The sequence below is a fragment of the Neofelis nebulosa genome, chromosome 8, assembly GCF_028018385.1.
Source record: "Neofelis nebulosa isolate mNeoNeb1 chromosome 8, mNeoNeb1.pri, whole genome shotgun sequence".
NCBI lineage: Eukaryota > Metazoa > Chordata > Mammalia > Carnivora > Felidae > Neofelis > Neofelis nebulosa.
This window is the reverse complement of record NC_080789.1, coordinates 58,064,645-58,125,592: the sequence shown is the minus strand read 5'-3', so window position 1 is coordinate 58,125,592 and position 60,948 is coordinate 58,064,645. Positions and strand designations below refer to the sequence as shown.

General features: G+C 39.9%; 1 protein-coding gene and 1 long non-coding RNA gene across 11 annotated transcripts; one reads left to right on the top strand and one right to left on the bottom strand.

Moving 5' to 3' along the window:
• Positions 1–6,256: 6,256 nt before the first annotated feature.
• On the bottom strand, positions 6,257–13,940 carry LOC131519313 (uncharacterized). Of its 5 annotated transcripts, none has more exons than XR_009265592.1 (4): positions 13,836–13,940; positions 13,478–13,540; positions 13,221–13,304; positions 6,257–6,468 (listed from the first exon to the last, which is right to left on the bottom strand). It is a non-coding gene; the product is annotated as an uncharacterized LOC131519313 (long non-coding RNA). The 5 variants fall into 5 exon arrangements; XR_009265593.1 differs by having other exon boundaries at positions 13,478–13,551; positions 13,836–13,939; XR_009265596.1 differs by having other exon boundaries at positions 13,773–13,938.
• Positions 13,941–17,350: 3,410 nt separating this feature from the next.
• On the top strand, positions 17,351–30,851 carry ATP23 (ATP23 metallopeptidase and ATP synthase assembly factor homolog). Of its 6 annotated transcripts, XM_058742189.1 has the most exons (7): positions 17,646–17,739; positions 21,182–21,227; positions 21,382–21,479; positions 21,910–21,991; positions 25,636–25,773; positions 27,372–27,455; positions 30,090–30,851. In XM_058742189.1, exons 5-7 carry the CDS (start codon positions 25,675–25,677, stop codon positions 30,291–30,293), a joined length of 387 nt encoding a protein of 128 aa, XP_058598172.1. In that variant the 5' UTR covers positions 17,646–17,739; positions 21,182–21,227; positions 21,382–21,479; positions 21,910–21,991; positions 25,636–25,674; the 3' UTR covers positions 30,294–30,851. The 6 variants fall into 6 exon arrangements, with proteins under 6 accessions (XP_058598175.1, XP_058598172.1, XP_058598171.1 ...); XM_058742192.1 differs by lacking the exon at positions 21,382–21,479 and having other exon boundaries at positions 17,351–17,739; XM_058742188.1 differs by having other exon boundaries at positions 17,649–17,739; positions 21,182–21,479.
• Positions 30,852–60,948: the final 30,097 nt, after the last annotated feature.

The window sequence follows — 60,948 nt, the reverse complement described above, 5'->3', positions numbered from 1 at the left end:
TGAAGTGGCCACGGGAAGGAGGGGTGAAGGGTAAGAGAGAATGAGCAAAGAGTAGACATGTAGTATAAGTGGGGAAATGTGGTTGGATGAAGTGTTAGAGTTAGTAGGGTGGTTTTTTCCATCCTCCATGGGTTGATGGCTTGGAGGCCCAACCTTGACCGCCAGCCAGGCAAGTGGGCTTTGAGGAGGTGGAAGAGGAACACATTGGTGAGTTGCTTGATTCCTTTAAAGGGAAGCTGTGCTATAGGGCTGGTTACACAATCTTGGCCCATGTACTCTTTCCTGCCTGGGATTCTGACGATGGTAAGAACAAAGTGAGGGTTAAAGGCACGTGCCCTCTATTCACACGACATCGTTGAGCCTCTGGTATCTGCTGTCTTCTCCTTGCCTACATCTCTTCGTGATGTTTAGTTTCACACCCAGAGTTTTAGCTTTTCCTTGTTTCTTTGTGCTAAAGTTAACAAAGGCAGAAATTTTTTTTCTTGTGGGATGAAAATATGTGAATGAAACAAAGATACACTCTGGGGGGAAGATAAACACAACACCAGTCTTTAAGACAATGATAATGACAGAGGTGCATGGATATAAATTTGGTTATCCCCAGGGCATAATATTTCTGCTGCAGCCTGCTCCTGGGTGACAGACCAGCTACAGGTTTTAGGGATGCACCATGCTTTTTTCAAGTTCCCAAACACATTGTTCCAAAGCATAGCTGCCAAAAGGGGGAGGGCAGCAAAGTCCAAATAGAAAATCCACATAATGAAAACCATAAACGTGAAGGGTGCTTATAGTTCTATGGACTTCCACCTAAAATTCTTTTGGGAAAAGCACCAATTTCAGGAAATATAGATAGGCATGAATGATGGTTATGACTATTTTTTTTAAATGAGTATTACCAGTGGTTTAAAAAAGCTGTGAACTCTCTTGGTTAGGTTGTGGAAAAATAGGAATTCTCATCTATTGCTGGAATGATTGCCAAATGATATAATCCCTACAGAAGAGAATTTGGCAATATCTGTGAATTTACCCTTTTACCAAATTCTGCAGGAATTTATCCTGAAGAAATATCTCCAAATAGTACCAAATTACACATGTGGATTATACAGGGCAATGTATTTGTAACTGAAAAGTGTTGGAGATTATCTAAATCTGTATACATAGGAGACTGAATACACAATAAAGTCATGTACACATAATAAAGTACTAGGCAGCTTTTATGGAGTGATTTTCAGGATTTACTGCTCAGTGAGAAAAGTAAAGAGCAAAAGAGTATATCATACGCTACTCTCTGGGTAAGAAATAAGGGGAAATAATATACATATATCTGTTCATTTTTACTAAAATATACATTGGAAGAACAAACCGGAAACTAATGACATTTGCCTACAGGAGAGAATGACACTTCTCTGGATAAGCATTTGTGTATAGCTTTGACTTTTGGAACCATGTAAATATCTAACATATTTATAAAATAAAGTAAAATCAACAAGTTTGGGGAGAAATCCTAAAACTGAATACAAACAGAAATAAAGGAACTGAACTGTACATCAAATGGATAATCATATAGAATAAAAAGGAACTGGGGCACCTCGGTGCTCAGTTGGTTAAACGTCCAACTTTGGCTCAGGTCATGATCTCATTTGTGGATTCGAGCCCTGCATCGGGCTCTGCACTGACAGCTCAGAGCCTGGAGTCTGCTTCGGATTCTGTGTCTCCCTCTCTCTCTGCCCGTCCCCTGCTCACACTCTGTCTCTCTCTCAAAAATAATAAATAAACATTAAAAAAAATAACAGCTGAAAGACAACCCAATTGATACATGGGTGAAGGATTTTAACAGATTATTTCTCTAAGAAGATATACAAATGGCAAATAAGCACATGAAAAGATGCTCTACATCATTAGTATTAGGGAAATGCGAATCAAACCCACAATGAGATACACCTCACTCCCACTAAGATGGCTATTATAAAAAAGATGGACAGTAACAAGTGGTGGCAAGAATGTGGATAAATTGGAAGTCACATTGCTGGGGGTGGATGTAAAATGGTGCAGCTGCTTTGAAAAATGGTTTGACAGCTCTTCTAAATGTTAAACATGGATGGGGCACCTGAGTGGCTCAGTCGGTTAAGCGTCAGACTTCAGCTCAGGTTACGATCTCACGGATCATGGGTTTGAGCCCTGTGTGGGGCTCTGTGCTGACAGTTCAGAGCCTGGAGCCTGCTTCGGATTCTGTGTCTCCCTCTCTCTCTCCCCCTCCCCCACCCACACTGTGTGTATCTTTCTCTCAAAAACAAATAAACATGAAAAAAATTTTTTAAAAAAGTTAAACATGGAGATACTATATGACCCAGCTACCACTCAAGAGAAATGAAAATGTAAGTCTACCCTACACAATAACTTGTACACAAATGTTCATATCAACATTATTCACAATAGCCAAAAAGAGGAAACAACCCAAATGTCTACCAACTGATGAATGGATAAATAATATGTGTTACACCCATATAATGGAATATATTTGGCAATAGAAAGCAATGAAGTACTGCTACATATACAACATGAATGAGTCTTGAAAACATTTTGTAAATAAAAAAAGCCAGACACAAAGACCACGTATCATAGCATTCCATTTATATGAAATATTCAGAATAGGCAAGTCTATAGAGACAGAGAGTAGATTAGTGGTTGCCTAAGGCTAGGGAGGATTGGGGGATTGATAAGGGGTGACTAGGCATAAAGGGTGTCTTGGGGTTATGAAAATGTTCCAAACTTGTGGTGATGTTGTACAACTTTGTGAATATACTAAAAATCATTAAATTGTACACTGTCAGTGCGTGAATTGAGTGCACAGTATGCTATAATTTATTTTTAAAAAGAGATTATAATTGCTTATGTATCTAAAAACATGGAAGGATAAATAATAAAAATAAATGGTTATTTACATAGTGAAGGAAGGATAAGACAGGAAGGACGGGGTAGAAGCTAGATTTTTCTCTGATAGTTCTTGTTTTATAGACTTGACTTTAGAACCACGTAAATATTTTATATGAGTTGTAAAACAAAGCTACATTAAAAATGCAATCTCTAAAAACTAAAATCAAGATTAAACAAATTAACCTAACTGTATTGAGTTGGTGGCATAACCACACATGTGGACCCCCTCTAAGTGACTTTAAAACACAGTAATATACTACACATCCTTATTGAAATATACCCTAATGCCAAAAAGACTTACAGAAAGGCTCCCATACCCCCAAAACAACAACAAAAACCCCAAACTGCTTTCAGTTAATCACATTGTGGTTGGAGTGCCAAGACCGTATTCTGAGAGTTGTTTTTACATGGTGGGATAAAGCAAATGAGTAATTATGTGGATTTTAGGCATGGGGAAAAGGAGATACAGATGTGAGACTGCTGAAGGTAGTTCTGATTTTGAATTGGACGTATGTGTTATATCTTTAGAACACCACATTTCTTAGCTCCACCCACTAGAAAGGTCTAGAAACCATAAACCAACCACCCAGTAGCAATAAACACCCTTACCAGATTGTGGCCTCTAAAATACCATTTCCCATTGAAAAGAACCAGTGTTCCTTGGAGAAGTGGCTGATTCCAGGTCTGCTGCAGGAAATGTTGAAGATGAGTCTGGAACAACTTGTCATTTAGAAAGCAAGGAAGTTAGCAAAGACTTAGAGCATTGTGTCAAAGACCAGGGGCACCTGGGTGGCTCAGTTGGTTAAGTGTCGACTCTCGATTTCTGCTCAGGTCATGATCTCCTGATGTATGTACACACCACTCACCTATAAAATATTCTTGCCAAAGACATTGAACCTGAATCTGATTGTGCTCCTGGATTTAAGTATCAATTCACAGGAAATAGAGGGAACAAAGAAATGTGTGTGTGTGTGTTTATGTTTATTTATTTTTGAGAGAGAGAGAGAGAGAGACAGGGTACCAGCAGGGGAGGGGCAGAGAGAGAGGGAAACACAGAATCTGAAGCAGACTCCAGGCTCTGAGCTGTCAGCACAGAGACTGATGCTGGGCTCGAACTCAAGAACCGTGAGATCATGACCTGAGCTGAAGTCGGAAGCTTAACAACTGAGCCACCCAGGCACTCCCAAAGAAATGTGTTTAATAATATCTTGGGGATGTGATCAGCAAATCCAAGACTATGGGAAATTCTACTGCAGTATTGTCCTCGGACCCAGGCAAGGGGCCCCTGCTCTGACCCTCCTCTAGCTGTACCCCTGTAGATGGTGAGAAGTCCATGGGCTTCCCAGGGGACACACTCCACCCAGAGTTGATGCCTCCCTTTCCAGACCATATTCTGGCTACTCTTTCTCTCTCTCTCAAAAATAAACAAACATAAAAAAATGAACATGATGATGCTTTGTAACAAGGTCCTTTCACTCAAAAGTACATTTAGACTCTTATTTATAAAAAGTCAAGTTGGTCTCAATTTTTAACCAATGTTGTAATAAACATTCTTGCACGTGTATCTTTTCTGGTTTGATTACCACCTTTGGATATATTCTTAGAAGTATCATTGCTGATTCAAAGGTATGCATATTTAACATTTTGATACAGGTTGCCAAACTGTAATTCAAAAGGGCTGACCCTCTTTATACTCTGATAGAGCTCTATCTCCTATCTCTGCTAATAGCACCTTTTGTAAACTTGGCTAATCCAATGAAAACATGTTATCTCATTGTTGGGATTATTTATATTTCTTAACTAGCAAGAATAAAAATATTTTCCTATGCTTATTTGGTGTGTGTGTTTGTGTGTGTGTGTGATTTGCTTGTTCATGTTCTGTACCAGGTATGGTTAGGGTGTTAAACCTTTTTATTGACATGTAAGAGATCTTTGTATATTAATAACATACGCTTGTGTCATGTATTTTGTAAATATTTTCTCTTGGGTTGTTGTTTCAACTTTAACTATAAATGTGCATGTAGGTGTGTGTGTGTGTGTGTGTGTGTGTGTGTGTGTGTAGGGGGGTGGGTGGGCAGGGTTTTTACCATGCAATAATTTTTAATTTTGTGTAGTTTAACCTAAAGTTTAATAGTATTGGGCTTTGGAGTCACGTTTAAGAAGCCCTTTCTGACCACAAGACTATCTACAGTTTTTGTTTTTTTAAAACCTCATGCATCTTGGGCATCCTTTTTTGTCAATATACATCTACCTCATTCTTTTTTACAGTTGCATAGTAATGAATTATATAAATGAGTTTTTTTTCATTCTCCCCCCCCCATTATTTTCCCAAGAAGCCTGTTTATACATTTTTTTCTTAATCATTCTCAATACCACATATATACTGTATATCTACATATGTCAGGCATATTTGTGCTTTATGCATAAAAAATAGGTTTTTTTTTGTCCCCCACCTCCTGCCAAGAACTAATTTTCATCTCCTTGGTTGTGATATTGCCCCTCTGAGATTGCATGATATAGATACTCCATAACTTAATTATTCCACATGTGGGTAATATTTTTGATATTCCAGTGCTCTATTATCCATACTTATGTTTATATATACATTTTGTTTCTACCGGATAAATTTCTAGAATTGAAAAGTTGTGTTTTTCAAAAGGTATTAATATTTAAAAATTTAGCAGATAATGCTAAAGATTGTGCCAGTAATATGCCAACCAATATATATTGAGAATCTGGCTTCAATTTTCACATTTAAGTCATAAATCTATTTGGAATTGATTCTGGAATGATGAATAAGGTAAAGATCTAGTTATTTTTCTCCCCCAAATCTAGCTCATTGTCCTTAAATATTAAATACTTTATCAAATTAACCTTTACTTGATTTACCATATATTAAATATGGCAAATACTCCTATTATGCTCAGCCTTTGGATTCTGTTACATGGCTGTTTGCTCATACTCTATTACCACCCTATGTTTATTATTATTGCTTTATGTTTCAGTATCTGATTATATCCCCCTATTTTTTTTGTATTTTAGTGTTTTTTCTCTCAGTGAACTTTGGAGTAATTCTGCCTAGGCAGAACAACAACAGGCAAACAACAACAAAAAGCTCTTGAAATACTATTGGGATTAAGATTGAGATTGTACTAAATTTATTAATTTAGTGAGAGCTGTGGAGTATTATTACAAAGTACATTATAGAGTAACAAATTTAAAATAAGGCATAGAAGAAACAGAAATAATGTTGACTTAATGAAATATACCTGTATTAGGATGTTTTCAGTAGTAAATGACAAAAGTCCAGATAAAACCCAAGTTTAAGCATAAAAGAGAGTTTATTGGCTCACTTAACTGAAAAGTCCAGTGGCAAAATAGTCTTTGGGCATGTTTGGATCCCTGGGCTCAAATAATGTCATCAGGATTTGGTTTCTATCTTCCAGGTTGGCTTTTTAAGCTTCAATTTTAAATAAGCTTCCATGGAGTAGCAAAGGTGGCCTGTCTACTCCATGCTTATACGGTCTTTAGCACCTGCAGTATCAGAGGAAGAGAGTCTTTTTCCTTATAGGGTTAGTCAAAGTATCAGTGATGGTTGTCATTGGCCAGATCTGGATCAAGTATAGGAGGAGGGGCAGGGTGGGGAGCTGGGAATCAGTTCCACTTGAACTACACAAGCTACAGCTGGGGAGAAGTGGTTTCTTGAAGGGATGTGGAATAACAACAACAACAAAAAAAATGCAGGAATAATGTACTATAATACCTACTTACTTATAAAAAGAGGATTTTAAGGAAGCACTAAGAAATAGTACAGAGTTGAGGTGCGATTGGGTGGCTCAGTTGGTTAAGCATCTGACTCTTGGTTTCCACTCAGGTCATGATCTCATGGTTTGTGAGTTCAAGCCCTGCGTCTGTCTGGCTCATCACTGACATGGCAGAGACTGCTTGGGTCTCTCTCTCTCTCTCTGCCTCTCCCCCAACCCCCTCTCTCTAAATAAATAAACTTTAAAAATTAAAAAAAGAGAAATGTTACAAAGTTAAAGTTTTAAGACTATTTTCAGCATATCAAAAGTTACTTTGGGGCCATGAGGGTAAAAAGAAACCAAGTAACTACTTAGGAAAATATGTTGAGAGATTAAGGAAAATATTATCTCTGTTACTTATATTTGTTAGAATTATAATGCTGATTCTTGACAATGACTCTTCTCTCTTTTCTTGATCTCATTACTGTTTAGATCCTCTAAAGTCTTGGTTCATGAATTTATCCTTTTTTTTTTTTTTTTTGCAACTCAGTCCTCTTCTTTTCTAGATTTTCCCCATTAAGTAACTCCATTCCCTCCCTCCCTAAGCAAATCAAAAGCCTCTGAATTCTATGGTCTTTCATGCTCCTCTCCCTTCTAATCATTGGTCAACTATAAAGACACTGTTTAGTTGGAAGTCATTGATGATTTCCTTAATCACTACATCCAATGGCCTTTGATCCTCCTCCATGGCTTGCTGTTTCTATAGTATTTGACAAATACTGATTGACCTGTCTTGCTTGAAATGTGGATTTTTGGTTCCTATGTAACTCATTCTCCTGCTGCCTCTCTTAGTTTTCTGATGACTTCTTCCGTGTTTACTCTGTTGGTTCTTCTTCCTTACCTTCTTTACATTTGGGTGATTCTCAAGGTTTTGGCTTCAAACTGTTTTTCTATTCACTACCTTGGCAGTCGCAAACACTACTTTCAGAAGAAAAATATGCACCTTCAATTTAGATGCTTCTGATTAGTTCTTTCCAACATCTGCATGATCCGATCTTAACTATCCATTGAACTACACAAGCTACTATCCATTATGAGAGCCCAGTGTAACTTCTAAAAATCTTTTTCTCTGAATCCCATGGTACCTTTTTTTCTAAATGGTACTACTTTCAAACTTAGATTAATTAATTAAATATAAGACTCGACTTACTTTCTAGCCTATAAGCTTCTTTGAGAACATTTTCGAATTCAACCCCGTGTCTCAGGATGCTAGTGAAACACATGGTGTATTTATCAATCTGTTTGTTCAACATACATTAAGCACCTATTATATATTGTGCTAGGTGCTGGATAAGGGGTGAAAAAAACATATTTGGTTTCTGCCCTCACAGAATTTATAGTCTTAAGAAATAACAAATACATATTGTGCTACGTGTTTAATAAAACTTTGAGGGAATGAATCTTACATCTTTAACTCCTGTTTTGTCCTCTCTCCCTTACATTTCCTGCACCCTTTGCCCAGATGATCCCACAGATTTCTCAAACTCAACAGCTGAATTAGATTCATGTGCAGTGGACACCCATGACCAAGAAGTTTGTCCTGTGCTAAAAAAACTCAGAGTCAAGCACCTACTCTCTCCAAACCTTCTGATGATTTTAGCATTTATTAATATTTAGTATTTAGTTACCACCTCCTCCTTACTACCTAGGGGAAAAATTGGTATTATTCTCTTTGATTCTTTCCTCTTTCCTCATATTTAGTTCTTTTCATTCAAACACTTACCATTCTTGTTTAGGGCCTTTTATCTGTAGCAGAAGTTGAAAATTAGTGACCCATGGGACTGTATCTCGCCGGCCAGTTTTATTTGTCCTGTATAATATTCTTACAAATACGGTGTTCTTGTATCTTAGAAAAAATGTGAAAATCTGGCAACATGGAGTCTTCACTCATGCAAGAATTGCCTAGAGTTTTATTTATTTATTTATTTATTTATTTTTAATTTTTTTTTAACGTTTATTTATTTTTGAGACAGAGAGAGACAGAGCATGAACAGGGGAGGGGCAGAGAGAGAAGGAGACACAGAATCTGAAACAGGCTCCAGGCTCTGAGCTGTCAGCACAGAGCCCGACGCAGGGCTCGAACTCACGGACTGTGAGATCATGACCTGAGCTGAAGTCGGACGCTTAACTGACTGAGCCACCCAGGCGCCCCGAATTGCCTGGAGTTTTAGATGAGACATCTAAACTACCGCTAATCTCTACCATTCCTTATTCTTCTTACATCAAATTCATTTACTCATTTATGAAGTCTTCTTAATCCTTAGTTTAGGCATGTGAGTTTGCAATCTCTGGCCTATGTGATCACCGGATGTTAGTGCTAGAAGAGGTATTAAGAGATCATCTTGTCTAACAGTCTCCTTCCTCCTCCTCTCTCTAAGAGATAAAAGAATTGAGGCCCAAAGATCTTATATTACCTGACCAATGTGATACAGCGAATGTGTAACAGGATTCTATTATTTGCCATTACACCCCTTCCTCACCTGGGTGGGGCGAGTCCCTAATCTAGACCTAGTGTCCCTTGAATTCCCCATCCAGAGCCCTCACATAGAATTTTCAGGTTCAAGGTCTCTGGGCTTAAAACTCTTGCTTTATCAGGCCCTGAGGCCTGAGTCCTTTATCAGGTAAACTACAGGTAAACTAATTCTCAAAAATTAAAATATCTGTCCCAACCTTCCTAGTCTTTTTCTTCTAGTGCTTACCTATATATCTCTCATTTTCCTGGGGTGTTTGTGTGTTATCCAAAACATACTCTAGGCATTCCAACCTTTTTGATTTGTTTAGTGCTGTCCTCTCACCTAGATTATCTTTCCACAAACTCTGCCTGACATAGCTTTTCTACCCTTTAAAGTCTATTTGAATGCTATCTCTCCCATACAGTGTAGTAGTTAAGGTGGTTTTCAAGGGACAGAATTGGCTTGAAATCCTGGCTCTTGTCTTTACCAGCCATGTGACCCTGGACAATTTATCTGATCTCTGTAAACCTGTTTCCTCTTTTGCAAAAGGGGAGTACCATCCCCTTTTACAAAAGGTTAAACGTGATCCCACTGGTTGAAAGCCTTTCTGTGTATTGCAGGAATCCCATCTCACTTTTTTGCTTCAAACATTGTCTTGATTTATAGTTCCTCATGTTAGTGATTCTGGTATTCATCATACTAACTATTCATCTTACTAGTTTTTCATTAAATATCATAAATATACAATTATGTTATAGTTATTCTTTCACAATAAATGAGGGCAGAAACTGTCTTACATGTGTTTCTATTTCTCACTGTACTTAATAAGAGCTTGTAATTACTGAGTTAATAAATAGGAATATAACCTTTCTGAGATGTTGCTAAATTCTATGAAAATAGAATAAACACAATAGTAATAGAGGAATCTCATATTATCCCTTACCAGGACCTAGGGAAGAATTTTTCTCAGGTTTCTGTACCAAACTATACTTCTGTCTTTAAAAAAAAATTTTTTTTAACGTTTATTTAAAAAAATTTTTTTTTCTTAACGTTTATTTATTTTTGAGACAGAGAGATAGAGCATGAACGGGGTAGGTCAGAGAAAGAGGGAGACACAGAATCTGAAACAGGCTCCAGGCTCTGAGCTGTCAGCACAGAGCCCGACGCGGGGCTCAAACCCACGAACTGCGAGATCGTGACCTGAGCTGAAGTCGGACGCTTAGTGACTGAGCCACCCAGGCGCCCCTAACGTGTATTTATTTTTGAGACAGAGACAGACACAGCATGAATGGGGGAGGGTAAGAGAGAAGGAGACACAGAATCCGAAGCAGGCTCCAGGCTCTGAGCTGTCAGCACAGAACCTGACGTGGGGCTCGAATTCACGGACCGCGAGATCATGACCTGAGCCGAAGTCGGACGCTTAACCAACTGAGCCACCCAGGTGCCCTTACTTCTCTTAAACAACTTAAAAAAAAATCTTACAGACCATGTGAAACTTAGAACTATGTTTTGCTTTAGTTGCTAGGGATCTCAGACTAATTTGTGGTAGCATGCCTCTACCAATTACATAGGACCTTTTGGCATGATTATTTTGGGGGTATTAACATACCCTTGCCTTTATTTTCTTTGTTTTCCAATAACCTTTTACCTTTTCCTATCATTTTCTCCTATTATGGCATATATCTCTTTCTGAGCACACTCAATCTTTTCTGAGACTGGTGGGGGCATTGATAAATTATATGCATCTATAAGATACATTTAAAAAATAGTTCTCTCAGGTTGTTAGAGTATCAAATTTCTTTTGATCTTCTATTTCACAGAGAGCCATCATCTATTTCAAGGTCATCAGGAGAGCACTTCCCCAACTTCCTTCCTCACTTACAAAGTTAGTCACACCTTTATTTTATTTATTTAAAAAAAAAATTTTTTTTTAACGTTTATTTATTTTTGAGACAGACGGAGCATGAACAGGGGAGGGGCAGAGAGAGAGGGAGACACAGAATCTGAAACAGGCTCCAGGCTCTGAGCTGTCAGCACAGAGCCCGACGCGGGGCTCGAACTCACGGACCGTGAGATCATGACCTGAGCCGAAGTCGGACGCTCAACCGACCAGCCACCCAGGCGCCCCAGTCACACCTTTAAAAGAGCAACATTATGGGGCGCCTGGGTGGCTCAGTCAGTAAAGCGTCTGACTTCAGCTCGGATCATGATCTCACAGTTCATGAGTTTGAGCCCCCACATTGGGCCCTGTGCTGACAGCTCAGAGCCTGGAGCCTGCTTCGGATTCTGTGTCTCCCTCTCTCTCTGCCCTTCCCCAGCTCCCACTCTGTCTCTCTCTCTCAAAAATAAACTTTAGAAAAAATAAAAGAGCAACATTTTATATGTCCTGAAAAATATATATTTGTCATGTGGAATACAGATAAGCAGAAAGCAGAATAGCAAAAAACAGAAAAACCCACCATGTGGTAAGAACCTACATATCGCTGCTTTCATAACCCACTTTTCTCTCTTAACAATGTACTTTACACATCTTTTCTTAACATTAGTCTTCTAAATAATTTTTAACGGTTCAAGGCATCCCACTGATTATGTATCAGGGTAGTCAATCAGACTGCAACTCTACATTCCCTTCCTATAAAACCTGAAGATGCTCTTTTTCTCTTTCAATGTTTATTCATTTTTGAGAGAGAGAGAGAAAGTGCCAGCAGGGGAGGGGCAGAGAGAGAGGGCGACACAGGATTCAAAGCAGGCTCCAGGCTCTGAGCTGTCAGCATAGAGCCAGATGTGGGGCTCAAACCCATGAACTGTGAGATCATGACCTGAGCCGAAGTTGGACGCTTAACTGACTGAGCCACCCAGGCGCCCCATAAAACCTGAAGATGCTTTTAAGGAAACTAATATAAGTAAACTTCTCTTATTTGCAACCATGTTATCCATGTCTAAGAAGTATGGGTATAATGCATTTCACCTATCTTTCATTGGTGGGCAAGCTGAAATGAACTCCATCCAGCTTAGTATGTGTGCAGTTTTGATTACTTCCTTTTGAGAACTTCCTAGAAGTACACTTCCTTAGTCAAAGTATATATACGTTTTAAGGATACAGAGTCCTAAAATGTCTGGGGGGGTGCCTATTTAACTGAGCCCTTGCCCAACACATATATTATTTTTTTTAATCTTTGCCAATTTTTTTTTGCATACTCTTTTTAAAAAAATGTTTATTCATTTTGGAGAGAGCGAGTGTGAGCAGGGGAGGGGCAGAGAGTGAGGGGGACAGAGGATCCGAAGCAGACTGGGAGCCTGGTGTGGGCTCAAACTCAGCAACTGTGAGATCATGACCTGAGCCAAAGTTGGATGCTCAAGCAACTGAGCCACTCAGGCTCCCCAATCTTTGCCAATGTAATAAGCATTTAATATTCCATTTATAATATTACTAATGGGACTGAGTATACATATTATTTGCCATATATATGTATTTTGAAATATCTTCATTACTCTTGCCAACTTATAATAGATTTAAAATTATAAACATCCACACCCCCTTTGACATCTTCCTACCAGGTTCCATTTCCTAAGCTATTTATGTACTTGATGTGTGGATCTTATCTCCTCCTATTTCTTTTTTTTTTTTTTAAGTTTTTTTTAACGTTTTATTTTTGAGACAGAGAGAGAGCATGAACAGTGGAGGGTCAGCGAGAGGGAGACACAGAATCCGAAACAGGCTCCAGGCTCTGAGCTGTCAGCACAGAGCCCGACGCGGGGCTCGAACTCACGGACCGTGAGATCATGACCTGAGCCGAAGTCGGACGCTCAACCGACCACGCCACCCAGGCGCCCCTCTCCTCCTATTTCTTTACAGAATCATTCGATCAGTTATTCTCTTTGTTGGCAGTATCTTTAACCTCTGACTACTAGTTGTTGTTGTTGTTGTTTTTTCTTTTCTCTTGTACTAATAAACATCACTACGTCTCCTCTTCTTAAAGAAAAATCCTAAATTTTTTCTTTTCCTTGCCATTCTTCTCTGGCTACTGACCTTTATCTTTTCCTTTACAGCCAAACTTCTTGAAAGAATTGCCTTCACGTGCTGCGTCCGCTTCATCTCTGTCTCTTCAATTCACTACAAAACAAGATTTACATTCAGGTCTTCAAAAGCCTTCTCTGTTGCTAAGATTTTAACAACGATTACATCCTATGCATATTTATGAAAAAGCAGGGTACAAGATGATTTTCCCCAAATAAACTCAACTGTGTAAAAAACATTTGGGCTGAGAAAACAGTGATAGGTAATACCTGACAAATTGAAGTCACTGCTAGGTAGTGGGGAGGACGGGTGGCTTTTTTCTTTTTACTCACCTGAAAAAAATCTACTTTGATATTAGAACACATTGCAATGTAATATTGGAATTATCAACTTAAATTTTCTACAAGGAAGAAGAAAGCTTAGAGAAGTGACACGAGCCACTGGGCCGCACTTACTTTCTTCTCCAGGAGGGCGTGACCCAGAGCCCCCTCCCCCCCCTCCCCCCCCCCCCCCCCCCCCCCCCCCCGGGTGCAGGTGTCCCCGGCGCGGGCACGACTGGATGACCTCCTGAGAGGACAGTCTTGTCTTAGAAAGGCCCTCATGCCCCTCATGCTGATCCCAAATGACCTCTGAGCATCCCGGACTCTACTGCCTAACAGCTTCAAACCGCGGATAACCGCCAATCGCTTCCAGTTGCCCTGGCAACAGCCAGCAACCCTCGCCCCGCCTAACCCGGCGTCTGTAGGTCTTCCCAGAATGCTGCGCGCCTTCTCTCATTCTCTTCTGGTTCGGAGGGCTGACTCCTTCCGGAAGTAGATGCCTGTCAGTCTCCTGTGACTGCTGGCGAAGAGGCGTTTTTTCTGCGGAGGGCTGGGGGGGCTTGGGGGACTGGGGGGCTGGGGGGCGGGGTGGGGTGGGGTGGGGGGAATGTTTTGTTCTTTCCCAACATTCAAAATGACTGGAGAGCTAAGGAAAGGCTGTAAAGCCATCCCATTTTTGTGGGCCCTAGATAAATGGATTAAACCTTATTAAAAAGCTGAAAGATGGAACACACTTTAAAATGATATGCAACTTCACGTGTTGCTGTGACATACTTAAACAACTTACAAGTAAAAAGCAACTATTTTTGCTTTAGAAAACGAAGAGAAGCCCAAAAACAAAACAAAACAAAACACCCACGTCTCAGCCACAGAGAAATAAACACTGGGGTAGCCTTCCAGACTCTTGCCACAGATACAGTAAATGAAATTTCAAAATGGGATCGCGTTTATGCTGTTTTGTAACTTAACTTTTATGAATATGTTTAAAAGGACACTACAACAATATGGTTTCACGTATTCCATTGTATCTCTTGGACACTGAAACAGTTTCTGTCCTTTTTGCTCTTGTTTGGTGCTGCAATGGAGAAATGAAAATCCTTGTAGCTAACTCTTTGCTCACGTTCTCATTTCTTTGTGATAATTACTTTTCTCTTTCTAACTTAGTCCTTTGTGTTTGCACTTTCTTATCTCTCCCACAACACCTTCCCATTCCACTCTGTCTTTATACTGTAAAGGGATGAAGGTACACACACGGCATCCAAAGCCTACTCAGTTTTTTAAAGTTTACTTTTCTGATTGTAAAGGTAATACGTGCTTATTGTGGGACACTAGGAAAATTCAGAATATAATAAAAATATCCCAGTATCTAGGCATCTACTGATCATGTTTTGGTGTAATTTTTTTCCAGTTTTCCTTCTTTGTTGCCTTCAGTGATGAATATTGAAAAAAAATATTTGCTAATTTGGTGGGGGAAAGTTACAGCTTTTACTTTGCATTTTTTTCCTTATTCATGTAGCTGGATAGGATTTCCAATAGTATTTCACATGCTTACAGGCTATGGTCCATGTCAGGCCCCATCTTCTCTAGCCTTTCCTTAGTGTTGCAGACTCATTACAATAACTTGTAATGGCGTAGTTTTCTATATGTTTATGTGGTAGCTCCCTAACTAGATTGAAAGTTGGTTGTGTGGTCCTGGATAAATTATTCAATATTGCTGAGCCCACTTTCTTTATCAGCAAAATAGTGATAATAACACTTATTTTGCAGGGTTGTAGTCAAGATTAGAAATAATGAATTTAAGGTGAGCTCAATAAAGTGGCTTAAAAAACTATTATAGCTTTAGCAATCTGTATTTAGGAGGTGTTCATGTTTTCATATTTCAGATGAAGGAATAATCCTAGCAACCCATCCAATTTGGGTGTTTTTCATTTCCCTCCTCTATTAGCCCATTCGTTTTGCCCTTTTATGCTATTTCTTCATGGTTTTCCTTGTAATTACAACATGTATCCTTGACTAAATAAATCTACTACAAATTAGTACTTTTACCACTTCCCAATCAATACAAAGCCAGTAGAACACTGTTTAACCCACGTGACTTTTGCTGTCATTTATTCTACATACATTTCATTTTTATCTTTCTATGATTTTTTTCTTCTTTTTACCTTTTGACCTCTTTCACCTGGTTCTCCCATTCTCTACTCCCACCTCTGGCAACTACCAAGCTGTTCTCTGTATCCTTGAACTTGTGGGCTTTTGTTTTTGTTTTTTTAGTTTGCATATCTGAGAGAAATCATGGTATTTGTCTCTCTGTGTCTGACTTATTTCACTTAGCATAATGCCCTCGCAGTCCATCCATGTTGTTGCAAATGGCAAGATTTCGTTCTTTTTATTTTTTGACTGGACAGTATTCCGTTGTGTATGTATACCACTATTTCTTCATTCATTCTTCAACGGACACTTAGGTTGCTTCCTTATTTTGGCTATTGTAAACCATGCTGCAGTGAACTTGGGGTGCATATATCATTTCAAGTTAGTGTTTTTGTTTTCTTTGGCTAAATACCCAGAAGTGGAATTGCTGGATCATATATGTTGGTTCTATTTTTAATTTTTTGAGGGTTCTCCAGGCTGTTTTTCACAGCGGCTTCACCAATTTGCATTCCCATTAACAGTGCACAAGGGTTCCCAATTTTCCGCATATTCATCAACACTTGTTATTTGTCTTTTAGATAATAGACATTCTGAGAGGTGTGAGGTGATATCTCATTGTGGTTTCGATTTGCACTCAATCTAGATATTTATGAAGCACTCATGACACATAAAGTACTCTTTATAATCCTCAAGGTCTCTTGAACACGAATAATTTCAATATGTTTCTCACATAAACCATATGCTCCTCTTCAACCTCATCAATTATTATTGCCTTCTCAGTCTCTGCCATTATGCTTGGTCCATCATAGTAGGTGCTGAAGAAATATGTGAGTTGAACTGGGTAATTTAGTGGAAAAAGAGAAACACAAATTAGTTAAAACCCGACAAGTTGTGATGAAAATGATAACAGATGCAAAGTACTTGGTACGCTGGGAGACCAGGAGAGAATAGTTTTGATTAAGATATCTGGGAATACCTTGCAGAGTGGGTAGATTTGATCACTACCTGGATCATAAGGACTGAGGAAAAGGGCTTAATAGATGGAAGTGAGTTAAGGCTTGGAGATGGAAGGAAACTGGTTGTGTTATGTTATCAGAAAGTTATTTGGGGTGGCAAGAGAGTGGGGTGGGTGAATGGGCCCAGGTGAGACAGAAAAAAAGTAGTTGTGTCCCACATTTTGAGGATTTTGAGATGACCAGTCATTATAATTGCAGCTTTCAAACGTTTCTGAGAAGTACTGCTTTCAATATGGCTTGGGATGTCAGGAGACAGGTGGGCCAGACTGCAATTGGTCTGTTGGTTGGAAAAGGCAAGGGACTGGGACGGTGCCTGAGACCTTCGGAGCTTGAAGGGACTTAGTGGCTAGTACCGAGGAAGGCGTGTCCACAAGGAGGCGGGCTGCATAACCACGCTTACGAGGACGGGCCAACCAAGCCAAGGGGGAGCAGCGAAGCCCACAGCAGTGTCCGAGACGCATGCAAGGGCACTTGCCAGGCCCGAGTCTTTCGGCCGGTAGGTGATCCAGAGCCCCGCACCCTCTCGGCCCCCGCTCCTCCCTGGGCATCTAGCCCCGCCCCTTCCCGCCTCTTCCCGCCCCTCCTCGTCCCTCCCGCGCCTCTTGCCCCGCCCCTCGCCTGGTCTCTAGCCCCGCCCCTCCCCGCGCCTCTCGCCCCGCCCAGCGTCCCTTGCTGGGCTCGGAGGCCCAGCAGCTGCAAAGTCCTCAGACACTGTGTGGCGGTCACTCTGCCTGGGGCCGGTTCGGCTGGGCGCAAGGAGGATCTGGGCGGCCCGGTTGGCGGGAAGGAGGTTGCCTTCCCCGGGTCTCATACCCGGCCGCCCGAGGCAGGAGGAAGCAGCGGCGAAGTCTGCGGGCGGCATGGCTGGAGCTCCGGACGAGAGCGGGCCCGGTTCTGCTGCGGGGGAACAGCTGCAGCAGCAACACGTCGCGTGCCAGGTCTTCCCCGAGCGGCTGGCTCAGGGGAATCCCCAGCAAGGGTTCCTTTCTAGCTTCTTCACCAACAACCAGAAGTGCCAGCTTATGCTCCTGAAGACGCTGCAGACAAGTAGGAACCGTGACCCGGAGGCCGGGGGTCGGCGGGGTGGTGTCTGCGACCCAGAGGGCAGGGGTCTCTGGGTTCACCCTCAGGTGTGACATGAGCAGGGTTCAGGCATCTCTGCGCAGAGTCCGGACAGATTCGGCCTCGTGGGGGCGGGGTGGTGGTGGTGGTGGGGGTTTGGGCCTCAGTTTCCCTATCAGAGGTGGTGTTGGGGCCTTTCAGCCCTACTCTTGCTTGTGGATTGAGGGAGGAGTCGGATAGAAGTTTGCCCTTTTCAGTCACACTCACGGGTCTGATAGATCCTCTGATTTCTCATGTAAATTATGCAGCAGTATGGGGACTTAAGCGTGTGGGTGAAGCAGAGTTTTAAAGAGACTCGTTAATTAAGGCATTACTGCCGGCAGCGCAAGAACAGTTTTGCAAACTACCTTCGTTGGAAGGGGTTCTTAACCTTCATGCATGGATGGGCTTCCCAGGTAGAAACCTCTGAAATGGACTAGAAATCGTGTGCATGCATCTATCTGAGTGCATTTTTCTGGGGAGAGAGTTCTAACTTCATATTCTGGAAGAGGCCACGGATCCCCAAAGAGTCAAGAATCACTGCTGTGGGTTAAATAGGGACACAACTACCTACTGACCAATTTCTCTAGCCCCAGGGACATTACACTAGAGATTTCTTAACTCCTTTACATTGACATGGACTTCCTAAGTTTACTTCAGATACATTTAGAAAATCGAAGTCTTAAACCTACTTGTCCAAAAGCAAGGTTACTATTTCATAGCTGGCCAGTTATGTTCAAAAGCCAACCACCTAGAGATTTTCCAGCCTTCTTGAGTTTAGCCGCATGTTAGGGAATCCAGGGAGGGGGGAGGGGAAAGGGGCTAATGGGAATGATGAGGTTGTATTCACTTGGAAATATGTATCCAATGCCTCCTAAGTTCTGGTGTGGGGAAATACAAAGATGAGTAAGTGTCTGGACAGTGCATTTTAGAAGTTGAAAGTGGAACGCAGTGGAAAGAGCCGGTCTGCAGAGTTGGATATAGGTTCAGATCTGGTCCCTCTCCTTATCAGGTGTGGAAGACTGACTTAACTCTCTGATCTCCTTTATCCTTATCTGCACACACAAAAAGGGAAGGGTAGGGATAAAAATACCTCTTTTAGGGTTGTGAGGAATGGATTTTATAAACGTAGATTGTGACCATGTCAGGAGCTGAGTAATGGCTAACTGTGCTTACAGTGGAAGAGACAAACAGTGGAGGAGATGTAGAGAAAGGATGTGAGGAGGGTGGCGAGCTGAGCATGAACCCCAGTAGGAATTAGCAAGTCTCAATGAGCAAGAACCCCTGGAGGGTTGCTGGGAGAAGTGTTAGTGGTATTAAAGCATCAACTTATAGCTCTACAATCCTAAACCTGGGACCTGGCCTCAAGGGAGATCTTTGTTCTCTCTCTCTCTCTCTCTCTCTCTCTCTCTCTTTTAAATTTAAATCCAAGTTAGTTAACATATAGTGTAATGATGATTTCAGGAGTAGAATTTAGTGATTCATCACTTACATCTAAACCGAGTGCTCTTTTTTTTTTTTTTTTAAAGCAAATCCATTCTAAATACTTCAGGTCCTGTCTGAACCACTGTGCTCCCTGCACTAATAATAATAATAATAATAATAATAATAATAATAATAATAAACTATTATTATTTTAGTAAGAGTACTATAGACTTTGGAACCCACTTCAACTTGGTAAAACTCTCTTAGTTGCTTGAATAATAAAACACTTAATATGGTTCTTGATGCCTGATATACACTAAAAACACTTATTACTAATAATTGTTTTACTGTTCATACTCTTAAGAGGGGGCAGTTAAAGTAGTAACCTATATCTGTCTTTTTCATCTCCCTACTTTTCTTTTACTCACTTGTTTTTCCTTTCAGCACTTAAAAAAAAAACCTTGGTTTCGTTTTCTAATTTTTTGCTTATGTCATATGGTATGCTGTGCATTTGTGTGTTGAGATAAGACCCCTATGTGGAAAGTTGATATTAGAGGCATTTGGGTTTGTTTTACTTTCCCGTAATTATTACAGGCTAATAGATGCTTAGAAGTGGAAGGTCCTGGGGCCCCTGGGTGGCTCAGTTGGTTGAGCATCTGACTGCAGCCCAGGTCATGATCTCATGGTCCGTGAGTTCAAACCCTGTGTCAGACTCTGTGCTGACAGCTCAGAGCCTGGAGCCTGCTTTGGATTCTGTGTCTCCCTCTCTCTCTCTGCCCCTCCCCCACTTACGCTGTGTCTCTCTCTGTCTCTCAAAAGAATGAAAAATGTTAAAAAAATAATTAAAAAAAAAGGCAGTGGAAGGTCCCACAGGACCTTCGCACACTACACTGGAAAACCACTGTGCCATCACTGACCAGAGAGTTTATACACCTCTGCTGGAACAGGTTACCAGTTCTTCGAGGCTCCTTGTGGCTACCTGTATATTGTAGTCACAGCTTTAATTGTTGGGAAATCCTTTCTCATACTGTAACTTCTACTCTTTGGTCCTTGTTCTGCTCTCTGAACAAATATTATCTGCATCTATTCCCACATGGCAGCCCTTCAGATACTTGAGGCCATTGTGGTCCGAGTTAAGATTTTTATTCTCCCTTCCACATCCACATCCACATCCACAACCACAACTCCTTTCTTGCTTCTTACTGAGCATAGTCCTGTACTGTTCTAGTTGCCTTCCCCCAGGGAAGAGCTGAAGTTGGCAGGTCCTGTTTAGAGTGTGGTACTTAGAATGGGACACTGTTACCCTGCGGTCTGATCAGGAAAGACGCCAACGAGCCACTTACTCCCTTCCTCTCCTCTGGATGCTGTGCCGCAGTTCATTTCTATGGAGAGGCCCCAAATTCCCTCATTCTTTTGGTATATGCTTTAATACAATGTTTTCGATCGTGTAACTAAACATGGGCTTTACAAGCATGTTTGATATCATTTGAGATGTTTAGTAGTATTCAGGTATTTGTGTCACAGTTTTATTTCATTAAGGACTTATTTTTATGTTAATTTAAGCTTGTCTTTTCATAACCATCTTTTACCAGTTTTAAGGTAGTATTACTTCATTAAGATTTGTGGCTTACTTTTCTTTCTTTTCTTTTTTTTTTTTTTAATGTTTTTTACTTATTTTTGAGAGACAGCAAGACAATGTGAGCAGGGGAGGGACAGAGAGAGGAAGACACAGAATCCGAAGCAGGCTCCGGGCTCCAAGCTGTCAGCACAGAGCTCGATGTGGGGCTCGAACCCACAAACCATGAGATCATGACCTGAGCCGAAGTCAGATGCTTAACCGACTGAGCCACTCAGGCGGCCCATGACTTACTCTTTCATAATATCCTATACTGCTTTTTGGAGAATTTAATTGGTGCTCTTTTTTCCTGATTAGCATACCTAATTGAATCAAATATCTTTCTAGATCCCTACGTCAAACTTCTACTTGATGCCATGAAGCACTCAGGTTGGTAAGTAAATCTATTTAAAGTGGTCGTCTGTATTCCGGCTGCTAAAAACAAACAAACAAAAAACACCCCAATCTGCAACGTCTGACAGTTTTTCACTTCTGGCCACAAAGCCTTTTCCATATGGTAGGTGTTGGTGATTCTGCATTCTTTCCAGACAGGTCTGGCTCTCTTCAGACATCTTCCGCCCTAACTCTAAATCTCTGGCTCTACTGTTCACCTCCGGTATTTAGTAAAGACCACACTTAAAGTCTTGTAAGTAATTACCAAACCTGGCTTTCCCTTTCTACCAGCCTCAGCATCGTCCTTCATGGAGAAGAAATCTCGGCTTGTTATGTAGGAGCCTTCCGGGTGTTGTTGAACCTTGAGGAAATTAGAGAAAGTGACGTCTGAGGTCCACTTCTTCACAGTCTGGCCCAAGGATAGCAACTCCAGCATACTTCCAATGTGGCCTTAATCAGTTGACCAGATGCTTGATGGAACCTCGTCATGGGAGTTGAACTGGGATAGATTTTGCAGGGATGATTTCCTTATTTTACAGATGAGACAACTGAGTCTTGAAGGTGTTAGTTTTGAAAGGGCTTGATGATATGGGGCTCCCGACTCCTTGCCCAGGGCTGTTTCCCTTGCACCACTCGCACACTGCTTTTGCACATTGTCTCTTTAATCCATTCTTGCCTTTTAGTGCTGTTAACAAAGAAAGACACTTTTCTTGTGAAGACTGTGATGGAAATGTCAGTGGAGGTTTTGATGCTTCAACATCTCAGGTAGGTATTTTTGCCAAGTTGTTCTTTTTCCTGATGTTTGCTAAGCACCTTCCACATGCTGGGCGTTCTGTTTGGTAGACTTTGTGTACGATTCAAAAACTGAATCTTATGGTTCTTACTCTTAAGGAGCTTATGCTTTCCTAAGGGAGATGAGCCACGAACACAGAGAATGATAAAAATTTGAGGGAGGTTAAACCTCCTCAAATTTTACGTGGGTGTAGTTACCACAATGGGACTGTGATATGAATGAAAAATACCAGCAGATTCAGCTAGAGCATATAAAGCTTCTTCAGGGACAAAGAAGACAAAGACTGTTGCCCACGGAAGGGGTATTGTGAGCAAAGGTGGTGTATTGGGAAAGGACAAAGTATATTTAGGGAATGGCATGTTGTCTAGTGTAACAGGAGGGTAAGACTGTGTGGGGAATATGGGGAAATAGGGTTGGAAAGAAAGGTAAGCCATATGGTGGGAGGCTTTGAATGCGTAGTTAAAGAGTTTCACCTGTACCTGGTGAGAAGTGATATACCTTTGAAAATTTTTGATTAGGGGAATAAGGTTTCTCATTTGGAAAATATGGCTAATGATTATATCTGTCTCATAGAACAGTTATTAGAATTAAGTGTGATACCTCATGTAAGGTGCTTAGCATAGTAAGCTCAGTAAGCATTCAATAAATATTGTTAGTTTTAAGTAATTGGAGAGTTTTGACAGTATCTTGGAGTTGGTAGAAGAATTATATTACCCTCATGTGATGAGGGTAGATGAAGGTTTTATAAGTAACACCTCCCATCTTGAACATATCACCCTGTTTAACAATACTTACTTGTTTCCTCCTGGGGAATTTTATATATATTTTCGTTATTTATAGCTGTTTCACAGTAATCATGAGAAGAAAAAAAAAAAAAAAACCAGCATAGGAATGAGAGGTCTGGGTCTTGGAGTCTGGTAGAATTGAGTTCAAATCCAGTTCCCCTGCTTATTGGCTGTGGGGCTTGGGCAAGCTGTTTGCCTTATGCTCAGTTTCCTCATTTGTAAACTGATAATAACAATACCTAATAGCTCTCAAAGTGGGTCTTGGTAAATTCATCCCCCCCCCCCCCCCCCCCCCCACCGCCCCGCCTTGGGGTTAAATAGAGTGGACATTTTGAACTTGTATCTTACTTCTCAGTAGTGTTGAGCATAGTTGGGCACTCCTTTTATTTTTTTTTAAATTATAATTTGTATTGTGAAGTGTTTCATTCACACAGAAGAGCAAGAAACCTATACGTATGCTTTTGGTCACAGTAATAAAATGAGCACCCGTGTAACTGCTACCAGATTTGAGAAATAGCACATTGCCAGGATTTCAGAAGATTGTGTGCTCCTCTTGGATCACATTTCGTCTCCCTTTCTTACTCTGACTTTTGTGATAATCATTCCCTGCTGTTCTGAATAGTTTTACCATCTCTGTGTACAAACAATGTGTTATTTAGTTGCCTGGCTTTTAAGTTTTATACAGGGAATATTTTGAGTTCTGTGTGATACTTTGTAGTTTTATGAAATTACGCAGTAGTTAGTTTCCCGGAACAATTCTTTTGTTGAGCGTCCTGAGATTCTTCCATGTTGTTGTACACACCTCTGGTTTGTGTAGTTTGGCTGTTGTATAGTGTTCCTCTGTATGTCTATACTGCACTTTACCGTATTTATTGTTTCCAACTTTGTTATTAAGAACAATACTGCTGTGAATATTTTTCACATCTTCTCCTGGTGCACATGTGCAAAAGTCACTCCTGTGTCTATGCCTAGAAACAGAATTACTGGGTCATATAATATGCATACACTTGGCTTTAGCAGGTAATGTCAGACACTTTCTTCCCCTGGTTTCCAGTATATGACCCTCTTTGCTAGCTCACCTCCCTCTACCAGCTGTTATGCGTGGAAGTCTCTTAATCCTCGGTGTTAGATCCCCTTCTTTTCTTCCTCTGTACTCTTTCAAGGGGATCTCATTTCTTTTTCTAGGTCAGAGCTCTCTTTTGAACTTTATATCTGTATATCCAGATGCCCACTTAGTACTTACCCTTGGATGTCTTAAAGGCACCCGAGACCTCACAAATTTGTTCAAGTCCAAACTGATGATTTATACCATCCCCTATCCCCACCCAACCTGGTGTTGTAGTTTTGCATATCTCAGTGAATGGTACCACCATCTATCCTGTTACCCAAGCTAGAAATGTAGAGATCATCCTTGTACCTCTGATTCCCTTCCCATATTCTATCACTAACTTTTGTCCAATTTGCCTCCTAAATATTTTATTTTTTTGGGGGGGGGGGTTCTTACTGTCCCTGCTCAGGTACCATTATCTCTTGCCTAGAATACCTCATTAGCCTTCAACCAGTCTCTCGGCACCCAGTTTGGTCATCTGCTTATTTTTACAACTGGAGTCAAAGGATACAAACAAACAAAAGCACCTCCCTGTCTCACTACTCCCTTTCAGTGACTTCCCACTGTTCTCAGGATACAGAGTGATTTGGCTCTAGCGGACCTCACCAGCCTTATCTCATGCCTGTCACCTGCAGCTCTGTGCTTCAGCAATACGGGCCTGCTTCCAGCCTCTCGTTCTGTTCCTTAAGTGCTCCTCTCCTTTGCACAGGTTGCTCCGTCTGGCAGGCTTCCTTCCCACCTTCAAATTTAACTCCTAATCATCCCTGAGATCCTCATTTAAACATTCCTTCTGCAGAGAAGCCTTTCCCAATCCTCCAGACCAAGTCAGGCATTCTCATTGTATGCATTCATGACATCTTGGATTTTTCTTCATGACACCTGTCATTGCACGTATTTAAACATTTTGGCAACTGTTTGATTAATTTCTAGGGCCATTAGTATATATTATAAATTTTAATTATAAATTATAAGTAGTAGATCTCAATAAATATTAGTTGAAGGATGAATGTTGGATGAATGTATATATCATTCATGTTGGATGAATAGCACATATCTCAGTGTCTGGAACATAGTAAGTACACAATAAATGGTAACTATTATTACTAGGGTCCCTCATGTCTTTATTATTCTTATAGGGTCCTGCTCAGTGTGCTGTTGGCTTTTTGCACTTCTTTCTGAAGGTCTTTCTGAGGATTTTTCCTGGCAATTCTAGTAGAATGAGACAGTGGTGGTCATTCATTGTTGATTCATTGCTCATTCAGAAACTTGATAAGAAGCAGTTTACATATATTCTCATTTAATTCTCACAATTCTCTGAGGTAGGTACTCTCATGATCTCCTTTTTATAGTTGAGGAAACTGAGGCACAGAGACAGAGGTTAAGAAACATGCCCAAGGTCACCGAGTTAGTAAGGAGTGGGGCTGGAGTTTGAACCTGTCTGCTGCATTCCAAAGCCCGCTCCTAATATGGTGCTGTGGAGTCCACCAGCTCACCGAGGATGGCAGTTAAGTGCTGCTGTAGTTGAGAGAGAAGAGGGAGAAGTTGGTCACTGGGAAGGCTTAATGGAACGGGTACATTAGAGCCAGACCGTGATCAGTAGGTAGGTGTAGGGTTGAGGGAGTAGGGTGGGTGAAGGCTCTGCCCAGCTGGTGAGAAGATGGGATTTACAAAAAGAGAGTGGATATTATAAATATGGAACTTCCCTTATTTTGTTGCCTCCTAGATTGTTTTATGCCAGAACAACATCGGTAGTCAGGCCCATATGAACAGAGTGGTCACCCATGAGCTCATTCATGCGTTTGATCACTGTCGTGCTCACGTCCACTGGTTCACCGATGTCAGACATTTGGCCTGCTCAGAGGTGAGTCTTGTCGTAAAAGATCTTCTTCCCCCTGGAGCACTCTGAGTTTGGACATTTTATTGAAGCATAATTTACTTAAACATATTCCTTTTCTTACTGTCGTGGCTCCATGCCATTCTTAGGTTTCTGTTTTTAACGACTGAACACGATTTTGAGACACGAGACATTTTAAGCATCTTTTTAGAATTGTCTGAATTATAACCTTTAAATTCTAATACTAGTGGTGACTTGATAATTATAAACTATTTTTCCTTCTGTGGATTCTTACCTTGTTCACCACAGTCCATTGAGGTAGATGCTACCATCCCCATTTTATATATGTCGAAAGCGAGGCATTTTTTAGATCCATGGGTCCGGAAGTGGCAGAGGCAGAATTACAACCCGAGTTCTTAACTGGTTTGTTGTGCTCCCTCCTCTAGGTAAAGCTGTTTGCTTGCCTGAGAATAAAACATTTAGTCTCAAAAATACAACGTAAGAAGTTTTTTTTAGTATTAAGCACATTGGATTGTTCTCAGAAGCGCGATATATTTATGCTCTTAGACGTATGTATTTAATACTTGCATTTCATTACTCGAAGAGTGCAATGTGCTGAGAAGTTAAAAAAACGAATATACATTTCAAGCTGATGCTTTATAACTCAGATTATTTTCTCTTTCCCTTGAAATGAATAAGCAGCCCCATTGCATCTAATTATAACTCATATTATTTGCAGAGTACACTGAAACCTGAGTTTTTAAGTAAGTCTCTCTCTTGGGTGTTATGAGAATGAATGCCTGTGAGCCAGTTCAAGTGTGTTAGGTGCCTCGAACTCCTCAGAGGAACGAGGCCATGGTATTGTAGAAGTAACAAGAAGTGGGCCATTTCTGGCTGCAGTGCTTTGGCAAAAATGTGGCCAGGTTGGCTGTAGCATCTATGTCGGTAGTTAGAAGACTGTTTCATCTATTGAAGCTGCATTTTACCTTAAAAATACAGTAAATTAGAAAATATGCCCTAACTTCAGGCTGTCATGCTCATAGCATGACAGGTGTAGAATGTTCTTGATTCTTTGAAAAATTAAGAACTTAAGTTTCAAGAACTTAATTTTTCATAGGACAGTTGATGCCCTGGAGGAAGGTATGAATTTATACAGGCTTAAGGGAGGTTCCAAGAGAGTTGCGGTGTTTTGGGCTAGCAGTAGGAGGTTCATATTCTCAAAGAGTCTTAGATACTGATGTATTCAATTTTAAGCTCACATTGAAATTCGCTTTGTAGATCTTTGAAAGCATGCTTTCTTGAAGTCCTTTTGGTAATATCTAGAAATATATCTTGTAGAAAGCGTGGACTTTAACTCTGACGTCCAACTTTCTGACTTTTGGTTCCAAAAGAAATTAGTTCTTTCAATAAAGTTATTGTACAAAATTTTGAAAATTCCCTTTGCTAAATGATTGACCTCCCCCCACCCCCCACCAGCCCGTTTATTTTGCATTGTCTAGCGTAGCTCATGGATATCTGCTCTTTAAAAGTCTATTCTCAGAAAAACATGCTAATGTTAGATTCTCTTACAATTTTTATAGAGCATGAGCACTTATTTTCCTTTTGTTCACCTGTCTTTGTGATAGGTTCGAGCTGCTAACCTTAGTGGAGACTGCTCACTTGTGAATGAAATATTCAGGTTGCATTTTGGATTAAAACAACACCATCAGGTAAAACTAACATATGAAATCGCTTACCCTCCAGAGTGCTATGAATGGAAATGATGAATAAAGAAATGAGAAGTACATTTAGCATTTGAAATTTGAAAGAACTACTTATATGGAAAGAATACAAAATACATACTGTGTAAGGCAAACAGATGGAATTGCTACTTTTTATTTTATTATTATTATTTTTTTGTTTAAAAAATTTTTTAAGTGTTTATTTTTGAGAGAGAGAGACAGAGAGAGACAGAGTGCAAGAGGGGGAGGGGCAGAGAGGGAGGGAGGACACAGAATCTGAAGTGAACTCCAGGCTCTGAGCCATCAGCACAGAACCCGATGCAGGGCTCAAACCCATGAATTGGGAGATCGTGACCGGAGCTGAAGCTGGATGCTTAACCGACTGAGCCATCCAGGCGCCCCTAGTTCTACTTTTTAATTATGGGTGAGCTGTGTGACTAAGTGAGAGGTTTTAATAGTGAAAAGAACTACAGTCTTGTTCTTGGGGTACTTTTGGAAGGGGGGGGGGAGATAAAGAATGGACGTGAAATCACAGCCTGTCTTACTTCTATCCAAGCAGTACTGGACTTAAATTTTGAAATGACCACAGTATTCTTGAGTCAAAAAGTAATACCTTTTGACAGAGACTGCCCTGCCGCACAGATTATGGCTGGTAGCGCCCCTTTCCAGGCCCGACGATGTGATAGCAGAGCTTTGAACTGGCATAGACTTGATTATGATAAGTCTCTCTTTTTCCCTTGGGTAGCAGCAGCAGAAAATGAATAGAACTAGCAACAGGATGGAAAATATATGGAGGTAGCAGGAACCTGCTACCCTCCCTGAGAGAGAGAGAGAGAGAGAGAGAGCACGTGTGTGTGTGTGCAGGAGTGAGCAGGGGAGGGGCAGATCGAGAGGGAGAAGAGAATCCCAAGTAGGTTCTGTGCTGTCAGTGAAGAGTCCAATGTGGGGCTCGATCTTACTGTGACATCATGACCTGAGCCGAAATCAAGATTCAGACACTTAACCGACTGAGCCACCCAGGCACCCCTGAAATCGTAGTTTTAATAGAAATACATTTTGAGAAGAATTAAACCTGACCTGTGGTCTATACATGTGTCTTCCAAAACTGTAGCTCCAGGAGATAAGTTTTTACCGTCCTTTTTCTTCCTGGAAGGGAGAAATTTCCTCTTTCTGGCAATTGTTGTCACAGCTCCAGGTGGTTCTTCCTCTCTTTCTTCTTCCTTTCTGCCTGGAGTGTATTTTTAAGATCGTTGGTTAGTGTAATTTAGGTCAAAAGCACTGATTTATATTTTCATACTAGTGAGCATCTCTGGCTCAGGCATGCTAACCAGAGTGAAATAAAATAGGGAACACACATAGGAAATGAATGATTGACAGGATGCACAGCCATAAGAACCAGTATTTGGTTATTTTTCATGAAAAGGTTAAATGCTATTCTTTTGAGCTTTAGTTTGGGCCTAGTGGAGAAATAAATTGATTTAAAAGTCTCCAAGAATTGGAATGGCAGGACCTAACATATTTAGGATACTGAGAAATTCTAGCCTATTACTGTGTAACATTAGATGAATTATTTTCTTAGGTACCCATTGCAAAGAATGCTCAGGAAAAAAAAAAAGTTGTTTGATTTTTTTTTTTCCCCCTGAAAAATTAAGACGCCTTTAAATTTTGTGTGTGTATGTGTGGTTTCCTCTTGCCTCCATGGGAGAGCGCCCCTCTCGAAGGAAGAGTTATCTAGTATGGGCCATCTGAAAAGTAGAGGAGAGAGACATAGAAGTAAAGTATGTTTTAAATCTATTTAAATTTTATTAAAAATCCAACCAGAACCTTATTTATAGAGTTTTGTTTTGTTTTGATATTTGCAAATTGGGACTGTTTGTTGGACTGCCTGAAACCAGAATGACGTCTGGTTATATTACTGGAAATGATGAAAAAAATGGAGGAGATCTTACTTATACCTAAATAATTTTAGGCTGAGTTTAACATATTCCATAACTTAAGAATTATGTTTCTACTTTCTTTTTTTTTTTATTTTTTATTTTTTATTTTTTCAACATTTTAAAATTTATTTTTGGGACAGAGAGAGACAGCATGAACGGGGGAGGGGCAGAGAGAGAGGGAGACACAGAATCGGAAACAGGCTCCAGGCTCCGAGCCATCGGCCCAGAGCCTGACGCGGGGCTCGAACTCACGGACCGCGAGATCGTGACCTGGCTGAAGTCGGACGCTTAACCGACTGCGCCACCCAGGCGCCCCTATTTCTACTTTCTTTTTTTCTATTTTATTTTATTTTTTTATTTCAGAGAGAGAGTGAGAGTGCAAACAAGGGTGAGGGGCAGAGGGAGAGAGAGAGAGAATCTTAATCAGGCTCCACTCTTAGCACGGAGCCCAATGCAGGACTCGATCCCACAGCCCTGGGATCATGACCTGAGCTGAAATCAAGAGTTGGACATTCAACAGACTGAGCCACCCAAGCACTCCAATGTTTCTTCTTTAGAATGACATAAATTTGTAAAATAATATGAAAGGGAATTAATTCTGATGTGGTTAGACATTATATAAAATATTATTTTATGATTAAATTTTCATATAAAATTAAAGCCACATACTTTTCTTTCTCCTTAGACTTGTGTGCGAGACAGAGCCATTCTTTCTATCCTGGCTGTTAGGAATATCAGCAAAGAAGTAGCTCAAAAGGCTGTTGATGAAGTTTTTGAGTCTTGTTTCAATGACCATGAACCTTTTGGAAGGATCCCACATAACAAGACTTATGCAAGATATGCTCATAGAGACTTTCAAAACCGTGATCGGTATTACTCAAATATATGAAGACAATGACATTTTATGTTATGGAGCTTCTGTGATCATGAAGAAAATATTGTTCTCAAGTGGACAAATATATGAAATGTAAATTATCAATTAAATACATTTAAAACACAGAAGATGCTTATTCTAGCGTATGTTCAGAAAAAGTGGCTGTGGTAAAAGTGAAACTGCCTTAAACTCCAAGGCAAAAATTGTAACTTTACAGTTAGCCATTTGGTAAATAAGGCAAATAAATTACATTCTTGTATTTTCTATGTTGTACTTGTGTTTTTTTATTATTTGTATTTTTTAAAAAATTGTGATTTGTTTTTATTACATGTGGTTATTTTAAAATTTGATTATGGGGGCCCCTGGGTAGCTCAGTTGGTTAAGCAACTGACTTTGGCTCAGGTCATGATCTCATGGTTCATGAGTTTGAGCCCCGCATCAGACTCTCTGCTGTCAGTGCAGAGCCTATATTTGGATCCTCTGTCCTCCTCTCTCTGCCCCTCCACTGCTCATGCTGTCTCTCTCTCAAAAATAAATAAACATTAAAAAAAAAAAATTTGATTATGAAACCTGTGAAGTGTGCTCTTGTATGAAGTTGATAGGTGACTACTGTTGGTATTTACATTAAATGTAAAGAAAAATATACTGATTTCATTACAGGACATTTACTGAGATATTAGCATGATCAAAGTATGTAAGGAATGATTTCATTCAATGATCAATGCTTCCCTTCTCCCTGTTCGTTCAACATGTATGTTGGGACCCTATGTCTTAATTTTCTGGGGACAGCCCTGATTAGACTCTTCTTTTATAAAGGCAATGCATTAAATTTATAATTTAATTGAATTTAATTTTTATGTATTTATAAGATTTTTCATATAATCATTCTCAAATGTTTTGTCAAGTCCTATGTTTGAGTTTTATTATTTTTGTTTTTTAATTAAAAAATTTTTAAAGTTTATTTTGAGAGGGAGAAATTATGAGCAGGGGTGGGACAGAGAGAGTGGGGAGAGGGAATCCCAAGCAGGCTCTGCTCTGTGTCAGCACGGAGCCTGATGTGGGGCTCAAACCCACAAACTGAGATCATGACCTGAGCCGAAATCAAGACGCTTAAATGACTGAACCACCCAGGCGCCCCTTTATGTCTGAGTTTTAGATTCAGACACCTTATCTATCGGAGCTGCATCTTCCATTTGTCCCTGGCAAACATCTCTTGGCCTGTGTCCAGGCTGAAAGAGTGATCCCTGTGTGTAGATGTGGCTAATCAAGGATTTAAAGACAATGAAGTTAGCATTACTTCTTTAGAGTTAAAATTTAATTAAAGTTATAAAGTGATACTCAAGCTTAAGAACTTATTAAACATTAGAACAAGGTTTGAGGATTCTGGGAAGATAACAGAGTAGGAAACAACAGAAATCTGTCTTCCCACCTAGACAAAGTTGCACTGGCAGAATCTTATATAAATATTTTGGATCTCAAATCCAAAGGCTCCTAACTTTCAAGAAAAGGCTTTGGTGGTAAATTGCAGTTAATTTCGATAAATTTCAGCTCTTAGCCTAGTAGTAGCTACCCATTTCCCACCATTCTATATATGCTCCCGTCAGACAGCTATGTATGTGTTCCTGGAGTAGCTTGTACACAGATTGTGGAGTTAGGGTGGGCAAAAAGCACCCTGTCTTCTGTGTATTTGGGACCTGCCCTGATTGCTGCTTCTGAACACAGAGGTTCAGACAAAGAGGTGGTGGCATTGTTGCATCCCCTCCCATTTTTGCCAATGCCAGCTGCTTCCCATTTGGCTGAAGTGATTCTAGCGTCATTAAAGGGGCTGGTGCCTTTCTTTTTTGCCCCTCACTTTCCCCGTTTGGGAACCAGACAGTGAAACTAAGACCATTCAAAAATAATGTCATATACAGGGAATTAGAAAGTCACCAGGCATGCCCAGGAAATGGTGCTGGCTCAGAAAAACCCAAGAAGACCCAAGTTTACACCTCAGGCTGATCCTTGGCACAGAGACAGCCTACAATTAAGAGCAAAACCAAAAACTGGAACTCAAAACAATAGCTAACTCTGGGGAAGCAGGAGAATGTGATTTTCAGAGTTACCACATTATTAGAGGCAAATGTCCAGTTTTCAAACCCTCCAAATCACAAGGCATACAAGTGATACATAAGGTATACATAGGAAAGTGTGGCCCATTCAAAGGGAAAAATAAATGAATAAAGTTTCTACTTTCCCTGAAAAACACTGGTGGATTTACTAGACAAGATTTGATTTAAAAAAAAAATTTTTTTTTAATGTTTATTTTTGAGACAGAGACAGAGCATGAACGGGGGAGGGTCAGAGAGAGGGAGACACATCTGAAACAGGCTCCAGGCTCTGAGCTGTCAGCACAGAGCCTGACGCGGGGCTCGAACTCATGGACCGCGAGATCGTGACCTGAGCCAAAGTCGTTCGCTCAACCGACTGAGCCACCCAGGCGCCCCTTACTAGACAAAGATTTTATTTCTTTTTATTTTTTCTTTTTATTTTTTTCAATATATGAAGTTTATTGTCAAATTGGTTTCCATACAACACCCAGTGCTCATCCCAAAAGGTGCCCTCCTCAATACCCATCACCCACCCTCCCCTCCTTCGCACCCCTCATCAACCCTCAGTTTGTTCTCAGTTTAAGAGTCTTTTATGCTTTGGCTCTCTTCCAATCTAACCTCTTTTTTTTTTTTCCTTCCCCTCCCCCATGGGTTTCTGTTAAGTTTCTCAGGATCCACATAAGAGTGAAACCATATGGTATCTTTCTCTGTATGGCTTATTTCACTTAGCATCACACTCTCCAGTTCCATCCATGTTGCTACAAAGGGCCATATTTCATTCTTTCTCATTGCCACGTAGTACTCCATTGTGTATATAAACCACAATTTCTTTATCCATTCATCAGTTGATGGACATTTAGGTTCTTTCCATAACTTGGCTATTAGACAAAGATTTTTAAACAACTGTCTTAAAGATACTCAGAGACCTAAAGACAAATGTGCAGAAAATCAAGAAATGATATATGAACAGAATGGAAATATCAATAAAGAGAGAGAAAACTTAAAGGAAACCAAAGAGACCTGGAAAGTACGATAACAAATGACAAAAATCCACTCGAGGGGTTCAGAGGCAGATTTGAGCAGGCAGAAGAAAGAATTAGGAAACTTGAAGAAAATGAAAATTATTGAGTCTAAGGAACAGAAAGAAAAAAGATTGCAGAAAATGGAACAGAGCCTAAGGGACCTGAGGGATGCCATCAAGTTGGCCAACATATGCATTGTGGGAGTCCCAAAAGGAGAAGAGAGAGAAGGGGGCAGAGAGAATATTTGAAGAAATAATGGTTTGTAACTCCACATTTTCTTTTTTATATAATTTTAGAGACGAACACATTAAAAAATTAGTAGTTTATGTTTTGGGGCATACAATGTATACATATGTAATTCTGGGGGCATCTGGCTGGTTCAGTTGGTTAGGCGTCCGACTTTGGCTTGGGTCATGATCTTGCGGTTTGTGGGTTTGACCTCCACGTTGGGCTTTGTGCTGACAGCTAGGAGCCTGGAACCTGCTTTGGATTCTGTGTCTCCCTCTCTCTCTTGACCCCTTCCCCATTTATGCTCTGTCTGTCTCTCTCAAAAAAAAAAACAAAAAAACCCCCAAAAACCACACATTAAAAAATATGTAATTCTGTGACAGCAACAAATGAAAGGGATAAAGACAGAGTTTTTTTTTTTTATTTTAAGTTTTATTTATTTTGAGAGAGAGAGTATGACAGAGCACATGAGTGGGGGAGGGACAGAGAAAGAGAGAATCCCAAGCAGGCTTCACACTGTTAGTGAAGAGTCTGATGTGGGGCTTGATCCTATGGACAATGAGATCATGACCTGAGCCAAAAATCAAGATTTGGACGCTTAACTGACTGAGCCATCCAGGTGCTTCAGACAAAATAGACTTTAAATCAAAAAAGTGTACAAGAGACATAGAAGGATATTGTATATTAATACATGCTTCAATAGAGCAAGAAGATATAACATTTACACACCTAATAACAGCCCATCAAAATATTTGAAGTGAAAGGGACAGAATTGAATGGAGAAATAGACAGTTCTACAATAACAACTAGGAAAGTTGATTACCCCACTTTCAATAATGGATAGAACAATCAGACCAAAGATAAACAAGTAAATAGATCTCTTGAACAACAAAATAAACCAGCTGGCTAACAGATATATACAGAACACCCTAACCAACAACAGCATACACATTCTTCTCAAGTGCACATGGGACATTTTCCAAGATAGACTATATGTTAAGCCACAAACTAATATATCAATATATTTAAAAAGATATCATACAAAGTATCTTCTTTGACCACAAAGTGATGAAAGTTAGTAATCAATAACAAGGACAATTGAAAATTTACAAGTTTGTGGAAATTAAAGAACACACACAATCGATCAAAGAAATCCCAGGGAAATTAGAAAATACCTAAGACGAAAACAAAACCACAAGGTACCAAAAATTATAGGATATGGCAAAAGCAGTGCTAAAAGGAAAATTTATAGCTATAAATGCTTATGTTAAAAAACAAGAAACCGGGGTGCCTGGGTGGCTCAGTTGGTTAAGCATCCAACTTCAGCTCAGGTCATGATCTTGCAGTTCATGAGTTCAAGCCCTGCGCCAGGCTCTGTGCTGACAGCTCAAAATCTGGATCTTGCTTTGGATTCTGTGTCTCCCTCCCTCTCTGTTCTTCACCCACTTACACTCTGTCCTGGTGTCTCTCTCTCTCTCTCTCAAAAATAAATAAAGAATAAGAAAAATAAAAAAAAAACAAGAAAAATCTCAAATCAGCAACCTAACTTCACAACATAAGGGACTAGAAAAAGAACAAACTAGTCCCAAAGCTAGCAGATGGAAGGAAATAATAAACATAAGAGCAGAGACCAGTGAAGTAGAGAATAGAAAACCAGTAGAGAAAATTAATAAAACCAGAAGATCAACAAAATTGACAAACCTAGATGGACTAAGAAAAAAAGGGAGACTTCAAGTCATGAAAATCAGAAAATGGGAACATTACTACCAAACTACAGAAATAAAAAAGATTATAAGAGAGTACTGTGGACAAATGTACACACACAAATTGGATCACCTAGATGAAATGGACAAATTCCTAGAAATGCAACATTAACCCATGGAGAATAGAACATCTAATTAGACCTAAAACTAGTAAGGATTGAATTGAAAATTCGATTCAATTCAAGGTATTTTCTAATTTCTATTATTAAAGGTATTTTCTAATTTCCCTGGGATTGAATCAAAAATCTTCAAAGAAAAACTCTGGATGTGATGAATTCTACCAAATGAATTCTACCAAACACCATTGAATTGTTCTACCAAACACCAATGAATTCTACCAAACATTTAAAGAAGAACTACTACCAATCCTTTTCAGACTTTTCCAAAAAACTTAAGAGGAGGGTATGCTCCCCAACTTACTCTGAGGCCAGAATTACCCTGCTACCAAAGTCAGACAAAAGCGCAGCAAGGAAAGAGAAATACAGCCACAAATCCCTTATGAATATTGATGAAAAGAAAACTGAATATTGAATTCAGCAAACTGAATTCAGCAACATATTAAAAGGAATACATACCATTACCAAGTGAGATTTATTTCTGGAGTGCCAGGATAGTTCAACATGTGAAAATTCATCGATGTAATAAAGGGAAAAAAATCCACGTGGTCATCTCAATTGATGAAGAAAGAGCATTTGACAAAATTCAACACTCTTTCAGGATAAAAACATTCAACAAAGTAGGAGTAGAAAATAAAAACTTCGACATAATCAAAAGCCTTATATGGAAAGCCCACAGTGAACATCATACTCAGACAAAACACTTTTCGCTTATGGTCAGGGACAAGGCAAGGATGCTTGCTTTTCTCACTTCTATTTAACATATTGTTGGAAATCTTCACCAGAGCAATAGGCAAGAAAAAGAAATAAAAGGCATCCAAACTGAAAAGGGAGAAGTAAAATTATTTTTTATCTTTGTTTGCAGATGATATGATCTTGAATATTCAAAACCCTCAAGATTACACACACACACACACACACACACACACACACACACAACTAGAGGTTATAAATTCCTCAAAGTAGCAGGATATAAAGTTAACACACAAAAATCAGGTGCATTTCTATACACTGAGAGTGAGCAATCTGAAAAGGAAATTAAAGATATAATTCCATTTACAATAGTATAAAAAAGAATAAAATACTCAGGAACTGACTTAATCAGGTAAAAGACTTGTACGATGAACACAACAGATCATAAAGACACTAAAGAAGACATAACTAAATGGAAATGCATCCCATGTTCATGGATTGGAAAATAATACTGTTAAGATATCAATACTACCCAAAGTGATCTACAGCTTCAGACTAATGTCTAAAAACATTCCAATGACTTTTTTTTTTTTTTTTGTGCAAGAAGTAGAAAAACTCATCTTAAAATTCATATGGAATCTGAAGGGAACCTGAATAGCCAAAATAATCTTGTAAAAAACAAACAAAACTGAGGTCTTATAGATCAACGGGATAGGATAGGTATAGGGACCCCAGAAATAAACCCTTGCATATATGCTCAAATGATTTTTGATAAGAGTGCCAAAACCATTTAATGGGGGAAAAGATGACCTTTTGGTCTTGAGAAAACTAGATATCTAAATGCAAACTAATGACTGGAACTTTACCTACCACTGTATACAAAAATTAACTCAAATTGGATCAAACTGGGCTAAAGACATAGGAAATAAAAATGATAAAATGTTTCTGGTTGCTAAATTAGACTTCATTCAAAATTAAAGACTTCTGCCCGTTGAAAAATATTAAGAAAATGAATAGGCAAACACCAGACTGGAAAAAAACATTCACTTATCTGACAAGGGACTCTTGTGTGAAAATATAAAGACTTTCTCTAACTCAGTGATAAAAAGACAAACAACCAGGTAAAAAGGTAGACAAAACACTTGAACATTTTCCAAAGGAAGATACATAATTGGCCAAAAAATTTGCAAAAAATGTCTAATAGCATTAGTCGTCAAAAAAAAAAAAAAAAAAAAAAAGGAAATTGAAACCACAATGAGAAACCACAACACACCCCCTAGAAAAGCAAAACTTTAATTGGCTGCTGACAGTATTTGTTAGGATATGAAGCAAACAGAACTCTCATATACTACTGATAGGAATGTAAAATAGCACTGTCACTTTGGAAAGAGGTTTGGCAGTTTCATATAAAGCTAAACATTTACCTATCTTTTGACTCCTATTCTATGCTAAGTATTTTACTTAAGGGAAATGAAAACAAATCCACCAAAAGACTTGCACAAGAATGTTAGCAACCTTATTTATAAATACTTAAAAACTGGAAACAACCAACCATCCCTCAATAAGAGAATGAATAAGTAAATTGTGATATATTCATACCATGGAACAGCAATAAAAAGGAATAAATTATTGATACATGTAATAAGGTGAATGGTGCTCATAGACATTTTGCTAATTAAAAGAAGCATAAGATACAGAATAGTACATATATGGTGATTCTATATGAAATTATTGAACAGGCAAAAACTAATATGTTTTTGAAAACAAAATCAGAATGGTGGTTGCCTGGAGGGTTGGGGAAAGGACAAAGAATTGACTGGGAAAACACAAGTAATTTTCTGGGGTGATAGGAACGTTCTATATTTTCATTTTGATGTGGGCTACATAGATATATCCAATGTCAAAGTTGTACAGTTAATATTTGGGCAGGTGGAGGGTAGGTGGAGGTATAGATTAAACAAAAGGGCCGAATGTTGATAATTGTTAAACCTGAGTGATGGATCCAAGGATATTCATTATACTATTTTGTGTACTTAGTAACTGTTTAAAATTTTCAATGGTAAAATCTTTCTTTCTTTTTATAGATGGGATTTTTAAAAAAATTTAAATTCAAGTTAACATACAGTGTAGTCTTGGTTTCAGGAGTAGAACCCAGTGATTCATCTCTTACATATGACAGTCAGTGCTCATCCCTAAATGTGTCCTTCTTTTTTTTTTTTTTAATTTTTTTTTTTCAACGTTTTTAATTTATTTTTGGGACAGAGAGAGACAGAGCATGAACGGGGGAGGGGCAGAGAGAGAGGGAGACACAGAATCGGAAACAGGCTCCAGGCTCCGAGCCATCAGCCCAGAGCCTGACGCGGGGCTCGAACTCACGGACCGCGAGATCGTGACCTGGCTGAAGTCGGACGCTTAACCGACTGCGCCACCCAGGCGCCCCTAAATGTGCCCTTCTTAATGCTCATCACCCATTTAACTCCCCACCCCACCTCCCCTCCAGGAACCCTCAGTTGGTTCTCTGTATTTGAGTCTTTTTAAAGGAGGAAATGAACTAGAAAGATTAGTAGGCACTGAATTCTAAATACAATATCTTTCTTTTTTACAAAAAGCTATGTGAGAACTGGTATAATCACACAGTCTTTGCTAAACAATTAGGAAACCATTGTTTATTTTTCATTTCTGCCCTTGGGACAGAGAAGGAAGGGTGGACCGAAGAATGAAACGGGACAATCTTAGTCTGCAGCAGTCAGGCCATGCTATTTCAACTATTCAACCTCCCCTTCTCAAGGGGATAGAGATATCCAGCCAACATATTACCAAACCTAGTTATTTGCTAATTAAACTCACTTCAGAGAAATACCCTGAGTGTATAATTAATTAAATGTTAATTTATGTTGATGATAATGTTGCACTTGAATTTTTAAATTTTTTCTGAATTTAAAGTATTTGAGAAGCAAGAGCCAACCATTCTGCTAATAACCTGTATTTTTCTCTTTCTTCTTTCTCTTCCCTGCTGATTTCTACTTCTAACTTTTATAATGTGAGAGTTAGAATCCCCAAGAGCAGAATTTGGTTGTGTAGAAATCACCAAGTAGAATATCTGGGATTTTATAAGGACAATAGTGTTCATTCAACAGGTACCAAAGCTAAGTTAAAAGGAACAAAAAAAATAATCATGCAACCTCGCTAAGTGGTTAGTGGCAACTTCTCTGAGTGCTAACTGCATTCATATTGCCTCATATCCAAGGTGGTTAAAAAAAGAGGGAAGAAAAAATCAAACCAAGTCAAGAAAAGTCTCCTGCCATGTGCTTCTCTTTCTGAAAATTAGTAAGTCACAGAGCCCCAGTGCAAAGGCCAAAGCTATATGCACCTTCATATCTGGATCTGTAAGGTCAAAGCCAGATATATCTGGAGGGGGTCAGGCAGGCTGCTGGAATGATTATTAGTAGGAGGCCCCGAGGAGCCTCAGAAAAGCCAAGCGGCTGGACTCAGGGTTCACCGAGGGAATCACAGCTGCCCCTCATTCTGCAACCACTGAATGAGGAAGAGAATGAATCTGAGGGGGAAAAAAATAAACATTGCATTCATTCAGTAAATATTTATCAAGCATTCACTGTTTATTATGTACTGATGTGGACAGTAGGGACACTGACGTAACCAACACAGTTTGGACTTTTATCATTGTGGGGAACAGCCGCACCAAAGAGAAAAAAAATATGGGGTGATTTGGGGCACCCAAATGGCACCCAGCTTAGAGAAAGTGCCATATAACTGATACCTGGAGTGTGAAGAGGGTGGGGAGAGGAAATTTCCAGACAAGGAGAGACCCTTTGTGTGAAGGCCTTAGAATGGAGCAGGGGTGATGGGAGAAGGTCTATGGAATGGGATAATGTTGAACAAAGTACCTGGTTCCCAAGGAAACTCACACCCAGTTCCCAGAAAGAGGAGACACTATGTGACTTCAGTGTCAAATCAAAAAGGTAAACAGTGGGGAAGAATGACATATTCTGTAAATGGTTTTGGGGAAATGGAGACATCTGGAAAAAATTGAGTTAAATCCCTATATCATTCCTATACCAAAATAAATCCCAGAGATATCAAAGACGTTAATAGAAAAGAAAGCCATAAAAATACCAGAACATGGGAGAATTTTTTATCATCTTAGAATGGGAAAGGCTAAAGCAACATAAAAATCATGAAACCATAAAAGATGATATTGCATACTTAATGGCATTTTTTAAATCTTCAAAAAAAAAGCTAAATAAAAGACTATTTTCAACAATATGTCATCAAAAATTTGATATCATTCACAATAAAATGATGACTATACAGTTTTTACATCTACATAAAAAACAACTCAACAGAAAAATGAACAAATGACACGAATACAAAATACATATGGGTGCCTCTCAAAGCATAAGACTTATGTGACCTTTCTCATAATGAGAAATGTGTAAACCATGACATACTATTTTTCACTTAGGAGATTGACAAATATGATGTCTATCAAACGAAAAAGAAGCCATCAACAAAGCAAAAAGGCAACCTGAGTGAGAGAAAATATTGGTAAATCATATATCTGGTGAGGAGTTAACATTCAAAATATGTAAAGACCTCATACAACTCAACAGCAAAAAGCCACAATCAGATTAAAAAATGGGCAGAAGTCATGAATAGACACTTTTCCAAAGAAGACATGCAGATGGCCATCAGACACATGAAAAGTTGCTCAACATCACTCACAATCAGGGAAAAACAAATCAAAACCGCAATGAGCTATCACCTCACACCTGTCAGAAAGGCTATTGTCGAAAAGGCAAGAAATAGCAAGTACTAATTAAGATGTGGGGAACAGGGAAGTCTTGTGCACTGTTGGTGGGAATGTAAATTGGTCTACATTGGGACTGTATTGGTATACACATACACACACATATATGCATATTATTCAGCCGTAAAGGATGCAATCTTGCAATTTGCAACAACATGGATGCGCCTTGAGGGCATTATGCTAAGTGAAATAAATCAGACATAGACACATACTGTATGATCTCATGTATATGTGGAATCTAAAAAAAAAAACAAAAACAAAAACACACATTTGTTGTTATTCTTCCTAATTTTTTCAAAATTGTTATGTCAAATAACCAATGAGTCTTTGTTAGAAGTTTGAACAAATAATATTAGCCTGGATGTTGTGAAATATATGATAAATTTATTTCCATCAAATTAGTTTCACTTTTCAAGCCATCGCTCCAAACCCACTCTTTTTTTTTTCTTAAACTGTCTACCTTAAAGTTCCCATTTTAACTGGATTCTCTTTCAGTAGTCTTAGTGCTAGCACACGTTATCTGTGATAATGAGGAGTCCCAAATACTCATTTCCAAAGCTAAAGTGTGTGCTGTATTTGTACTGTTCATTTGTTCTTATTGTGCTACTATACACATAAAATTCACCATCTTGGGGCGCCTGGGTGGCTCAGTGGGTTAAGCATCCAACTCTTGACTTTGGCTCAGATCATGATCTCACTGTTGTGAGATTGAGCCCTGTGTCAGGCTCTGTGTTATTCATGGAACCTACTTGGGATTCTCTCTCTCCCTCTCTCTCTCTCTGCCCCTCCCTTGCTCATGGTGTCTCTCTCTATCTCTCTGTGTCTCTATAAACAAACAAACATTTAAAAAAAATTGCATCTTAACCATTTTTAAGCATATGGTTCAGTGGCACTCAGTACATTCGTGTTGTTGTGCCAACATCACCACCCTCCATCTCCAGAACTATTTTCATCTTGCAGAACTGAAACTCTATGCTCATTAAACAATAACTCCCCAATCTCCACCTCCTGATCACCCCCAGCAACCGACATTCTGCTTCCTGTCTCTATAATTTTGACTACTGTAAGTACCTCAGAAGTTTGATGTGAGGATTAAATTAGTTGATATACAAAAGACTTGGAAGAGTGTCCGCACTTGTATGACTAGCTGTTGTTATCTAGGTGTCGCTGTCCAGTAGAACTTTCTGTGACGATGGAAATGTTCTTTATCTGAACTACCTCATGTGGTACATGCTAGACATATGCGGCTGAGTATTGAAATGTGGCCAGTGGGGCTGAAGAATGGAATTTCAAATTTTGTTTAATTTTATTTTTATTTTTATAAATTTGCATTCATTTTTGAGAGAGAGAACTAACAAGGGTGTGAGCCTGTGCGGCACATGAGTGGGGGAGGGGCAGCAAGGAGGACAGAGGATTCAAGCGGGCTCTGCACTGACAGCAGTGAGCCTGATGTGGGGCTCAAACTCATGAACCGTGAGATCATGACCTGAGCTGAAGTTGGACACTCAACCGACTGAGCTGCCCAGGCATCTCAAATTTTGTTTAATTTTAACTAAGTTTGTTAGCCATCTGTACCTAGTACCTCCCCTATTGAACAGCATGGATCTAGACCGTGGAGGAGAGGCCAGGCCTGGAATTACAGAGGGAGTAATCACCTTATGGGTGACGGTTGAAGCCATAAAGAGAGAGGGGATAAGTAAATGGGAAGGGAAGATGGCAGAAGATTAGAAATTGCATATATCAGCATTTAACGTTTTGTCAGAGAAGGAAGAGATAGAGAAAATGTGGTCAGAGAGACCAGAAAGAGTGGTGTCCTATAAGAAAAATAGAAGATTATTCCAAGAGGAGGAGTGGTCACCTGTGCTATATCCCATTGGCTGAATCATTAAAATGAGAACTGGGGGCGCCTAGATGGCTTAGTTGGTTAAGCTCCCAACTTCGGCTCTGGTCATGATTTCACTGTTCGTGAGTTCAAGCTCCATGTCGGGCTCTGTGCTGACAGCTCAGAGCCCGGAGCCTGCTTCGGATTCTGTGTCTCCCTCTCTCTCTCCCCCTCCCCTGCTTGTGCTCTCTCTCTCTCTCTCTCTCTCTCAAAAATAAATAAACATTAAAAAAATTTAAAATGAGAACTGAAAATATCCTTTACTATTCATGTGTGCTCTGAGTAGGTCTTGCACCTTTGTCGGTGGTGGGATGGGGAGAGTGGCCATCTAGTGGAAACTGAGGCACCATTTGTGGCTCCTCTGCCTTCTCTGATGAGCACATGCAAAAAGGCATTAGACAGGGATTAGCTTTGATTGCTTTATGAGTACTTGAGGAATAATATTTTAATACCGATTCTCACGACTAATTCTGGAGAGATTTTTATTTTTATTTATTTATTTATTTATTTTTGGAGAGATTTTTTAAAGACAACACTACAACATATCTCTATAGAACATTATTAGAAGGCATTGGAAGATTATGGTGGCTGTTTCCATATTAAAATATTAATGTATGAGTCAAACTGATGGTTTTTGAACCTGAAGGATCAAATAGTTTCATTTAATTGTATTAACCAAATTGATTTTAAACCAGCAGAATTATCTGCAGTGCTTAAGAAGTCATTACGCTCCATCCAAGCGAGATATATGGGTCACCTTGGGATTTGCAGCTGGAATTTTCCTTTATGACAATACATTGGGAGCCAAGTCATTTGTCCTAAAGAGACTCTTTCAGCAAAGGTTCACCAAACCTGTCTTGATTAATTTTTCAAAAGCACATGAAGAGATTTACCAATTACGCTTTCAAGGGTTGATTTGATCAGTTTCACATGGTTGAACAATCTGCATATTGCCGCTTTAAGCTCCAACAGACTAAAATGGTTAAAAAAGGTCTGATGGAAATGAACTATGAGCTAAATGCTAATATGATCTAAGTGTGTATGCTTTAAATTACTGCATATTTGAGATGCTGCATATAAAATGATCTAATGCGAATCTCATACCGTTTCTGAAGAAGTAGCTGGGGAGCAAATATTAGCTCCATTTGGCCTGTGAGGGATATTGTGACAGAAACAGTAAGATAATGAAGATGATACAGTAACCCATTGCAGAACGATTAGGATAAGATTTCCTTTCACTGTCCCTCTGTCATTTCTATGGCAGTTATCATTACAGCAATGTGGTTGTAAGTAATCTGCATTTTCTTTCTCTTTTAATTTTTCTTTCTTTTTAAAAATTTTTGTAATCTGCATCTTCAATTCACCCAGACATACAATTCCATCTTGAAACAAACTGCCTTTTCTTTTTTGGCCTCTCCTAAACTCTTGCTGCTTAAAGTGTGGTCCTTTGCCTAGCAGTAACCGCATCAGTAGGAAGCTAGTTAGAAATGCCCAGATTCTACTAAATCAATCTCTATTGATTCACAGGCACAACAAAAGCAGGAAGCATTCCCTGAAGGGACATGATGGCCCCAGGACAGTGGGTGGCCACCCTGGCTGCATATTAAAATTGCGTGGGCTGCTTTTAAGCTGTTAGATTCTTTGGGATTCCAACCTCAGGGAATCTGATTTAATTGGCCTGGAGGTGGAGCCCAAGTATCCTTGAGTTTTAAAACTTCCACAGGCAACTCTACTACGCAGGCTTGAGATTCACTGCCTTAGGATAGTGAGGCAGCTAGGTGCCCTTATTTTCAAATTTACCATTCTGAAAACAAAACAAAACAAAACAAAACATTTTATATATTTTGTATAGTAACTTTGTTGCTGCATAAAAGAAGCCTAGGAATTCAGGATTTCTCTCATTCAATCCATTCGTTAATTCAATAATATTTTTAGAAGACAAAAATGCTTTTAATCTCATGCCTAGATGACCCTAATTCAATCTTTTGCTTTAAGCTTTTTTTTTTTTTTTAAAAAGAGCAGAGAGAGAAAGAGAGAGAGAATCCCAAGCAGGCCCCACGCAGAGTGTGGAGCCCAATAGGGGGCTCCATCCCAAGACAGAGAGATCACAACTTGAGCCAATATCCAGTCAGATGCTCAACTGACTGAGCCACCTGGGCATCCCTTTTGCTTTAAGCTTTAATCTGTTAAAACGAATCGGTGTCTCACAAAATGTGAGGGAATAGAAAACAGAGAAAGTGATGTTTTGCTTTTATTCATTATTTTGGTAGGGCAAACGCTGAATGTCACAAGAGAAAAGAATTTCAATTATGAAATTCGGAGTACATGTGAAAATAGGTAAGTTTGCCAGAAAAAAATACAGGAAATCCAGTTAAATTTGAATTTCAAATTAACAATGGATGCTTTTTTGCTCAATAAGTTAGTATTTTTTTTAGTATAAGAGTTTAGCATGAGCATGTCCCATGCAAGTACATGGAACATACTTTTATTTGCTAGATCTGGCAACCCTCAGAAATAGGCCATGTAAAATGAGGAGTACATTAAATCTATAACGAGTAAAAATTGGAACCTATATTCTGTGCTAGCAGAATCCCTGTGCAAAATGCCTTTTATGGAATATTTTATGATTTAAACACGCTCCCTGATTACAGCTCAATAGGAAATTTCTTGTTTTGACCAAAACACTTCTTTGAGGTGAGGAATGAAACACAAGAGATTAGCGCTGGGTGTTGTATGAAGTGATGTATCACGGGAATGTACTCCTGAAGTGAAGAACACACTGTATACACTGTATGTTAGCTAACTTGGTAATACATTATATATATATATATATATATATATATATATATATATGAAACACAAGATAATAATTTAAAATAATTCCATGCATTCTGATTGCCATTATACTGATAATCTTTTTTTAACCAATTTATGTGTAAAAAAAAAGGAATCAGAGTGAAACACTGCATGTTCTTAGAAGAAAACAAAAACAAAAAAACAAGAGAAAGAAAAAGAAAAGCAGTATCCAACAACGTGAGCTGTTGGAAAATCTAGCCAGCAGAGGGTGCTAACGTATCACTGATGGATTTTGAGTCACAAAAGTCTCCTTTTTGCAAAGCGTTTCGCAACTCAGATTTTATTGAAATATTTATTATAGTCAACCTCACCATGCAGTGTTGCTAAAACAGATTAGAAACTAAACACAGTTCTGGGGTGCTGTTCAGCTCTTGCGTTGCCCTAAATGATATATTTCTTCTGGCCAAGATGCTTGGCTAAGACATGTACTTAGCCCATCTTGGAAACTGGAACACTATACTTCTGGTTTAGGTCAGAATGCTGGGGTCTTTGCAAATATATGTGATTGTGGGAGAGATCACAGGTCTAATTTAGCAAAGGCACTGGCGGGTGGACTTTTACTAAGTGAAGGAAGTAAAAATCCCATTTGGGTGGGAGATGGCCATGGCTGGCCTGACTTGATTCTTGAACCAAAGACTGGAGCGTCATGTGCTATAGTTCTGTCCTCAAGAGTGGGTATGGGTCTAGTGAAATTCAGGACACTTTTATTTTTCCCACAGTACTGCCCTACAGGCAGAGAACGAACATTCATTGCAGGCCTGCTTTGTGCTAGGCGTGGCAGTTTATGTGTTTGATTTCGTTTCAATCTCATGACAACCCTATGAGGTAGGTATTCTTTTCATCTGTTTACAAATAAAAACAAAAACAAAAACAAAACCCACTGAAGTTGTGGGAAAGGGCACGGACACGCTTCTTGCAAACAGCATATTCTTGTAACATTTGTCTAAGGCAGCATTTCCCAAACTTTGTTCTGAAAGACACTGGTGCCCTTCAAGGTTTCTCGTTTTCCTTATTAAACAATTTTTGCAAAATGTTGCAAACCTTAATTATTTTTTAGAGTTTCACAATGCAGAAAAATGTTCTAAAATTTCTTAAGAAATTATGTGGCAGTGAAACATTTAACCTTGTACAACTCAGGTTTCTTAATCTTAATTGGCTAATGAGCCTTCTCTCCCTCCATTTTTAATAGAATGCCCCCAATATTGCAAGACATGCTGTACCTCCTGTGGCACACATTTCGGGAAACACGGGTCTGATGACTACATAGAAAGACTATGTTCCATAGTAGGAATTATGGAAATTGGTTCATTATTATTATCATGATCCCCAAACATGTATTCAGCTCCTTTTGTTTGTAGGGCATTGGGTTAGGACCCAGAGGTATGACACAGACCCTGTTGTAAAAGACTTTCCTGTTCAGATGAGGAGGTGAAAATGCTGTTTGTTTGAATGGGAATGTAACTTTAATTCCTGTGACCTTATTTCTCCCATTTTTAGAGGAGGATGGCCCTAGTGGCTACCAGAGTTTCCGATTTCTTAATGTGGCATTCTGTTTTGTTCCCCTAGTGAACAATTACCTTTTTCTTCCATTAATTTAGTATGGCTCAGATGCTCAGAAGATGAGAAATTTAAACATTTGATCACAAGTAAATCCTAGATAGAAGTCGTTAAGAATCGTACATCTTTGACACAGCCTGGGAAAACAGATGTTCTCCTTTTCACACGCAAGTGCACACACACTCAATTTCATCTCATTGGTGCATCGTATCTTCATGTCATTTGTTAGATGAACAGGAGCAAATGAAGGATGTGGATTATCTATATCAGGGGATTGGCCTAAGGATTTGGAGTTTGAAGAACAAAGAATTGCAGGTGTTTATCAGTAATTTTGATGGCTTGGAAGTTCTCACTAAGCCAGAGTAACCTGTAGCCTTTCTTCTCTAGAGATGTGATATTTCACCTGATTCTGGCACCCTTTCTTTAAGAATCTTTTAAAGCCTTATCAAGCAATGTGGCATACTACCAACAGGGAAAATGAAATCTGTTCATAGTTGCACCACTAATAGAGGAATTGGAAATGAAATATTCAGTTGTGATTAGATAGGCAAAAGGAAACGTGAAAATGATGAAACATAATCTAGATAATTCCATCTTGAAATATATTTTCCTGAGGCATTCAGGTGCCAAAACAAAAAATAGATTTTTCCTTTTGAGTTGCCTGATGTAAGCCAGTCCCATGACTTCACCCTATGTGCCCCTTTGAAGCAGGGCTCGGCATGGAAAGACCCTGGGCACACGGCCCTGCTTTGCGAAGTATCATGACCTATGACCTATGACTATCATGACCTTCATCTAATGGAGCTCATCTTCTTGGAGAGAAGAGACAAGGGGTTTTATATTAGCTTCTACATATCTTAGCAACCTTCTCATCCTATTAGACCAGTGGGCCTTATTTATTCAGGTCACAGATAACTGAGCAGCGTAGAAATAATAGGATACTGGTGGCAAATTGTGTTTTTCCACATCATGACTGTAAATAAGTTACCTGAGACAACTTTTCAAAAGCCAATTTCAGTAGAACGGTTTAAACCAAAAATCCAATGAAAGGAAATCATTTTTTTCACATAATGCAGTCATGATTAAGAATGATTATTTTCTCTTTATATTGATAACACCTAATCCTTATCCTCCTTATGAGATTTACTTTGCTATTGAAAACTGGTGGGCACTTCTGGAAACATGCTTACAATGGAACTATGAACTCACTAGGAATTGCAGAGAATGTCCACGTGGGTGTTTTCCGTATGAAATTGGAAGTGGCTCACGACATTACTGTGGATAGTTTCCTAGGGGAACAAGACACTTATCTGACAATATAAATAGCATAATTCATGTCTTGGTCCAAATTGGCACCATTTTCAGGCTTTCTGCCTTGATGTCTCTGTGTTTCACAGAAGTACACTGTGCCAAAAAGAAAGAAACAGGTCAATTCATCGTTTAAACTCTTTTTCCTACATTAAGAAATTGAAGAGGGGCGCCTGGGTGGCGCAGTCGGTTAAGCGTCCGACTTCAGCCAGGTCACGATCTCGCGGTCTGTGAGTTCGAGCCCCGCGTCAGGCTCTGGGCTGATGGCTCGGAGCCTGGAGCCTGTTTCCGATTCTGTGTGTCTCTCTCTCTCTGCCCCTCCCCCGTTCATGCTCTGTCTCTCTCTGTCCCAAAAATAAAAATAAAATAAAAAAAAAAACGTTAAAAAAAAAAAAATATGCCTTTAAAAAAAGAAATTGAAGATGCAAAACAAAGGAATTGAGCCTCAGGGTTACTGGCTGCAATTTCTCCCAGCACCACTAGTAAGTCTATTGTAAACGTGTTAGGTCAACTTGAGCAATGCAGGACTCTGTAATCACTTGTCTATGACAAGTTTTTAACACCTGTAACTCCAATTATGGATAAAATCATCACTAGATTCAATGAACCAAAAACCTCTTTCCAATACTAATATTTGTTTCTTCAACATATATTTATTGAGTACATATTTTGTGCTAGACATCATTCTGGGCACTGGGAATGATGAACAGGATGGACGAAATTCTGGCTCTCTTAGAGCTTACTGTCCAGTGGGACTAAGACAATAAATAAGTTTACATAGAGTCTATGAAGAAAATCAAATAGGGTGATGTGGTTGAGAGTGAGGGGTGTGGGTAAGAAAAGGCATCTCTGAGGGAATGTTCTTCAATAAGATGGAGTCAATTATAAGAAGGTGAGGGAGAAGAGCATCTCGAGCACTGGAAATGGCAAATGCAAAGGCCCTGAGGCAGCAGCAAACTTCGCATGTTCAAGGCACTGGAAGGAGCTGTTATGGCTAGAGCCTAATGAGCAAGGGTGGGAGAATGGAAAATGAGGAAGGAGAGGCTGGCAGGCATGGGCTCTGTGGGATCTTGTAAGACCCTAGTGAAGAGTTTGGATTTTATTCTATGTGTCGTTCAGAAACTGTTGAAGAGTCAAAAGAAATTGTTCTAGCTACCATGAGGAGAATCACAATGGGAGCAGGAGTGGCAGCAGGAAGACAATCTGGGCCAGTTCAGGTTAAGTCCAGGATCTTTGGACTAAAGTGGAAATAGTGGAAATGCAGGGAAGTGGTTGATTCCAAAATATACTTTGGAGGTGGAAATAATAGGATATATTGATAGATTAGATGTGAAGATTGAGGAGAAGAGGTATTTGTCCTGAGCAATCTACTGAGATGGGAAAGAAGAATTTTAGGGGGCTGGGACATTTACAGTTTGATTTGAATGTGGTTAGTTTCACATGTTTATTGGACATGAAAACACAATGATGTCAGGTAACTGACAGAGCTGAAGGTGTAAGTAACTGAGGGCATCATTTGCATATGGATGGTTATTTGAAGACCAGGGACTGGACTAGCTGACCTTAGGAGAGAGTGTAGATCCAAGAGAAGATGGTCCAGAACTGCATCCTAGGTTACATCAATCCAGAGGTTGGGAAGAGAAGGAGGAGCCAGCAAAAGAGATGGAGAGAGAAAGCATAGCCAGCATAGTAGGTGGAGAGCTGGAGCAACGAATGTTATGGAAACCCAAAGAAAAAAGTGTTTTAGGAAGGAGGTGTGTAACATTGCTGAGAAATATGTTGAGATGAGAACAGAGACGAGAAATGGTCACTTCAATTCATCTCTTAAAACTCTTAAAAACTGAGAACAAACTGAGGGTTGATGGGGGGTGGGAGGGAGGGGAGGGTGGGTGATGGGTATTGAGGAGGGCACCTTTTGGGATGAGCACTGGGTGTTGTATGGAAACCAATTTGACAATAAATTTCATATATTGAAAAACAAAACAAAACAAAACAAAAAAAACACAAGCAAACAAACAAAAAAATTCATCTCTTAAAGGTTATGCATGACCTTGAGAAGAGTGAGCCCTTTGATCAGGATGACAGAGAAGGTGAGACTCAATCTATTTTTTCAAAGAACTGACCATGTTGTCTCAGACACAACTAATCCTAAGCAGCACTCCATTCTACGGCCACATGTGGCTTCTGCTTATCTGTGTTACTGTGGAAACCCAGTTAGCCTATGGAATATTATTATCTCTAGATTTAAGGGCCCCTGAAGGTCAGGTAGTGTAAACTTTCACCTTAAACCTTCCTCAATGGGCAGACAGATGTCAACGTTTGCATAGACCTTTCTGGGGAGAGAATTTCATCTTATAAGAGAGTTCCTTCTATGGTTGGATGGCTTTGGTTTCTGAGAGCATGGAGGTTTATCATGTCAGGATTTTTTTTTTAATGTTTATTTATTTTTGACAGAGAGAGACACAGAGCATGAGCGGGGGGGGGGGGGGCAGAGAGAGAGGGAGACACAGAATCCGAAGCAGGCTCCAGGCTCTGAGCTGTCAGCATAGAGCCCGACACGGGACTCGAACTCACAGACTGCGAGACCATGACCTGAGCCGAGGTCGGACGCTCAACCCACTGAGCCACCCAGGCGCCCCATGTCAGGATGTTTTTAATGTATGTCTATACATTCTCTATGCATGCCATTTCTTCCTTTTCTCCTCCTATTGTGTGTGTGTGGGGGGGGATGGTGGTAGTGAGTAGAAAGAGCATGGGCTTCTGAGTTAGACAGATAAAGGTTCATATCTTGGGTCTGGTTCAGTTTTAAGCAAGCTATTTTACTTTTTGGGCATCAGTCTCTTGATTCATAAAATGTGGATAATACCACATATTATGGGGGCAGAATGAGATGTTCTGTGTAAAACACTCACCAATTGCCTGGTAAACAGCAGGTGCACAGTAGATGTTCATGACTCTCCCCTCCCTTAGCTCTGTGGTGACACCAGCTTTTGGTTTGGCTGGAGGCTTCCTCTGGTACCTTTCTCTCTTTTTTTTCTTTTGATTTTTAGTGTTTTTATTTATTTTTGAGAGAGAGAGAGGAGGGGGGAGGGGCAGAGAGAGAGAGGGAGGAAAGAATCTGAAGCAGGCTCCAGGCTCCGAGCTGCCAGCACAGAGCCCAATGGGGGGCTCGAACTCACGAGCTGTGAGATCATGACCTGAGCTGAAGTCGGAAGCTCAACTGACTAGCCATCCAGGTACCCCTGGGGAACCTTTCTTGACTTTCCCCATTCCTTTGAACCACACTCAAATTTTCTTCCTTTATTTCCCTTAGTGCATACCTTCATCAGACTATTTAGAACATAGCATTCTGATTCGTTACTCCAGTTCTCCCGAACTAGATTGTAAACCCTCAGAGACGGGGAAGTGTTTTCATTTTTAGGGAGATAAAATAGCATAGTTATCAGGGGTGTGGCTTGAAGCCAAATTGTTTGCATTTGAATTTCAGCTCCATCTATATCAGCTGAATGGTCTTGAGCAATTTACTTAATCTTCCTCCTGCTCCTGGTTTCCTCCTTTGAGGAATGGCTATAATCCTAGTACTGCCAAATGTGGGTGAAGATTACATTAAATAGTTCTGATAAAGTTCTGGGACAATTCCTGGCATGTAATCAGCAGTCCATAGATGCCTGGTTTTGCAAGAATGGTCTTTGAAGTCCCTGCAGTGCCTGATTTGGGGGCTAGTGCCTTAAGGGAGCTAGTGTGGAATGACTGAAAAAGTGACCAGAGAACATGGACCACTGCCTAGAAGGGTAAGTATATCACAGATAGTAATATTATTGTAAGTGATCTTTAAAAAAATAGAATTTCAGAAATGACACATAAAAACATTCTTTTTGTAAAAGATCCAAACAACAGAGGATGATATTTGAAATTTTTTTTAATGTTTATTTATTTTTAAGAGACAGAGAGAGACAGCATGAGCGGGAGAGGGTAGAGAGAAAGAGAGGGAGACACAGAATCGGAAACAGGCTCCAGGCTCTGAGCTGTCAGCACAGAGCCGACGTGGGGCTCGAACCCATGAGCCATGAGATCATGACCTGAGTCAAAGTCGGACGCTCAACCGACTGAGCCTCCCAGGCGCCCCTTTTTTTAAAAAAAATTTTTTTAATGTTTATTTACTTTTGAGGGACAGAGAGGATGATATTAAGTAAGAAGAAAGAGTCCCCACTCTTTCTCTTCCCCAGTTCCTCCCCGACCCCAAACATACCGATGTTAAATTCAGTGTGTAGCCTTCCAGCCTTTATTATTTTTTGCACATTGTAGTATAGTATACTTTTCGTAGTTCAGGTGTGTGTCCTCATGTCCATGAATTGAAAAACAACATCTACTACCCATTCACCAAAAATGTCAGAGATTAATTAAGTCATTAGAATTAATTAAAAATTAATTCTAAGTTAGAAACTTATTACTAACCACTCGTTTTAAAAATAATTGCTTTATGCCTGAGTTAAATCTTTCGTTTCCTTTTCAAGATGATTTGTGTGCAAAGACACTGCCCTTGAAGGAGTGTTTGGAGACAATGAGAAGGGGTGCCTTGTTAAAAAATTCTCTCCCAGGGGCACCTGGGTGTCTCAGTCGTTGAGTGTCCAACTTCAGCTTGGATCATGATCTCAAGGGTTCGTGAGTTCGAGCCCCGCATCAGGCTCTCTGCCCTCAGTGCAGAGCCCTCTTGGGATTCTCTGTCCCCTCTTTTTCTCCCCCTGCTTGCGCTCTCTCAAAAATAAACATAAAAAAAAAAAAATTCTCACCCACGACTCTATTTCAAGCTACTGCCAGAGTAGAGCTGACGTTTGTGAGTTAAGCTATTATTGCCAGAAAGCCCCTATAAAGTTGCAAGTAAGCACAGTTCCTGGACAAGGCAGTTTGTGGGGAAGGAGAGACCTGAGAATCTCGGGAAGCCGTTTGGTGTCAGTCTGGCCTTTGGTTCATCTTGCTCCGGGCACCAGGGACCCAGCTCTGACTCGGGAGTTTTAACTCTCTTGGTTCCTGCTCCTTGATTTTGTCATGGTCTGCTTCTTCAACGAAAGTTCCTCTCTTCAGACTCCTTTTATATTTTGAAAAAACAGTAGGAGGAGCTCTTTGGATGAGCTGAGGCTATAGTCATCCTTTGATAATAATTTTTTTTTTTTTTATTTCTGAAGCACCATGCATAGACCTAGAGGCATTTTACTGTGGTAGGTTTTTATCTCTTTTTAAAAATAAACAGAAAGGGACACATGAATTTTTATTAAATCATCGATCTAAAAACAAAGCCCATGGTAACAGAATGTTGCCCCATATTTTCTAATAATGCTTTATGACTAACATTTTTTTATTATCCTAAAAACTAGTTATTTCTCTTCTGATTGTGTGATAATATAAAATTATTGGTTGGCATATTCTATTATAGCTGTTTTAGATATGAAGATTTATTTTGGGACTGGAGTTACATTGTTGGGGAAAACATGATTGTATAGTCATAGCTGTTGGGGATTTCCTGACAAAATTTTTAAATTTTTATAATATTTTAAGACTCTTATTAGCTTTAATGTAATGTTCCAGTCATCAACAAGCCAAGGGTTAGTGCCTAAGTGTCATTGTGTTTGGGACAATGAATGTCATATTGGTAATTCAGGGATCCTCACTGGTTGAAATCTGGATAGACGCTGCTGTTATGTTTCTCCCCTCTGTGGCTAGTATTTTATGTAGGAGCTAGGAGCTATTAATCTTCACTACTAACTTTTCAAATGATTATAATTTTTTAAACGTTTATTTACTTATTTTGAGGGGGGGGAGAGAGAGAGAGAGAAAGAGAGAGGGAGAGAGACGGCATGCAGATGGGGAAAGGGTAGAGAGATGGGGAAAGGGTAGAGAGGGAGAGAATCCCAAGCAGGCTCTGCACCACCAGTGCAGAACCTGATGCTGGGCTCGAACTCACAAACTGTAAGATTGTGACCTAAGCTGAAGTCGGAAACTTAACTCTCCTTCATTTATTTAATGAAATAAAAAGCCATTTTAACAAAGAAGCATAATTGGAAAAGAAGTCCATTCATTCAGTTATGCATCAGCAAACAAATATTTGTTGAGAACTGGGAAGCACACTAAGTGCTGGTGAGATACGAAGTCACAGTTGTCTTTGCTACCATTCCCTCCAAAAACAGAGACTGACAAGGCCTTACTGGTAGGAAGTTTTATTTTGGGAAATAAACAAGAGTGGGAAATGGAAATAATGAAATAGGGAAAGAAACTAAATGATACTGAGCTGGCTTATCAATGTGGGTAACTAGGGTCCAGCCCCACTGGAACCCCCCTGAGAATGGTGTAGGATGTCCCTCAAAATTGCCCACTTGAAATATGGAATTGGCCAATATTCAATCCCTTGAATAAAGATTATCTTTGGCGGTATTAACTTCTTCCACTTCTGTGTAAGAATCAGAATGGCTCAGTGATTCTTGGTGTCATCTAGCAGAAGCAAAGAACCCCCAATAGAAAGTGAAGAGAGGGGCTCAGTTGGTTAAGTGTCCGACTTCGGCTCAGGTCATGATCTCACTGGCTTGTGAGTTCGAGCCCTGTGTCAGGCTCTGTGTTGACAGCTCAGAGCCTGGAGCCTGCTTCAAATTCTGTGTCTCCTTCTCTCTCTGCCCCTCCCCTGCTGACGCTCTGTCTCTCTCTCTCAAAATCAAATTCAAAATCGAAATCAAAAACATTAAAAAAATTCAAAAAAAAGTGAAGAGAATGCACTTTCAGCTTTCGTCTGCTGGTTGCCATGGCCAAAGCCAGACTAAAAAGAGGGCCAAGTGGATGCGAGATAAGGTAGAAGGGGCTTCTGCGCTGATAAAAAAGCCCACTTTTTTTCATAAATCTTATTATCTGCTGGTGGACTGAGACAATAGGCAACTGCAAACAATTAAACCTGATACGTGATAAGAAAAAGAGAGTTTATCAGCCAGAACTGTGTTGGACCACACACAACAGATACCCAACAGTAGTGGTTTCATCTGATGGAGTTTATTTTTCTTTTGTAACAACAAGTCCAGAGAAAGGCAATCCAGGGCCGGTCCAAATGCTGAAGGAAGCCATGCAATATCAGGCTCTATCCAACCTCCTGATCTCCCATCCTCTGTGTCTGGCTTTCATCCTCACAGATACAAGATGATTGTTCTATTTCTAGGTGCTCTGATCGTGTTCTGGGCAGGAAGACAGGGAAAGGGTAAATGGCAAGGGCCGTGCCCGCTAAGTCCATCTGTTTTTATTAGGAAAACTGTAGCTTTCTGGAAGCCACACCCAACAGAATTCTACTGACATATCATTGACCAAAGTAGGTCACAGGATCTCTCTTGGCTCAAAGGAGTCTGGGGCAATGAGTATTTTTAACTGGACACATTGTACACTAAACAGAATTGGACTTCTGTTAGTAAGGAAGAAGGGGGAAAGGATATTGAGTTGGTAACTTACAAATTTTGCAACTGAAATCCAGAGTGTCATGGGAGCATGAGGGAGGGGTCATAAACATGGACTGGGGTGGAGAGAGGGTGGTCAGAGAAGTCCTTGAAGATGACTCTTGAGATAGATCTTGAAAAGTGAGTTAGAATTAGCTAAGTAGAAAATATGTAAGCTTGTGTATGCTGTATGGTGGCAGGGGGCGGGGAAGGGAATGAGTAGAAGAACAATTTAGACATGTAGAAGAAATGAAAATATAATCGATTATAAACACTTAAGAATAATTTCAGAGAGCTACAACATGGCTAAAGAATTGAGTGCAAATGAGTAGTGATGAGATACAATTCCAACAAGTGTTCTAGGACTAGACTAGACTACAAAGGATCTTGTAGGCCATAAGGAATTTGGGTTTTATCCGGAAGGTTATGAGAAATTGTTTGAAGCATTTTAAGAAGGAAATGTGATGAAATTTGTATTAAAAAAATCAATCTGAAAAATTTTTGGAAAATGAATTGGAGGATGCAAGGTGGGCAATAATCAACTATTTACCATAATCCAAGGAAAAAAGTGGTGTGGACCTGAACTGACAAGGGCAGAGAGAAGGGGACAGATTCATAAAACATTTTGGAGACAGAATATATAGGATTTGGTGGACAGCTGAACGACAGCAACCATAGGAGGAGAAGTAGATTTCAAGGGTAAGACGGTGAATGGACATACTAAGGTGGGGGCTCCTCTGACACAGTCAGGAGGTGATGTCAAGAGGTGACGGAGTGAGAATGTTGGAACTGGAAACTGCAAGAAGTACAAGCCAGAATCACAGATGGGAGGTCATTGGCATATACTAACAATTGAAGCATTAGACATGAGGGAGGTCCGTCAGATGGAGTGAGTATAAGAGAGAAGAGCATTGAGGGCAACATCATAGGGCCCACTGGCATTAGAAGATAAAAGAAGAGAAGCCCATAAAGGAAACAGAGAAGGAGGCTGAGGAGATAAGTAACTCTCGGAAAGAGTGATGTACTGAAAGCCAGAGAGGAAAGAGATGCAGTGTATGCTGGTAGTTTCCGGGTCAGACAGACCTCATTTCCAGTCCGGGTTCTACCCCTTACTAGTTGTGTGATCCACGTCAAATTGACTTACTCTCTCTAAACCTCATTTTCTTTCCTCAAAATGAAGAATGTTTGCCAGTCTGTTTCGTCATTTTGAAAATGGGGATCATAATAGTACCTACCTCAATATTGTCTTGAAGAGTAGAGGAAATGGTGTATAAAAAGTGCTCAGGGCTATACCTAGCATAGATAAAGTTCGTAAAGAATGAAACAAGTTGGAAAACATCCTTTGGATTGTGATTCAAGGAGGTCATTGGGTCACTGAGTACAATGGCATGGCAGAGGCAGAAGCCAGAATTGGGTGTGTGTGTGTGGGGACTCAAGGGGGTAAATGGATTGTGAGGAGGTAGATGATGGTTGGTGTATAGGAGTTCACTGTACTATTCCTCTACTTTTCTGGGTGCTTGAAAATTTCACGATAAAAACATTTTAAAGAGGATTAAATAAAGATTGTTAATCATTAAAAAAAAAAGCAAACCACTTTACTTTTCCTCCAAAATATTCAACACATGATAGAAATAGCAGAAGCCTTCAGTGAGTTGGAGGACTCAGAACTTTGCCTGATGGAGAGAAGCTGGCCATAGCCCATGGAGGATGATTTCCAGAGTTCTCACGTTAGCAACTGGAAACTCGATTGTTTGTATGTGAAAGAGCAGACCGAGGCCGGCCGACTCCATTTTGTTCTGTGTCCTCCATCTTGAGTGACTATGTCCCCGACATGGCCCCCTTTCTGGGAAAACCGCAGAAAGAAATTCCCGCTCAAACCTCAGGCCATGCCTCCTCCCCTTGAGTAACTTCCAGCTCACCCATTCAAACTTCCCGTTCAAACCACCCCCGGTAACCTGCGCAACGGGACTCTGACCCTTCCCCAGCTAATTGGCTAAGGCCACGACCATCACCCCACCAACTGCCCCTAGATCCCTATAAAACCTTTGTGCTTTTGAAATTCGCTCGCTCTCTCTCCGGCATCTCACTGCTGCGTCGGTGCAGGTAGGGGATTGAGCTCGAGCTAGCTCGAATAAAGGCTCTTTGCTTTTGCATCGGACTCGGCTCCCTGGTGGTCTTTGGGGATCACGAATTCTGGGCATAACATATGTATTAATCAAACTCAGAGTAGGTATGTATTGAGATTCACACCAGCCTGAGCTGTGGAGTCAGCCTGCTGTATTGAAATCCTGGTTCCACCGCTTATAAACTGTGAGATCTTATTTAACCACTCTGGGCCTCAATTTTACAAATTTATAAAATAAAGGTAATTGCTCCTACCTCACATGGTTGTTATGAGGAATTCACATAAGGTGCTTTCAGTAGTGTTGGGAATATACTAGAGTGTTAAAAAATGATGTATTTCTATATTTCTATATTCTACATTTCTAGCTAATCTAACATTTTCTACTTAAAAAAATCTTATATTGAGTAACCTTTTCCCTAAGGGAATTCAGAAGTTATGCTGTCTTTTTGCTATTATCCTTCTCAGGACAGTGGTAAGTATAAGTGATATTTCTCATGACACATATGTTCACACCAAATCACCACATACACCCACATAATGCAGACATTATAAAAATCGCAAAGGTACATTAACTCCTCCCTAACACTCCCTCCTCCTCCAGTAACCACTACTGAAGCTATCAGCTTTTTCTGTTCCACTTTCAAAATTGTCAGAAATTTTCGTGGTGGGGACACATGGACAGGTCAATTCAAGTGGGAAACTGACTTTCTTGGACAAGCCCAAGTCCCTTTGGGGGCTATGCATTCACACAAATATTCAAGAAGCTGGCTTGACATAGTCACAGGTGGGAAGGGAGGAATTATTTCTAATTAACAACTCCATGGAGAGCCTCGCCTGTGGTCTGTGCTTGTTCACTCCCCCACCCACTAAGGGAGGGCCAAGTTGAAATCGAGCATCTTTCATTTTCATCAATCATTTTCACCAAAGAAATATGTTTCTTAAGTCATACTATTTTCTGCAATGATCGGAATATCTCAACCTGTTTCTCTGGTGTGGGGTGCTCTCCTCCCTTTCTTCACCTTTCCAAATCCTATTTATCTTTTCAAGTCAATCTCAGGTCTTGAGTGGGAGGGAGTAAGTGAAGGTGACTTCTTCCATGAGAATCAAGCAACAATGACATAGAAGTCATGCAGAAGGAATTCCTCTGAGATATACATCACTGAATTGAGACAACTGCTACCATGTTAGTCAGGATATGCTATGCTATGCTACAGGGACATATTGGTCCCAAATCTCAGTAGCCTACCCCATAAAGCTTCCTTTCTTTCTTAAGCTGCACATCTAATTTGAGTGGTCAGGTGGTGGGACACAGAATGTGGGATAGCATGGTTGTGGACCTCTGCCCATATAGTCACTCAGGGGCCAGTCCGACAGCAGCTCCACCATCTGGAATATTTCTGTCCCAGCTGGGCAAGAGAGAGAGACTGGGGAAAGTCCAAACAACTGTATAATGTCATGTCACCTCCTCAACCTACAAGTGACACAAATCACTACTCACTTTTTATTGGCCAGAACCAGTCGTATGGCCCCTTCTAACTACAAGAGGGCTGGGAGGTGTAATCTTCTGAAATCTAGTAAGAAAAAAATAGAACTATATATGGATGAGGATGGGCGATGTCTATCACAGCACATAGATATTTAGGTTGCTGGGGTTGTGCTCACAGGGGGAGGGGGCAATGTGAGAGATGATGGGTTTTACTCTCAGAAATATCACTGAGATTTCTGGGTACTGGCTAAATGAACCTGAGTGTATCTGGCCTTTGGATAATCAGATAAACTAGAGTCAAAACCCAATTTCACAATCTATGGAAGCCCAAAGTCTTAGATAGGTGGTTGAAATGGACTGTGCATGCCAAATAGACTCACCCAGTCCTCAATCATGGACCACAGGAAGACTTCTGAACTCAAAAACCAGGGCACTGAGGCATCCTTTTTTTTTTGTTAGTAACTTGTCCTTTACTTAACACTTGGCTTCAGCTGGCACACAATAACTCCGAGCAATAATAAATCAATTAGAGTCAGCTGTCCAATAGTTTAGGTTATAAGATTTAAATGTAGGTAAATGCTAATTTATTCATTTATGCCTGACTAACTGCTAAAACATGGAAATATACGCTCTCTTGTAAATAGAAAATAGCAACCGAAGTGCCCTTGGCAAAGAAGTAGGTCCTCCTCTCCCCAAGAGGTAAATTTAAAACAGGACTTGAATTGGATGTGAATATTTACATAAGAAGTTTTTAAAAACGAAGACATTTTTTGGAAAGTTAAAAACATTTTTAAAATGATGAACCAGGAATGAAGGAAGTCTGGTCAGAGTGGATTGTGTTAGGAGAAAAGCATTTGGATTCTTTTATTACATAATTGAGCCAAAAATTCTACTGGCGTGGAATCTTCAGGGGTAATGCCCTTTGTTAGCAGGATTCCTGTTCTTTGATGACACGAATCCTTTCTTTACGTTATTAGAGAATGATGGCGAGAATCACATACTCTGCCCAGTAAGAAACTCACTGGAATGATGTTTGAGGCTTCCTCCTGGAAGATATTTTACCTAGCTCAAATCCTCAGTGGGCCAATAAATGATAATACATTCATCCATTTTTTTCCCCTTCGAAATTACCTACTGGCTGAGATATTAGGGGTCTTAAGATAGGGTGTCAAGGTGGTCAATAGACCTTTTACTGCTGAAATGACTATAAATCCAATTTCTCTCTTTCCTCACTTTTAAACCTATGAATTTGGAAACAA

Bases quoted from the DNA above. Each gene is read 5' to 3' on its own strand.
- ATP23 (XM_058742192.1), top strand. From the start codon at position 17,553: ATGGCTGGAGCTCCGGACGAGAGCGGGCCCGGTTCTGCTGCGGGGGAA. The intron at 21,228-21,909 runs GTAAGTAAATCT...CTTGCCTTTTAG, and splicing joins GCCATGAAGCACTCAGGTTG to TGCTGTTAACAAAGAAAGAC. The intron at 21,992-25,635 runs GTAGGTATTTTT...GTTGCCTCCTAG, and splicing joins TTGATGCTTCAACATCTCAG to ATTGTTTTATGCCAGAACAA.